Source organism: Thermobia domestica, chromosome 16, assembly GCF_964235325.1.
Source record: "Thermobia domestica chromosome 16, izTheDome1.hap1.1, whole genome shotgun sequence".
Classification (NCBI taxonomy): Eukaryota; Metazoa; Arthropoda; class Insecta; order Zygentoma; family Lepismatidae; genus Thermobia; species Thermobia domestica.
Window position 1 is genome coordinate 136003975 of NC_137469.1, and position 57465 is coordinate 136061439.

Genomic DNA, 57465 nt, shown 5'->3' on the forward strand with positions numbered 1-57465 from the left:
GTGTTCTTCCATGAAAAAATCTTCTTTTCGATTAATTTTTACACCCCCTCAAACATATTTCTATAGATTTTAACCCCCCAAATATTTCAATGACGCACTTTGCGTCATAGCCCCCCTCTGTGGGCACCCCTGTTTTAGAAACTCACAACAAGGCATTAACGCTGTCGAGGTCGGAAAAACGTTTCTGAAAAACTACTGGGAACCAGTGAAACCAGTCGAGAATCAAATCGACTCGTCAAGAAGACAAGTAATCCTAAATCGCGACAAACTGAAATTAATGTTGTAGAATGTCATATACCTTGGAAGGCAAGGCATTGCTTTTCAAGGCCACAGAGAAGATGCTTGTGCGGATAATTCGGCCTCAGATGGTGACGGTGTAGAAACTAAGTTCAAAGAGGTCAATTTTCGAGAATTGGGCAAATTTAGAATGACTAGTGGTAACGATATCTTAAAGAATCACTGGAAGAAAGCATCGAAAAGGACAATTTTTGCCAATAAAACCACACAAAATGCCCTCATTGTGGGTTGTGGATGAGAAACCACGTCTATAGTATTGTCAATCGAGTGCGGGAGGGTCAGTTTTATTCTATTATGTTTGATGAAACTACGGACGTTTCGCACACATCTCAGCTGTCTTTGATTCTAAGGTACGAACACATGGGTGAAATAAGAGAAGACTGCTTCAGTTTCATTGATACTCGATCAGCAGAGCTGAAACGTGAGGACATTAATTCGAGCTCGGAATCCGAAGACGCAGAACCGCCCGAACTCTCTCTGACTGGAGGGAAAATTGGAAAAATTGCTCTATCTTTGCTACGAGACTTCTCACTTGACCCGAAAAACTGCGTTGTATTGGTACAGATGTTTGCGCCGTCATGACCTCTCCAAGTCGCGGGGCAGTGCAGGAGATCCAGAAGGAGGCTTCAAACACGCTGTACTGTTCATATTGCAATCACAGCCTCAGCTTATCCATCTTCAGGTCATCGTCGATATAGTGCCTGAGGAAATGTCTGGGAACAATGAAAGAGATCATTGTGTTTTCCACCGCATCGTCAAAACGTAATACTGCCCTTTAGCTTACGCTTGGTGGCCAATTGGAGACATTTTATGCAACGAGATGGGTTGAACGGAACTACATGGTGTTACAATTTCACTTGAAATTTCAAGAAAATTAGTGAGGCTCCACAGTGTGTTCCAAGTGATCCAAGTTAGATACAGCCAAAGCATGGGCACTTTCTTCTGCCGTGCAAGACAGCGAGTTTATCGTAACTATTACTTGTCTTCAGGATGTTCTCGCGATAACTCTCTCCTTCATCGACTTTTGCAGAAGACAGATTTAAACATGAACGCAGCGTCAGATGACATTCAGGACACTATCGCCGCATTAAACAAGAAGCGTTCAAACAGCAAAGAAGAATTCAAGGCAATTTTCGAAGCAATATACAGAATGGCTGCCAGTGTCGATGTGCAGATTCGAACTCCTCATCTCACCCAAAGACAAACACATCATACTCACTTCAGGGCAGATGACACGACATCTTACTACTGAAGAACTGTCTACATTCTGTAATAGAGTCGGTCGTAGAAGACCTCAAAATGCGTCTTGCGCCGGAAGTTTTAAACGTATGTGGACTCTATTGCCAACACGTGCAACTGACAAAACTCTGAGCAACACCTCCGCCTTCTAGAACTATCGGACTTCACAAAACTATCGGAACTGAAGAAAAAATGCTGTTTTCCCTCTTTAGTTCTGAATTTGCAATCTGTACTTATAAATGGAAGAGATTTAAAGAGGAAGGTAAAACTCTATCGCGGACTGCGTTGGAAGCCTTGGTCACCAGTGACGAAGATCTTCGCGTGACTATTCGAAAACTGCTGTGCATACTTGTAACCCTGTATTCGAGTGTGGCCAGTGCAGAACGATCTTAATCCATATTGCACCGAATGAAAACGTGGTTGCGATCTCGTTCTGGCGAAAGGCGGCTGAATGGAAAAAATGAAAATGAAATTTTTGAGTTTTACGTCCCATGGTTATGCGGGCTAGGCTAAAGGAGACGGTGCTGATGAGCAATGAATGAAATGGTGGAATGGAGAAAGTAGGAGGACTAGCACTTTTGAATGTCACAGGAACATTGTCGTAGATCGCGACAATATTATATCCACAGACACGCCTTGGGTGGTATTCACCAAAAAGCACGTTTTGCGTTGTAACTTGTCGTAAGTTCTTTTGTCCTTTTGTCTAATTCATTTTACTAAAATACAGAAACATTATGAGCGTTCTAAGAAATGTTTAACCTGATATTTTTCTAGCGAAATATTTAGTAATGCATAGCCACGACCAGGCCTGTAGACCGAATATCGTTTTGGGGGAGGGGGCATTGTGGTGAAAATTCCGTAGCAATTATATCTTTTACCCTCTTTTCCTGAATCCGCTTTACCTTTCTTTTTTTTGGGGGGGGTAATTTATGGGAACATATTCCACTCCACAACAAAGAGCCCCCCCAAGACGTTTGGTTTAATCCGCCAGTGGGTACCATTCCAGTATTTGTCTGGTGACTGGGGACGAGATCAAATGGAGTACATCCCGAATGTGAATGCAGCACTCTACCAAGTGAGTTATGGCTCTCCCCCTTCATGTGATGCTATTCGACTAACCACCTAATTTTAGTTGATCTAAGCATATTCTTTCTTCCTATAAAATTATGCGCACGGAATTTTGTGGAAATGGTGGGTAAACAGCACATCGCCATTAATTATTGTTATTGTTGCTGGCTCTTTAGTCCAAATTTCGTTGTTCTTTTTTTTTCTTATTTCAATTTTCAAGCAAGTTTATTTATTGTCTTTAGTTGCTTCACGATAGGCATTTATTGAGGGTCGAAATCGGGACCATGCCCACTAAAAGCATTAACATTAAAGAGCATTAGCCTGCGTTGTCTCAAAGCCTTGTAATTATTGAAATGTGTACTGAATTTTCGGTTTAATTTAGAATGCATTTAATTCGATTCCCAGTCTAGACATTCATTTTTTGGTTTGGCCAATCATCATGAAGCGATTGCGATTGTGCAGATACTTGAATTAAAAATAGCGAACTCCGGTCAAGAAAACTAGCAACATTAACGACCCATAGACTAACGATGTGCTGACCACGATTCAACTCAAATCATGGGCTGGTTGTAAACTTATTTTGGTGTCACCTTACTACAATAAAAATTTACAATAGGTTGTAATTGACTCTTGAGGGATAGCAGATGTTGTCCTCAGTTTAAAATCTAAATAGTTGTTTGTGTGCTTCAAGTCCTGGTTTAAAGTTTTCCTTGCGTAAATGTGTAGGATTGGTACTGCCAAATGTAAAATTTAACTCCATCTATCTTTTTACTTTTCTTTGTGTTTATATTTGCTGCAAGTGAAACTTATTCAATCACGATTCAGCTCGAGATATGCAACCCCTTTAGTAATCTAGCATTTTTAAAATTGTTTAACCACTGAAGTCACAGACCTTGCTACCTCAGTGTCATCGGTTAGCAAATGTGGAACTACGTATCCGCCTCTGTAACGGAGCAGTTGTTACAAAGCACTGCCCGCCAACAAGCGTATCGTCTATATTTCTTTGCACCACGACGCTGGGTGGACTCCGAAACTGGATGCTCTGGATAGGGATGCGCACGAGACTAGTCGAGACAGGATTTTCCTGACAAAATTCGAGTCGAGACACGGCTCTTCCAATAGAAAAATATACATTTTTCGAGTCGAGACATCATTTTTACAGCACATTTTCGAGACGTGACAGCCACAAATCTTGTCTCGTGCGCATCCCTAGCTCTGGACGGAAATCGAACCCGGAACCACGCGAATAAGAGTCCAACGCTCTAATCAATAGACTACAGAGCCTCTTAATCTTCTAACATTAAATTCTGGGTTGCTGGCAGTTTTATTGTTTATTCGTTTAACTACGATTTTGTGCGTTAAGCAGCCACTTAAAGGGGATTTATTCAATTAGTTTAAAACTTAAAACGGCAATTAACGGAAATATTTTACTAAAAAAAAGAGCAGGAAGTGAAAATAGCGTAAAATAATTTTTAATTTATTTTCATTGGTTGCTCAGAAAAAATAAAGGAGACATTCAAAACGTGTTCAACGAATCATTTGTATCCTTCCCCCACCCCCTCACAAAAAAGTTTAAAAACTCGTCTTTTTTCCATCATAATTTTACGTATCACTGTAGATTATTTATGTTTTTGTACAGTTTTGTACAGTTTTCCTCTCATGGGATTGTTTCAACAGACAGAAAGAGAAATAAGGTCTGTATGAAAATGAAGATGAAAATGAAGTATTTTTTAAACTAAAGTCTTTAAAAGAAATGAGAACCCATAATACAAGATGTGTAAAATGTCCATGGAAACATATTTGTCCCTTTTTCTTAATCTTTTCATCTGTAATATGTTTTTCTGATAACAATATTTAAGATGTTTCCTCACTTTTTATTTTTATACAACAGCAGAGTACCTGTTTAATGTCTTTCAGGTGCCCGCGGACAAGCGATCTCACGTGCAACAACCTCAGAAATCAGCCACTCATAAAGCAAATGTAGAAAGGAGAGAGAAGAGAGAACAGAGAAACAAGCAACCGTTCCTCGGTTTTAAGTCCGGAGAAGACGAACCTAATTTTAAATTAGAACTTTGTAAAGCCCTAACTTCAGTCAACATTCAGTTTTCATCGCTTCAAAATCCAATTTTTAAAAAGTTTCTGGAAGATTTTTGCATGCAGAAAGTTCCCGATGAATCAACTCTTCGAAAAAATTATTTGCCCTTGCTGTATGAAAAGACAATTGAAGAAATTCGAGAGGACATTGGTGACAACCACATATGGCTAAATCTGGATGAAACAACGGATGCGGCAGATACATTGCAAGTGTAATCGTAGGAAAACTTGACTGTGAAGAGCCGGGACTCCCTCATGTTATTCTATGTAAGGAACTGCCCAAAACAAACCATTCGACGTTGGCCATCGCTGTTAAGGAATCTTTACAATTGCTTTGCCCAAATGAAGAAAAAGATGCAACGTATATGTTGAAAATGGGTGAATGCTTGAAGGCTTTTCATCCTCGCATGTTGCACGTCACCTGTTTAGCACACGGACTCCATCGTGTAGCAGAAATCATTCGAGAATTACACTCAATCGTCAACGACATAATTTCATCTGTAAAGAAGGTTTTCTTGAAAGTTCCTAACAGAGTGGCTACCTTCAAAGATATACTTCCAAACACAACCACTGCCACCACAGACAGTTGTGTCCCGTTGGGGAACGCGGCTCTCAGCAGCATTGTACTATGCAGATAATTTTGAAAGCATTGTTCAAGTCATCGATTCGCTCGACGAGATTGAAGCCGCTTCAATCACGTCTGCAAAAAAAGCACTGAAGTCACAGTTTGCTGTACAACAACTAAGTTACATTAAAGCCAACTTTTCTCATCTGCCTCAAGCCATCACTGAATTGGAGAAGAAGTCTCTTCCACTAACAGAAGCTCTTCAAATTCTTCAAGAAGTGAAAGAGAAAAAAGTACCTGGGGAAGTTGGAACAAAAATTGCGGAGAAGTTGGAGGCGGTTTTGAAACGCAGTCCTGATTCCACACAGATACAACTAGTGGGCCAAATTCTTCGTGGAGACAATGCCCAAGAAAATTTGCTATGGAATCCCGAGGAATTAGCCAGTATGAAATATGCGCCTCTTACATCGTGTGATGTGAAACGATTTTTCTGCATTCAAGAGAATTTTGTCACATGGCAGGAAAAAGTTCACAACAGAAAATCTTGCCAAATATTTTGTTGTTCAGTGCCATTACAGAGAGTGAAGTGACCACTTTTTGCGCTATAGAAAACATGAAAAGTGCTGGAAAAACAATATTTGAACATTCGTATTTCCTCAGTGTATCGTTAGAAAACTGAAGTGATATTTGTGGTGTTGTATAAAATTTCAAATATAAGAAAACTGACAAAAAACTACTACTACCACTACTACTACTACTACTATAGTACGACAGGCCATACATATGTTAAACTATATTTCAGCTATCAAAAAAGTCCAAGGTAAGAAGAGTTGTATTTTTATTACGCAGAAGACTGGTTAGCATAAAGCTTACTAAATTAAGGTTACCATTTAAGTATGAAATAGCTAACAAAGTGTTTAAAGTGTAGTAATATTTCGTTTTCAGTAATATAACGCAAAAAATCCTAAAGGGTGTTTTTAAAAACCTATAAAATCCTAAAATGCACTTTTTAAAATCCTAATTTGAATTTTTTGGGACCTAAAAATCCGAAGCCTAGTGATCACTAATGAAAGTGTCACCATTCATCTCAGCGACCGCGAAAACTATGGATTTTACACTAATATCGGTCATTTTGTATTACTTTTACATGTTTCGGTATCCCCCCTCGCGCTAACTCCCGGCCCACATCCAATTGTAGCTGAAAAATGAAATCTTTAAGTTTTACGTCCCACGTTTATGCTGGTTAGGCTACAGGAGACGGTGTTTATGAGAAATGAGTGAAATGGTGGAATGAAGAGTGGGAGGAAACGGGAGAACCCCGAGAAAACCCACGAGCACGGTGTTTGTCCACCACAAAGTTCACACGGCGCAAGCTGGGATCGAACCAGGGACCCCAAGCACCGGAGGTGAACGTTCTACCACTGAGCCACCGCGCCTCCACAATTGTAGCTGAGTTTGCAAGTCATCGCAAATGAAAGTGTCACCATTGATCTCAGCGACCACAAAAACTGTGGATTTGACACTAATATCGGTCATTTTGTATTACTTTTACGTCTCGGTATCCCCCCGGTGACTCCCAGCCCGCATGCAATTTTAGCTGAATTTTCAAATCATCGCTAACGGAAGTGTCACCATTGATCTCAGCGACCGCGAAAACTGTGGATTTAACACTAATATCGGTCATTTTGGATTACTTTTACATGCCTCGGTATCCCCTTCCCCTGCTGATTCTCGGCCCGCATACAATGGTAACTGAAGTTGCAAATCATCGCTAACGGAAGTGTCACCATTGATCTCAGCGACCGCGAAAACTATGGATTTGACACTAATATCGGTCATTTTGTATTACTTTTACATGTTTCGGTATCCCCCTCCTCGCTCACTCCCGCCCGCATAAAATGGCAGCTGAATTTGTAAGTGATCACTAATGAAAGTGTCACTATTGATCTCAGCGACCGCGAAACCTGTGGATTTGATACAAATATCTATCATTTTGGATTATTTTTACATCTCTCGGTATTCCTCTCCCCGGCTGACTCCCGGCCTGCATACAATGGTAGCTGAATTTGCAAATCATCGCTAGTGGAAGTGTCACCATCGATCTTAGCGACGGCGAAAACTATGGATTTTACACTAATGTCGGTCATTTTGGATTACTTTTACATGTCTCGGTATCTACCCCCCCCCCAGCTGACTCCCGGCCCGCATGCAATTTTAGCTGAATTTGTATATCATCGCTAATGGAATTGTTACATTGATTTCTGCGACTGCGGAAACTATGGATTCGTCAGTAATATCGGTCATTTTGGATTACTTTTACTTTTCTCGGCATCCGCCCCCCCCGGTGCTCCCCGGCCCGAATAGGGTGAATTTGGAAGTTAATGCGATCAGAGTTTCACCATCGATTTCAGCGACCGCGAAAACTATGAATTCGACAGTAATATCGGCCATTTTCTACCATTTTTACATGTCCCTGTAAACGCCCCCTGAGACCCCCTGGATCGAATTTTAAAAAAAAAAGATTCGTCTTGGCTTGGGGCCTGGACCAAGGTACCCGTGACCAAAATTTGGTAGCTCTCAGCCTAGACTCCAGGCCTGTCCCCTAAACGCCCCCCTGAGACTCCCTGGTTCGAAATTTGAAAAATACGCTACGTCTTGATCTAGGCCCTGGGCCAAGGTACCCCTGACCAAAATTTGGTAATTCTCGGTCCACTCGTATGGTCCCCAGGCCGCACACAGACAGACAAACACACAAACTCTTTATTTTATTTATATTAGATTTGAAAGATTCTTGCAAATTATGCCAGATTTTCATATTATCTTTCCGAACTAATTTTAAAGACCCTCTCCTACTTAGGTTTAGATATATATACAGTATATCTATATTTATATCTATCTATATCTATATATGTATAGAGCAAAGGCAGGAATTACCCCCTAAATAACGCTCCTGGAGGACCCCTTTCTAAAAAAATTTTGTTTGTTAACAGCCTGGGGAAACACTTGTAGAAACTTCAGTTTTCGTGATGGACGATTACAGAGACCTGGTGAACCAAAAAAAAAAAAAAACTCCTTTAGCGATTGAATTTAAAAAATTGTTATCCTCAGGTTACTATTCACTGAGAATATTTTTATAAAATTTAAATTTGATGGTTAAATCAGTAGACTTTGAATACATCCACATCGTATCCACTGAATTGCGAAATTGTGTACCTCCAGACATGGGCGGCCAAAGAAAATTTTGTAGGGGGTCATCTTCAATGTTTGCTACATTAGTACATTATATAGTATAGATCTACTGTACAAAATATAATAAAAACATCTCTTTCGGATTTCTATCATCCCGCAGTTCAACCCCAAGACGGAAACATAAGTGATAGGCTTTTTTGTTTTTAAACAAGATAACGTGCCAAGCGACGACTTTACATTGTGAAGATTATATTAGTGAAAATTAAACGAATATAATTTTACAACTTAATATACATATTACTAAATGTTGAGCTCCTCGTTGCTATGTGGTTAGTGTATGCGCCTTTCTCGAACAAGGTTTGATTCATGGTAGGAGCTCATGTGTTTCAAATCCGACGTTAAACTGTAGGTTCACGTCTTGTAGAGCTTTGCTCCTGAAAGCGACGCTAAACTATAATCTAATTTAATATTACTAAATATTAAAAAATAATGACTTACCAAGATGACGTCAATTTGGCAGTCATCAAATCCATTTTGTACTTTCACTTAATCCAATGGATATGAATATAACAATTACAAGACACACGCACATATAAATACTCAGAAACAAGCACATACACACGTACACATATACAAATATGAACACTTCAAATCTATTTACATGTGGTGGACTGCGCTGCATCAAGCACTGTTACCTTCGTCATCATCTTCTCATGTATCTGCATTATTTGACTCATCCACAGATTTGTTATTTGTACGCATCATTCATTTGAGTATTTTCGGGAGGGTTCAGGGTTCTTTCTTCATTTAAAGAGTCGGTTCTCTGTATTGGAAAGAGAATCAGTAGAGGAAGGAGGAATTTATATTTTATGAATGGATAACATTTTAAGAAATATATACAAACATGCCACTTCCGACGCAGCACTGAAGTATTTCTTTTAGCGGTGTATTACTAGTGGTCCCCTGGCGGTCATACCCCTCCCCTCTCAAGTTGTAAAGTGAGAAGGGACAGAAACATCCCAGATAACCTAACACTTGGGGTTCAGTTGACAATAATAAAACTATGGGTAAGTGAACATCTTGTAGAGAGTGACGTTTTGCTTATTTTTGAACATTTCTGTGAATTCAACAATACAACAACGGGAATACTAACTGGTTTTATTACTCCAACCATTGCTTCAACTACGGTCAGTGAACCATCTAAATTTTCGTTCTTTTTCTGTTCTCCAGAGGGAAGAATGAAATCAAAGTAAATTTTGCCAAGATGCTAAAGTCAAGATGCTAGATGCTAAATGGGAATTAATTATTTTAGATCTAGCACCAAGATGCTAGATATGGCTTCACTGGCGGGCTTCGATATCTACAGAAGTTTCAGCCTATACAAAGAAACAATAGCACAATAGTTTCGATAACATCTGTGTGGTTCTTCGGTAGGATACACATCCGGTAAGAAGCTCAATCCTAACTGTAAAATTGGTAGGAGGAAAGGGTTCGTGGCCAAAACAAAAGACTCGTAGCCGGCTTGTATAGATAATTGAATTCAAATTTTCAAGTATCCATTTACTGAATGCCCATATCGTGTATGCATGCATTTGCATGCATTATTTAATAAGTAAATAAATTACACACACAATTAATTGTCAGTGATATACGGTGCTTATTGGTAAAAAAAAAACCCTCTCCAAACAATGAAGATTAATCTTAGACTAGAGAAATGGTTATCCTTCGTTTTCATTATCATTTGGCCATGAAACACACGCATGAGAGATTTATACAACCCCTATATACAACTATGTGATGTTGGAATATATAACTCGTAGGGTATGATGCTTTACTTTTTCAAAAAATTCAGTACTTCTAGTGTACCCCTAAAATGTAATAAAGAACTAATGGCCATGTTTTTTTAATATTCAATTAGAACTGGACAATTTACACAAAATTTGGAATCGACAAATGAAAACGGCACGTTTCTAGCACTTATGGGTTCGAGATCTCATTGTTGAAAAGATTGGAGACAAACAAACTTTTCTGTGAGAAGAAACATATACGCGTAAATCTAGTATTTTAATATATAGATAATAATTGGAATAGTTTTATTTTCAAGTGTTATTTTTTAATATTCGCAATATTCAAATTTTTGAACTTACATTTTTCACGTGTTTGAAAATAAAAAAGAGAGATATCATTACTAGTAAAATTAACCTAATACAAACATTTTTATTTTTTTCAATTTTTCCAATTTTTCTGGAAAGAAATCGGAAAAACGGATTTTTAAAAACAGGTTCAAAATTTCTGGAAATTTAACAACACTAGTTCAGACACACTTGTACTTTGCCCAGCATTAAACTCTGATCTTAGTTCCGACGCAGTTCGCTGCGTGTCCTGTTTTACCAGTCTGCCCAACCTAGGACGTCCGACATCTGTAATGAGGTAGGGGCACCCAACCCCTCGACATTTGGACGTCTTTTCCCCTTGGTTCGCCACTTGTTGAAGACAATCACCACAGCACTCCTCGAACACCAGACAAGTCCTGCAGTTTCCGTGCCGAGTGTTTCTGAGTGAGTACTTTCTTCAAAATGATATTAAAAATTATAGAAAAATTTTCGAGACGTTTGAGTCGAGTCGAGATTTTTACCAGCTGTCTCGACTCGACTCGAAAATTCGAGCCGAGAAATACGTTTGTCTCGACTTTTACGGTGTGTCTCGACTCGAATTTGAGTCGAGTCGAGTCGAGATTCGAGACATGTCTCGACTCGTGCGCATCCCTACAGAAGATTTTTCAGGGGTTATTTTGTGACAGTAATTGTTTCAATCTTGTGGTCTTGGAACGTTTTATTCTTTAACAAAATTTAGTTGATATTAATTTATTCACCCTGATTGAAATTTTAATATCCATTACGTCAAATAAATATCGTATGGCTACATAGCTGTATGAAATTAAGTATGTAACGAGGTGAGACGGGGAGGAAGAAGAGCTTCCGTTAACGTTACCTTACTATGCTTCCTATAATAGGATGATAGCGATTGTTTATTTCATTCGTAACTAAGTTGCAGATTTGGACAAATGTTCTGGTTGCATAATTTGTTTTGTTTACCATTATTACCATGAGGATGGTATCTTGAAATAAAGAGATATACTGTTTTCTTTTTGCCAAATGCCAAAAATAACTTCGAAGACTTAAGGTTATATTATATTTGTATTATCAGAAATGTCATAATAATAATAATAATAATAATAATAATAATAATAATAATAATAATAATAATAATAATAATAATGTTATTAAGTATTCTACCAGGCGCGCAATTAGAAATTCATGTTGTACAGTCCAAAATCGAGAAATTGATGAAAGTCCGGACCGAGTGTGGATCTTCGTAAATGTGTCCCTGGTGCAGATGAAACACAAGTATATTAAAAAGGTTGGAGGTCAGAACCCGATCGATCCCCTCTTGGGTCCCCCTCTCGGCATCACTAACAGATGACTCTCTACTAAGGATATTATAAAACAGAGGGTATATCCGTACTGCAAAATCATAAAGCCATGCATCACAACGTCGCCACTCCTACTCTGTCACGTTTGTTGGCTCAATTTATAACCAATGTTTTGTAAGTTAAAATTAAAAATTGCATTATATGTATTACGTGCTATTTCTTGAATAATAAGCAATTAATCAGAAGTGAACCTGATCGCGAAGCCAATGAAATTAATAAGGCTGAGTCCAAGTGAGCACGAGTCCCACTGAAAGGCAGTGAGCTTGACCTCCATTGAATGTAATGACACGAAACCCGAACGGAAATATCGCGCGCAAGCTCAGATGAAAACAAGTCCAACTGAGGATAATGAGACCAAGGCCAGTTCTGAGAATTGAGCCAAAGCGCGAGCCCATTTGGCATTAGGAAGTGCACCACTGAGTGAGCGCGAGAACAAATTAAATTAGTGAACACGATCCGGAGTGAGTCCGAGTCCCACTAAAAGTAAGAATTCAAGCTTCATGAAGGTTAGTGAGACAAAGTGCGAACCCATTTGATATTAGTGAGCTCGAGGACAAATGGAATTACAGAGTGTGATCTGGAGTGAGCCCGAGCCTCACTGAGTATAGTGAACTCGAGCGTGAATGCAATTGAGACTAGTGAGTTCAAGCCCGACTGAAGGCTAGTAAGTGCGGGTACAAGTAAGCACTTGCCGGAACGAAATTAGTGAGCGCAAGCTCTAGAAAACTAGTTGGGTCAAGTCTCATTAAAGGATGTGAGGCCGAGTTTGTGTGAACACGAGTCCAACTGAGATTAATGAGGCCAAATCCCACTGAATGTAGTAATTCGAGTCCAAGCAGGTGCATCTAAGAGATTAGTGAAGGCAACGTCCAAAGAGGTTAGTGAGTGTGAGTCGCATTGAAGAATGAGTACCAGCACGAGCAAGCGCGAGCTTCAACAAGAATAGTGAGCACGAGCTCCACATACTTTAATGAACCCGAGCCCACATGAATGTACTGGTCAGTGAGCTCGAGTCCATTTGAGGGAAGAGCCCATATAATTGAGCACGAGTCTAATTCAGACCAGTGAGCCTGAGCCCAAGTAAGAGCGTGCCCGAAAGAGAGTAGTAATCGTGACGTGAGCCTCTCCGTTGGTAATGAACCCGAGTACAAATAAGCACAAGCTCCATTGATGTCAGTGAGCTCGAACTCCACTGAGTGTAAGCCCGAGCCAAAGTAAGTGGGTGCTTGAAAGAGATGCTAGCTCCAATGAGGCTAGCCAGTGCAAACTCGAATAAGCACTAACCTCAACGAGAATAATCATTGCTTGCTCAATGAAAGTAATGGAACTAATCACAAATGAGTGCGTCCTACTGATTTCATTAAGCACGGGAGCCATTGATGGTAGTGAGCCCAAGCTTGTTTTAGATTAGTGGGCCCGAGTCCAAATAAGCACATGCTCACATGCTTTGGTGAGCGCTAGGTCCAAAGAGGCTAGTGAATGCGATCATCACTAAAGATATGAGCCCGAGCCCCACTGAAGGTAATGAATACTATCACATAAGCTGTACTTGTAACCATTTTGAACGCTAAAGCAAATATTGAAATAAAAATAAAAGCAGTAAGTTTTACATATTCACAAAGGGAAAATCTAATGCTTTGAGCTAACATTAATTGCTGAAAAAAGAGAAGCCATTTAGGTTTGGTGGTGTTCACTTGTTCACCAACTTACGGGGACAAAGTTAATGACCCGCTCGGGAGAGTAATACTCCCGGAAGTACGTTTTCTTCGCGCGCTACTTTAGCCAGCTGTTTTAAGTTGGTCACAAAATTTATATCATGAGGGTCTAGGTTGAACAAAACGAGCCCTTGCGGGGCTTCTAACCAGTTCCTACTACTACTAGTTTTATTATTCCTCCTCTTCTTCTTCTTCTTCTTCTACTACTACTACTACTACTACTACTACTACTACTACTACTACTACTACTACTACTACTACTACTACTACTTATCTGCACAAAAGTAAGTAAATCACTTTTTTGAGTATAATTTTCATCTTATTTTAATGAAAAAAGTGTTACGAAAATTAAAAAAATGAAAAAAGCTTTCCTTAGGCTGGGTTTGAATTGAACCCGCGCCAAAAGTAGGGATGGTATCGAGACGAGACGAGATGAGACTTGTACAGTCTCGGTCTCGTCTCGGTTTAAAAATAGCGGTCTCGGTCTCGGTCTCGTCTCGAGTCAAAAATCGCCGTCTCGGTCTCGTCTCGGTCAACAAATGCTTGTCTCGATCTGGGTCTCGGTCTCGAGGGCCAAATCTCGGTCTCGTCTCGAAAGTCTCGAAATAAATAGGTGAAATTAAAATTGTAAAAGTATTATTATTGTAAAGTCTGTCGTTTCTGCTTCTTATTTTTAGCCTTATTCTTGAGTTAGAATTATAGTATGGTGTACTTCTTCAGAGCTAATTTGCTAGCACTGATGCCTTCCATGCGTGTGTTCCAGTTTCAATCATCAGTGGGTATATCATATGTGGGATAAAATTCTAATAGTAACCCATATTTCACTTTCAGCAAAAGACTTTCTCATATGGCCTCAGTACTGCCTATACAATTAAACTCTATTAAATTAATTTCAGTACTATACAGTAGTTTATTTCCTTCCTTAGAATAAGAATTGTTCAATACATTCTAAATTATAACGCAACACATAGCAGCATGAATGTATTTAATCGTACCGAAATTGAAATTTTACAATTTCTCATTTATTATCCAATACATTCTGTTTTGACTGTCATTTTAAAAGCATAATATAATGTTCATTGTCTGAACAAATAGGGTAAATTATTACTACAATATATTTTGTTTAAAATTGATCAAATGCTTTATTACCGTTTCACATCTACCTGTTTAATTGACATCTTATAACACGAAATTCCTGAACTTTGTAATGGGAGCTACGGCACTCATCTTTGCTATGTGTATCCACTGCCGTAACATAGATTAAGCTTATTCCTGAGCTCTTAGCGGTGCATGTGATCTTTATTCGAGAAAACCAATTGTGCATTCATTACGCTGAAATTTTATATTGATTGAAAATTACTTGCGAAACGAACATACATCTATTATATAAAAGAGAACGCACAAATCCTTTGTTAGCTCATCACGCTAATACGGCTGAACCAATTTCTTTCATTTTTGGGGGGTTATTAGGATTTGGACCCTAGATGGTTTTTATCATATCACTTTAATTTTTAATTACCAGTGTCTTGAGATAATTGACCATTCAAGTGTCCATAACGTACAAATCCTTTGTTAGTTCATCATAGGTATAAAAATAAACGTATTTATATGCAACCCGCATGACCGTGTCACTCGGCGGGTTAACATAAATGACAGGCGCTATAATGTTAACATTTACTGCAATTTGAAAGCGAAAAAGTAAAAATTATCTAAGTAACAAAGTTTATTGCGTTCCGGGGTGACCGCAGCGAAGCGGGGTGAACGCTGCTAGTATTATATAAGTATATAGGTAATTCGAGCTAGCTGTATCTATTTTCTCTCCCTCGCCAAAACAAGTGATTCTTAACTTTTTAGTTTTCTTTTGTATTCATTTTCGTAGATTTGCAGCAACATGAAGTATTAAATAGTCAAAAATATTTTTTTTTCTCTGTATGACTTTCGTTAAATTTTGGATCCAATTTTATCCCACCTTACCTAGTAAATTTATACAGTATATATATATATATATATATATATATATATATATATATATATATATATATATATATATATATATATATATATATATATATATATATATATATTTGGTCTAGGAATTAATTCGTGCGGTTGGTACGCACACATTGAAGCTGTAGTACAAACACAAAATACATAAATACCTTAAGAAAAATATTGTCCATCGCTAGCCACCACTTTCGCCCATCTGTCAGGCAATGTACGGATTCCGTGGCGAAAGAAGTCCTCATCCTTGGAAGCGATCCAGTCAGAGACCCATGTTTCGATATCTTCTGAAGAAGCAAACCGCTGTCCAATCAAATCGTTGTTCATGCAATCGAACAAGTAGTAGTCCGAAGGAGCAACGTCTGATGAATACGGCGGGTGGGGTAAAACTTCCCATCCGACATTTTCTAAATAGGTTTTGACCGGTTTTGCGACATGTGGGCGAGCGTTATCATGTTGAACAATAAGTTTATCATGTCTGTTCTCCCATTCTGGTCGTGTTCTGGCCAGAGCTTGCTTCAAACGCATTAATTGTCGTCGATAACGTTCTCCATTCATAGTTTCACCCGGTTGCAGCAGCTCATAGTACACCACACCTTTCATATCCCACCATATGCACAGCATAACCTTTGCACAGTGGTTGTGATGGACCTGGTTCACCTGGTTTCACCCAGGCCTTTTTTCGTTTAGGGTTCTCGTAATGGATCCACTTCTCATCACCCGTAATAATTCGATGCAGAAACCGCTTTCTGCTCTGTCGTTGAAGCAGCAATTCGCAAATGGTTTTTCGTCTTTCAACGTCTCTGTCATTCAATTCATGTGGAACCCAATGTGACATCTTTTGAATCATTCCCATGGCTTAAAAGCGTTTGGAGACTGTTGTTTGATCAACGCCTAATGCTGCTGCAAGTTGTTCCTGCGTTTGACACGAATCCTGCTCGAGCAATGCTGTCAATTCTTCGTCTTGAAATTTTTTTGGCTGTCCAGCTCGCTCTTGGTCTGCCAAGCCGAAATCACCACTTCTAAACCGTGCAAACCACTTCTGACACGTTCGCTCAGCTAGAGCATGGTCACCATACACTTCCACCAAAATACGATGACTTTCAGTCGCACTTTTCTGCATGTTAAAGTAATGCAGCAGGACACCCCGCAAAAACACTTTATCAGGCACAAATTGCGCCATGTTCACTTAACTACAAACTGGTGTTGTTGCCGCTTTAATCCACTGCCCTATACTACGAACGATACGCGATGACAGGGGTTTGCAACACATGTGTGGATACACGGAACTGTGGGACGCTCCGTTCGTTGCGCCATCTCTTGTCCACCCGCACGAATTAATTCCTAGACCAAATATATATATATATATATATATATATATATATATATATATATATATATATATATATATATATATATATATATATATATATATATATATATATATATCTGAACATTAGTGGTAGACTATGTTAAGTCACTTTTTGGTCAAATTGAGTTAGAATATTTTTTTTTTAATAGACTACGTTCTTTCTAGTGGTGTAATAATGTAAGCCTAAAGCCACCTTACTACTTTGTAACTACTTAGTATAGTTTAAAAAACAGTATTATAGATCTTAGTTAAGGAACCGGTTTTTCGCTTATCCTGTAAAATTAAAATACGAAATTATGACTTGGTTTAGTTTACCTCTGAGGTCTTGATATAAAATCATCACCATCACCATAATCAAGCATTATCAATCCACTGCTGGATGAAGTCTTCCCAAGTTTTCTCTACAACTATCTATCTTGGGTAATTCTTTTCCAGGTTACTCCCCAGTGGTTCCTGATTTTGTCTTGTATGCAGACATTGGGTGATATCAATAAAACGGAGAAGTTACTCACTACGCCCAATTTTGAAGTAGTTACTCGCATTGGTATCAATAAAAAGAGAACTGAGCACTAGTCGTCTCGGCTGACCTCGAAGAAGCCCCGCCCTTTTGAAGTAACCACACCTCTATTCTCGAGCCGAGTAACTACTCCACGTTTGATATCAATAAAAATCAAAGACTTTTCTGTGATGCTAGTAACTTCTCCAAATTTGTGGAGCAAGCTAAATAGGTGACTCCGTGCGAAATATGGCAAAGTATATGATTGTTTTGCTATGTAGCAAAATTTATAAATTGCATAGAAATGTTGCAAATGGAGATTACAAAAAACATACGTTCATGAAAGAAAATGTAGAGTAGTTAGCACAACATTTTTTAGGAGAATCAACGGAAATTTGGGGTGATGCACTACGTAATGAGTAAAAGATGCGGGTTTTCTTGCTTTACGTGAGTGATCCGGGATTCCAGGTCTGAATGTCAGGGGATTCTGTTGTGGCTCAAAGTACTGTGTCTATGACTACTACAAGTGTAATGCATGCAATTATTGCGAAATCTGAAAATTGATTGTTTCCGGAGGTGTGTGTAATATTCAAACAACAAAGGCAGAGAGGCAAGAACAATATACATTTCCGGGTGCTATCGGAGCACTTGACTATACACGCGTGGCAATAAAGAAACCTAGTATTTTGGAGACGAATACGCTAATAGGAAGAGCTCCTTCGTGGCTAAGCGGATATCGTACATGCCTTTGGCATGAGAGACCCGCGTTCGATTCCCGGCGGGAGCTCATATGGTTCGGATTCCAAGTTAATCAGTGGGTCCCGTCTCATATAGCCTCGCTACTGAAAAGGACATTAAACTCAAAATCAAATCAACTCAACGCTGATAGGAAGGGTGTATACATGAGAATGTATATTTTTTATGCCAAGGTGAAAGGGGACATGTATGGTGTGGAAAACGCAATCAGATGGACGTGCTTTACGACGTGACTGGCTGGACTATTTAAAAAAGGAAACAAAGGGACCAAATGTCTGATTTCGTTCTTAAAGCCAAACAATCTTGGACAAGACCTTGGACAACACGTGATATGCGCTTGTCGTGCTAATCTTGATATTGCTGGATTCCAACCAACATCCATCAGTTCCAAGAGGTTCGTTCCCGTGGTTTCAGTATTACTTTCTTGTTTCCCGTTTTCTTTTTCATTTTTTTTTTTTTTAAATGCTCGCTCGTATATTAAAGATTCTCTTTTGGATTTGTATTTCATTGTAAATGTATTTGATATTTCGTTGCATTTCACTGTAATTGCCTTCAAAGCTTCGGCTTTCCTTCGTTTACTTTCTGGTAACTGTGACTTCGAAAGTACCACTGGAAACTCTTTTATAATATCCACAAATGCACTTTGATTGAAACTGTCGTTGCTACTTGTCCCTTCCATGGCGTCTAGGATACTGCGCCAAGGTTCCCAACAGATGATAGAAATGAGTAACCACTTCTTTTATTGATACGACTCAGTGCTACGTGCAGAGGAAGCGCGAGTAAACGTTCATAAATCTGGAGCAGACTAGACCTGAGTAGTGGCTTGTTTTATTGATACGAAATTGAGGGAGGAGATTACTCCAAGTGTAGTTACTCCGATTCTCGAGCAGGACTTCTCAGGAGTAGTTACTTATTTTTATTGATATCACCCATTTCCTAGGCTGTTTTTTGTCACGTGGTATACAATCTAAAATTGTTTTCGTCTATCGATCATAATTTCGTCTTGCAATATGTCCATAACATTTTCTGATCTATTTTAAACAATATTTCATTAGTACCAGTCATTAGTTGCCAAATAATTCATTTCTATATATTTGGGCTACAAATAGATCATATCCTCTACTTTTGGAGCACAGACACGCTACTTTTTGATCTTCGGATCTGGCAACACTGACTCAATTATTTAAATCAACACAATGTAAGAACCTCCATTTGCTGTAATAGTTAGTACGCTTGATTTTGGTTCGCATGGTCCCGAGTTCGATTCCCGGTGGCGGTAATGTTCAACGACCGAAGTTTTTTGGATTCCACTATGAACAGTAATTCCACGTCTCCGTTAGCCGCCCTAGCATAATCGTGAGACGTTAAACTAAGACAAAACAAACCAAAAATCAACACAATGTGTATTACTAACTGTAAGTCTTTGAATAATTGCATATAGCTATATGTATTGGATCGAGTTTGAGGTGGTCGGTGGTCAAAGTATAACAAATGAAATGCAGTTAGGGTGTAATTAAAATTTTAATAAAGCAGTGTTTTAATCTTAAAAAAATACACCAGGCCTAAGGCTTAGGGAGAACAACTAATGCTACTGAAAAGTTGTCAGTTACGTTTAATTTCAGTTACAATTTGCTTTTACATGTATTGCTGGAACGAAAACTTTGACATTAACATTATAAGTAGCCCAGAGACTATGAAAAACATCGTGTTTTGAAAACATTCTTGCACCATAAAACCAATTACGAGTAATTTTAAAATATTTTGCACTTTAGCTACGTTATTTGCACTATATTTATAATAATATTCAGCAAGTTATATAAGTTCGCAACACTGCTTAAAATAATGTAACTGCGACTTGTTGTAATTAAAACTACTGAACACTAATGTTATAATGTTCCTGTCATTTGAGTTATTAGAGATCTCCAAAATGTTGATGTTAGTGATATGTATTGTCCTTTGTTACACTGAATAAGATATGTGCTTTTGTGATTTAATTTAATATCTAAATTAGAAATATGTAGAGCTCTTTCGTGGCTAAGCAGTTAGCCTATGGCGTGAGAGACCCGGGTTAGATTCCCCGCGGGAGCTCATGTGGTTTAGATTCAACGTTAATCAGTAGGTTCAGTCTCATATAACCTCGCTGCTGAAAGAGGCGTTAAACTCAATTAAAAAATTAAATGAAATTTTTGAGTTTTACGTCCCACGATTATTCCGGTTAGGCTAAAGGAGACTGTGACGATGAGAGATGAATAAAATGGTGGAATGAAGAAAGTGGGAGGAAACAGGAGAACCCCGAGAAAACTCACGCACTAAACTAAATTAACTGAACAGAAATATGTAATATCAAACGTAGTGCAATTTGAGAAATTACAACTTTATATTGCGTTGGCAACATTGCTTGTTTATCTAGTGGTATTGCAGAGTATCTGGAAGAATTTCCCCTTCCATATTTCACACAGCATGTTAAAAAAATTCAACATTTTTAATATATACTTGTATGACTATTATATATAACTAGATGAAATACCCATTTTTCGCATGGGACCAGTATTTGGAAGTCAAGGCCTGTGGGAGTATCACTATCTCAGCAACCGCGAAACCTACTGTAAGTATTTGACACTAATATCGGTCATTTTGTATTATTTTTACATGTCTTGGTACCCCTCCCCAGCAGGTGAACCCCGGCCCGCATGCACTGGTAGCTGAATTTGAAAGTCATCGCTAATGGAAGACACCACTGATCTCAGCGACCGCAAAAACTATACATTTGACACTAAGATCGGCCATTTTGGATTACTTTTACATGTCTCGGTATCCCTCCTGTGAACTCCGGCCTGCAGCTGAATGCGGTGAATTTGGAGGTTAATGCGATCGGAGTTTCACCATTGATCTCAGAAAACGCGAAAACTATTTGACACTAGTATCGGTCATTTTGTATTATTTTTACGTCTCGGTACTCCCCTCCCCCGCAAGTACGGCCCGCATGCACTGGTAGCAGAATTTGAAAGTCATCGCTAATGGAAGTATCATCATTGATCTCAGCGACTGCGAAAACTATGTATTCGACATTAATATCGGTCATTTTTTACCCTCGTGATTCAAAATAATAATTTAAAAAAAAAACGCTTCTTCTTGGTCTGAGGCCTGGGACATGATACTTGTCATTCAAATTTCGTAACTCTTGGACTCTCGTCTGGTCCCCAGGCCGCACACAGGCAATCAGAAAGACAGGCAAGCAGACACACAGACAAACAAACTCTTCCTTTTACTTATATTAGATATGATATACAGGCGAGGATCCAAGGGGAGTGTTAAAGGGGTTATACCTCCCCTTGACGCTCAGCTATACACTGTATAAAATGGGCTTCAATCCTACTTCTTTCTTTACACTGGATAAAATGTCAAACTATGGTTTAGCCCCTCCCTCGATCATATCCTGGATCCGCTAGTGTATATCTATCTATCTATCTATCTATCTATCTATCTATCTATCTATCTATCTATCTATCTATCTATCTATCTATCTATCTATCTATCTATCTATCTATCTATCTATCTATATCTGTGTGTGTGTGTGTTGAGAGAGGGAGAGAGAGACAAAGATGACTGTACACATCAGCAGTGGATTTTGTTTCGGGAGAGGCAAGAGAACGAGTAAGAAATATTTGTGTTGTACTTGCAATGCGAAAAAATGATCACAAATCTATTTCGGGAGGGGCTTCAGTCCGATAGCCATCCCCTAAATACGCCACTGAACATTAGTCAACCGTTCCCATATTACCTAATACAGCAACGAAAGAAATTTTGAGTAAAGGTCAATCTTAATAGTTGTCTATATCAATATTCGAGACGAGACCGAGACTTTCGAGACTGACCTAAGTCTCGTCTCGATTTATAGAGGTCCGTCTCGGTCTCGGTCTCGTCTCGGTAGATAAAAGGCCGTCTCGGTCTCGGTACCATCCGTAGCCAAAAGGGACTTTCGTTACTAACACGTAGTGCTAGCACCCTCGGCCACAAGGGCTGACGGGCTGACAGCAGCAAACGTTTGATTTTTGCTATATGAATGCTATGTGGCAAGAAATGGATAACGCTAACCAATCAGAACAGTGTGTTTCGTTCCAACTTCCGGGAGCATTACTCTCCCGAGCCAGTCCTCAAAGTTATGGGCAATTACACTATATTATAGTAATATCTTTGCTCCCTACGTTGTGATCTACCAATCTTTTAACATTGATTTTTTCGTCTTCCTATCTTCTTTCTTTCATATCCTTTTTCGCATTTGTCACAATCCAATTTTTTTCATTCTTGGAACTCTCTAAACATTCTTTTTTTCTCCTTGTCTTACCTACTTTTCCAACACTCACATGAGGTCATCGTTTATGTCTTTCATTTTAAGACTAGTTTTCCGACAACCCGATCTATATACAATGCTTTTACTTTATAGAATAACGAAGGAAAAGGGAGTAATTTAATACTATACCAATTTTCTCTTGGTATCATGAGTGAAAATCAGTGAAACAAAATTAATTGGAACAGCATATACTTTGGCGTACAATTTCACAAAAATAATTTATATGAAATATAAACATTGGCGTCAGCAGCATATAAACTTTGGGAGAACACACTACCGAGGGGACTAGAATACCCCCAGGAAAGAGGGAGATCCGAGGGTCTTCCCACGGAAAATTAAAAAAATAGTCTTTGCACATTGCATTTTAAGGAATTTTTGACTGGAAAAGCAAATTTTTGTATTTTTTATATTTACCTTTGATAGCTTTTTAAAAATGTGATATTAAAGAAAACATATACATACACTTTATAGTTTGTTTGCTTATTCAAAGAGTAAAATTCATCCTTGTTTTAAAATTTTAGTTAAATGATACCAAGTGTATGTCAAAAAGAAAATAATGATAAAGATAGTGTAAAGTGAATACTCAGAAACTATAAAGTTTTAAAATAGGTTTTAGGCCTACAAGCCTACAAGGAATGTAAATGAGACTCAACAGTGTATTGTTAAAAAAATAGTTGAAGATCACAGGGGACAAAGGAGGTAAGTCATCAAGGAATGGTCGAAAATATGTTAATACCTGAATTATGTAGCCTGAAAGGTGTAGTTTGCATGCAGTAAATATCACAGTAAGAAGAAGGTTAGTTACTAAGAAATTTAATGCTAAAGATATAGCCTACAAGGGAGTGGAAACCAGGACAATTGTGTAAAGTTATAAAAATCTGACTTGCCTTCTTTTTTCCCCAATAATTTTAAGTTGAAAATCATGTTTCTATGTGTGTGTGTGTGTGTGTGTGTGTGTTTTCGTTGAACTAATCTCGCTTTGCTGCTCGCTATCTGAACATAAACAGTTTGCCACTTCACAGTGTACTCCACGTTCACTTTCATAGAGCCAACAACTGACTCCTTTTTTTTTTTTTTTTTTTCACAATTGGAAACAAACTTTTGTGCTTACTTTCTTCATATGCGCGTTGTCTAACATTGTTTTGTGAACGTAGCAAACTTCTACATGGTTGAGCCTCTTTTGGGGCATAATCGACCTAAGATACTTGAAATATTAGGGGGGTGAGAACCGTTTTACAAATATTGAGGAGAACACGTCCTTTGTGTCCCCGGTGGGATTGACGTCCGTGAATATAACGCAAATAAAGTACACTATGTCTATTCGTACATTTTTTTTTATCTCTTGCCGCCTTATCTGTTATGTAAATGAGAAAGTTAGTTACTTCTTCATCATACATTTCAAACATTATTATTTGATTAGAATGGAATATAAATTAAGATAACATACTTTCTTTAAAAGATGCATTCATGTTAAGTAGATGCCCCAGGGAAGCTCCCTGCCGTTCCAGGGGGCCCATTTTCACACAAAATTCTCTTACTCCATATACGATAAGAACATGAAATTATAAATGAAGCATCAAACAGACTCACTACATTACATAAAATAGCTCACAAAAGGTTAATAATATAAAAATGAGCCATGGGTTCATTTTAGTAAAAAAAAAAAAAAAAAAAAATCTAATATTAGGGGCTCTAGAAATATTTATTCGTATGGCTTTGAGATTTGTCAACATTGTCCCCTTAATTAATTTGTCATGTATGGAACGGGCCCAGGAGCGTATTTAACGGTCCCGCAGACTTTTGCCATGCGGAGGGCCCACAGGCTCCGGGGGCCATAAAGAGTAAGAGAAAGATGGAAAGAAGGGGCCCAAAATTAGAAAAAACAACTTTTCTCTAGGGAGCCCAAATACGCGTATTAATGCTTCCCTCCCCAGAAAAATTCTAAGTTACGGCGCTGAGAGGAGATCAATTGTTTAAAAACTATCGCCAATTCGAATGTGTTGGTTACGGGATTTTGGAGAAATCTGTTTTATTCCATGTAGCAGGCGGAGAAAGTCAATTTTCAGGATCAAACAATGAATGCATTTAAAAAATTGCATGAACTTAATAATGAAAATTATTACCTCATTCTTTCTAACACAAACTGATTGTTACCCAACTCCTACTCCTATTACTACTTATACTATGGATCCCTATAGTAAAACTTCACGAGCAATGTAACGCAAAAAAGACTAAAGATTACACTGGTATACAAATTTTGACCAAGGTCGTGCTTATGTTGGTTTTTCGTCGGTTTCTTAGTGATTTGCACCCGTTGAACACGAGTATGAAGTTATTTTCCCGCAACAGTAACATATTTATACCATTGTATCTTATGAGAACATTGAACTACAAGCATAATAGAAACATTGTGGTCGTGCTTCTGATGATTTTTCATTGGTTTCTTAATGATTTGCACCCGCTGAACACGAGTATGGCAGTTACTTTTCCGTAATGTCAAAATTTGTGATGATATAAGCATATCAGATTTTATTGAAACAGTAACATATTATACAATTGTATCTTATAGTAACATTGAACTACAAACATAACACACATATTTTGGACATCAACTTTCTGGGTAACAAAAATCTACATAACAATACATAAATACCAAAATGTATGAATATTACATTTCTTATATATAAAAAAATATACAAAAGTACTTCAGATTGGAGGAAAGTGTTCATCAAGTACTGGAATTCCGAATCAAAAGTGAAGGTTAGTGGTTCTTTTTCTTTTGTGGGAAACGTTCACTTCGTCACAGTCCCACCTTCCTTGGTATCTGCTTTACATTACCTGAATGTCCTTATGGAAACGTTCCCCGTGCTCTTCGCTAACATCTCCTAAATTCTCCCTAAAGAAATCCAAGTGTGAATGAAGCATATGTAATTTTAAAGACATTCTACATCCCAATGCTCGATTATTGATCAATGAGTGTCTTAACTTGGCGATCAAACGCTTCACTTCGGTTATGCACAAGAAATCAAGTCACCAACTTATGAAAGGCCTGCCAAGCGTTTCTTTCCAACTCCGTCATTTTTTGTTTAAGTGTAGCACTATTAAACAAGACTGATTGTTACCCATGACTATGAATCTGAGGCCCTGTGAAATGCCAGCCAGAACTTTTGCCTCTGATAAAGCTGGAAACATTTGTTTGATACATTGTAGGGCAGGTGAACTGCGATCTAGAGCTTTCACAAATTGTTTTGCGAATCCCACTTAATATGTAATGTTGGCATGGGAATCTTCTCCCTGGGCACTAATGCTTCATTTATCACATTATGTGTTCCTGGAATAAGCTCGTTCTTTCAGGCCACACGGTTTGATCATAATGCTGGTTAGTTGCCCGACTGTCCCACAGACATAGAAAGCAGTAATATTTAGTATAACCACTGTACAACTCAAGAAGAAAACCAAAAATTTTTAAATCCCCACACATGTCTCATTGATGTTTCTCATATTTAATTTTCTCCATCAGTTTCACACTTGAATAACTTTCCTTCATGTGGATGGAATATGCAACAGGGATTGAAGGACACTGGTTTCCGTTGTGCAAAATAACAGCCTTCAGACTAGTATTCGAACTGTCCATGAACAGTCGCCATTTATTTGGTTTATATTAAAAGCCAATTGCCCTTAAAAAAAAAAAAAAAAAGCACAAATATCTGTACAGTAGCACAATGAATCCTCAACAGCAAAATAAACGGAAAAACATTGGTGTCTGCTTCTGTACTTAAATATTTTGCAGGAAGGAAGTAAAAAGTTCCACTCTTTGAGTAGTGATGCTAGCAATTCGGACTTATTTTTCAATAATTGTAGATCTCTAATCAGATCATCTAGTTCTTTTTGGTTCAGTACTCACTATCTTCCAAAACGAACGAACCATCTGAACTGTCGGAATGAGCTGCTTCTTCACTGGGGCGGAGGTGAGGGAATAGGGAGTTCTTCACTATGCGGAACAAGTGCTCGGGAGGATGGTATGCTTGCGTATTGTAGCTGACGTCTGTTCTTGCCTTTCTTGTAGCGCGTCAAGTCGATCATGCAAAGATAACAATCATCATGATGGTTGGTAGGTTCTCTCCACACTCGCGGAATGGCAAACGGCATGCTTTTCCTATTCCCACGCAACCAATGTTCCAACGTCGACCTGCAATTACCACAAGACACGAGTGGGACCCATGACTTGTGAAGATACCCAACCGCCATTCCGAAGTAAGCTTTATAGGCTGCACAAAATTTTGTTCCAAGCACAATCCTATACTTCACCTGCTTCGGACCAATATAGTATCCACACACATCATAAAGAAATCCGCACGTAACTTGCACTTCCGACCCGACGACATGTTGTTCAAATACATTAACTACATACTGTCATTTACACACTGACAATTAACTACACGTGTTGTTGTTGTTTTGTTTGTTTTTAGGGGTACGGGAATAGGGTAACATATATACATCTTTAAACATCAATTTTAGTTTTATAAAATAACTTCCTACTCCCAGCCATTAGAGGGTTACGCCCTCTCTTTGGCATGGAGTTCAAAGTATCACTATTGATTTCAAGGTAATGATATATGGGCAAAGTGCAGTAATCATGAACACATAGATTAGTAAATGCAAAATAAATCCATAGATTATTTCTGAAAAAAAAAAATATAATAGAAAAGTGCAGATATATGTTTGAGGTGCTAGGATACTAATAGGAATTACAGTACATAAGAAATATAATAGAAGAAAGAATAATGATTGTGAAAATGAGGTGAAGTTCTTACACGTCACAAACAGAGTTTGATTAGTGAGACAGATGCAGGGTTAAATCTTCTGTCCCGGGGCGGCTCAGGACTAATGAACACATTGGGAAGCCCTTGTTAGTGATGAGGATATATGTGCTAAGATGGAAAGAGATGAGGAAGATGATTATTAATGACATATAATGCATATATTTCCCTTTCAGCCGCAGGAAGATGTTCGTGTTTCACATACATAGATACGAAGATATTTAATGGGGAGTGCTTGTATCGGTATGCTGCGTCGGTAAGTGCGTCAGTGTGAAGTATATCCAAGAAAAGCGGATGGCCTGTTTGGATGTGAGAGGTTATGTATCTATGGCGAAGTTGTGCGAGATGCTCGGTGATCTTTGGAAAGTCTATGTATTCATACGTGAGCCACATCGGATATGGAAGTTTAAGTCGATGCGCCAGTCGAATAGCATGTCGTTCCAGGATGCTAAGCTTTTCATAGAAAGAAACGGAAGCATTGCACCAAGCGGTATGCCCAAAGGTAAGGATCGGACGAAGGAATGCTTTGTAAGTATGAAGCAAAATATCGGCTTTTAGTCCCCAAGTTGTTCCGGTGAGGCGTCGCAAAAGATTTAATCTAAGATTAGCTTTGTCCGTTAGTTTTTTCAATTGAGCATTCCAGCTGAGCTTTGAATAGAAAACCACACCTAGATAGGTAGCAGTGGTGGAAGGGCGTACAGGGTACCCATCAACACTTAGGGGCAAGAGAGTTGGGTTTCTATGGACTTTGGAACGACATTTAGGCGGTAGAAATACTAGAGCGTGCGTTTTCTCGGAGTTGATCATTAAGTGCCATTTCTTACACCACTTGACGAAATTATCGAGTGTTGCTTGTAAAGCAATGTTTAGCTGGTGCACAGTTTTGCCAAGTGCAAGAAAGGCTGTATCGTCAGCATATTGAAAAATAAAGACGTTGCGTGGTACAGAAGGGATATCGGACGCATAGAGGATATATAATAAAGGGCTGAGAGCTGATCCTTGTGGTACACCAGTTAGAGGAAAAATCGGCCAAGAGAGGGCTGTACCAACTGTAACATATGCAATGCGATTTGAAATGAAAGAATATATTAACCTAAGATAGCACACGGGAAGTTTGAACGACTGCAATTTTTTAATGAGGCCATAATGCCAAACCTTATCGAACGCCTTCTCTAAATCCATGAGAATAAGACATGATGGTAAAGCTTTGTTATATTGGTTAGTAATTATTGTACTGAGACGAAGTAGCTGGTCATTTAAAGAAAATCCAGGGCGAAAGCCCGCCTGATGGATAGGTAACAGAGAAGTTGTGTCAGGATACTTATGGAGTCGACAAACGATATTTTTTCCAGTAGCTTACTGAAGACTGAGGTGAGCTGGATGGGTCTGTAAGAGGATACTGAATGTACAGGTTTATTAGGTTTGTGAAACATGCAAATTTTGGAGACTTTCCAATCTGAAGGGTAGAAACCAGTTTTAAGAATGAAATTGTATATTGTTACTAGGAGTAGCAGGAGTGATGGCGGGGCTTCTTTGATATGTCGGTAAGAGATCGAATCGATCCCAGGTGCAGTATTTCTTTTTCGTGCTAGTGCCGTACGGAATTCATCGACTGTGATGGGTGAAGTAAGAGGATGGTCTGGGTCAATGGCGTGCTCCGTGGAAGGTTGTAAGGCAGGAAGACATGATATGTCTGTCCGTTCACAACGCTTGGAAGCGGCAGATGGTGTAAAAACGGCTTCTAACTGGGTAGCAAATGCATTTGCTTTTTCTGCGTCAGAATAGAGAGATGTACCGTCAGCTATGAGAGGGTAGGTTATTGTAGTCCTTTAACCAACAAGCTGATGAAACCGCTTCCAATAGCGAGAAGGATGAGCTTCTTCGGATAAGGTGTTACAAGTTTTTATCCAGTTTCTACGTTTATACGCAACAAGATAGTTACGTACCGTTCTTTGCCATTGATGATGAAGGCGTAAATATGAATCATTCCCAGTCCTATAATATTCTCGAAGATGTTTTCGAGCTTGCTGTATAAGTGGAATGTAGGTTGGCGGTAATTTCGGTCTGTGTGCGTGCACTTGCTCTGTTGGAATATGGTTCTGAGCACTTATTTGGATGGCTTTAGTGACAGTTGTAACACAGGAAACTAACTCAGTTGGAGGCTTTTCATAATGAAGAATGCGTTCAAGATCCTGCCGGAAAAGAGGCCAGTTAGCCTTATCATATCTCGGAACATGACGAGGGGCGATTTCTTGGCGTGATCGTTGCCCTCGAGTTAGTGTGAGTTTTACTGGATGGTGATCGCTCCCAATCGAGTCCAAAACTTCTAGCTGACAGTCTGAAAGAAGATTTAGAGAAGTAATGACAACGTCAGGCGTGGTCTGACTGACAGGTCTAGTGTGCGATGGAAGGACATGTAGATGAAGATGGAGATCGTTAATTAAATACTGTTGAAAATCTGCTTTCTCACGATCACTTCTACTATGGAGATTAATGTCCGCCATGATAATAATATTTCGATAATTATTGGCAATGTATCGGAAATATTCTAGCGGGATAGGTTGACGTGGAAGAATATAAATCGTACTAAAATTGATGATTATAGACGGAAAGTATATGGAGTAAAGAAGATATTCCGGGAAAGTACAGAAAGCTGGCGGAGTGTATGCTCTAGTTGGATATTTTGGAGAAAAGCCTATTGCAACTCCGCCTTGTGCACGAGCTAAGTGTTTATGATAGTCTTGGCGTTGTAGTTGATAGCCCGGAATGCGAGCTGGCATGTTTGGTTTTAAAGCGGTTTCATTCAGTGCAAAAACATTGATATGTTCCTCCAACAACAGTGCCTCTAATAATAGTTTGTTGCGAAAATGATCGAATGTTAACAAATAAGAAAGTAATACCCATAATGAAGAATACTATGCGGATTGTATTAAACAGTAGTTTCCAGTGATCCAATATGAAAATGAACATAATTGTTTGAATAAGTGGCATGAAGATTGATGTGAAAGATGGATTTTGCGGCTGTGATAATGTGGTGAAGGATATTGGTTCGCTGAAAGGGAAAGATATTTTGAAGCACCAAACTGATGTAGCGAAGAAGATCTTCGACTGTTAGCGGTGGTAAGATTGATTGGTTAGGTTGAATTGTTGTATCGGTCGTTTTTAGTGGTACTGTTAGCTCCGGGTGCTCTGGTTTCGGTACTGGTTTCGCTTAGCAACGATAGCTATATGTAGGGTGATCCACACTGCCACAGGTGTTACATTTAGGTGGCCCTCGTAAGTTGGGACATGCTTTGGTTTCATGTAGACCCGAGCAATAACCGCACTTAGATGGGTTGGAACAAGCTGCTGTGGTATGGTCATTGTACGTCTGACATTTTTCGCAGCGAATAGGTAATGGTCCTTGTGTTTTGGATGGTTCAACGCGATGTATTTTCTTGTAAATGGGTGTACCAAAACGTAACAGGTAATCAATAGTGTCCTGTTGCTTAGAAAGGACACGAACCATGTACGTCGGACCATTATTATTCCTAATACGAATGCACTTTTCTACTGAGATTCCTTCTTGCTTTAATTCCTCTTGAATTTCTGCATCGGTAAGCTCTGGAGAGACACCTCTAATAACGACTGATAGAAATGGTGGTTTCCGAGGTGGTGGAGGTTGTTTCTGCCGCTTATCCGTCAATTTTGTTAGTTTTGCGTTTTTACCGAAGATTTCGTAAGAGGCTTTGTTGCGAATAGTAATTCCGAAATTCGGATCTTTTGATTTAAGAATGTAGCCGTTTTTAGTGGGAACAATTTGGACCAGAGTATCCCGTACCCGTGGAACATATTTCATGATTTGCAGGAAAATTAGTTTGGGATTAGTGTACTTTGTGTCGTAGTCTGTGAGTATGAAATGATAGACAGGATCGACATTTGATTGTACTGAGGATGTACCTTGAACCCCAGTAGCAATATTGGTATTCTGTGGAATGAGTTCTACATCCATTGTGACCGTTGGGGACCGTGACTGTATGCGTTTTGCTGACTGTGTTGAGTCATTAGATGGATGTCTTTCTCTAGATGTGGACGGTAGTGGTTGACTTCCCCAGAAGAAGTGACGAGTGCGGTTAGAAGGTGCAATGGGTGCCGTCTGTGCAGATTGAGCGCCTAGATTTGAAGGAACGGCAGCAGGTAATCCGAAATGCTTCCCAAGATTCGATTGCCGGTTAGTGTTGCTAGAGTCCGCCATCTTAATGAAGCTGCCCAGGGCCGAAGCCCAAACGAGAATGAAAAGGGTGAACAAGATGATGACATGAAGTTCAAAAAAAAAAAAAAAAAACAAGTTTGCCCTTCCAAAGTGAAAACTTCCGTCAACCCTCTAAGTGTTAACCCTCTAAGTGTTGTATGTGTGCTTTGCTCCCAAATGCGTGCTGCAACACTTGTTCCTCGCTGGCACACTAACTAGCACAAGACAGGTTAGGCTCCTTGATTCAGTTCGTTAACTACACGTTTTTTTTTTTTGGTACGGGAATAGGGTAACATTGAAATTTTTATCCATCTAATTGCTGTATCCTTATAAAATAAGTTCCTACTCCCAGCCATTAGAGGGTTACGCCCTCTCTTTGGCATAGGTTACAATACGTATTGGTGTTGCTAATACAAGTACAATAGATGGTCTAAGTGCAATTTTGTTACACGGGGAGTTAATCTTCATTTTACTCAGGTTCTATTTTATTTGATCATGGTAAAAAAGAAAAGTAGAAGTAAATGAAAAGAGGAACATGAAGTGCACTGTCTCAACACAACACAGATGTGATAGTGTACCAGATGAATGCTATGTTCTGTCCAACTTTGGACGTGATGAAGACCAACGGTGCCCTGGTAAGATATAAGGTCGTTATTGTGCAAAGGATGAAGGGGCTATGTAATGAGGAACGACGGATGATGAAAAAGCTGCAACTGCGTCTAAATCCGGATGATCAGGAGGTAGGGTATAGCGGTAAAGTGCAAAGAGTAGCGACAAAGGTGTATCCTGTAATTTGCGAGGTGGATTGAACGGGATGTCTGCTTGCATTGTGGTGAGGAGTAACGGATGCCGGGACTCGAATCGGTTAGTAATATACTTCGTCCGTAAAGCTTCAAGATGGAACAGAAGATGTGGAAAAGGCATAATGTCGTAAAGATCTTGAGTAGGACTAGGAAGTTTTATTCTGTAGGCTATTCGTATGGCATGTCGTTCTAGTATCTTCAGTTTTTCATAATGACGCTGGAGTGCGGCTATCCATGCAGTGAATCCGTAGGTCAGGACTGGTCGTAAGAAAACTTTGTAGGTATTAAGAATGGTATTTGCTCGTGGTCCCCAAGTAGTACCCGTGAGGCGTTTGAGGAGGTTAATCCTGTTATATGCTTTCTGTATTACATTCTGAAGGTGAGGGCGCCAAGTGAGGTGGTGGTCAAAAATAATTCCCAGATACGTTACATGTTTAGCTGGATGAACCCGCATGTTATCTACTTGGATATTCAGTAGTGAAGGATTTCGATGTACCCGTGATCTGCGTTTTGGCGGGAGAAAGACTATTGCTTGTGTTTTATCTGGGTTGAGTTTCAGACGCCACTTCGTACACCAGGTGAGAAAAGTTTGAATTGCTGCATTAATTTCAGTACTGATACGATGAATAGTCCGGCCTAATGTAAGAAATGCAGTGTCATCTGCATACTGAAAGATATGTGTGTTTGGCGGCAATGGTGGCATATCTGCTACATATAGAAGATACAGCAAAGGTGATAAGGCAGACCCTTGTGGTACTCCAGAAAGAATAAATATCGGGTGCGAGAGAGTGTCATTAAGAGCAACATAAGCAATACGGTTGTGAAGAAAATTATAGATAAACCTGATATATGATATGGGAAGTGTCAGACGGATAAGTTTATATATGAGAGCTGCATGCCATACCTTATCGAATGCCTTTTCCAGGTCGAAGAGCACGAGACAAGATGGAAATTGTGTATTAAACTGATTGGTAATAATATTAGACAGACGAAGTAACTGATCATTGATACTAAAACCGGGGCGGAAACCAGCTTGATGCAGAGGGATTATATTACGTTCTGTTAGATAAGAATGAAGGCGTCGAACAAGGATTCTTTCAAGAATTTTGCAATACACAGAAGTAAGTTGAATGGGCCGGTAAGAAGAAACAGTATTTGGTGGTTTGTGTGGTTTTAGGAACATCAGTGTTTTGGAAGTCTTCCACTCACAAGGAACAAAGCCTGTCCGCAGGATGAATGTATAAATGAGAGAAAGAAGGTAAAGCAGCTGATAAGGCGCTTCTTTAATATGGCGATAAGTAATCCCATCGAAACCAGGTGCAGTATTTTTCTTGTTCTGGACAGTTCGAGTTATATCCGTTACTGTAATTGGTTTTGTAAGAGCAGTCTTGTGCGGGAAAGTGTGAGAGATGTCAGGTTGAAGACAAAAGGTGTCCAAATTAAGTTTCTCAACCGGATGAAGACGCTGAGAGTATGCAGGTGGTAACGGGGTAAAGATTCCCTGGAGATACGTTGCAAAAGCGTCGGCTTTATCCTTGTCACCTTGTAGTGGGGAATCTTTATCTATTAACGGATATGAAGTACGAGTGGATTGTCCTGTGAGCTGACGGAAGCGCTTCCAGTATTGTGTTGGATGAGCCGTTTCGGCTAAGGAATTACAGGCTTTTATCCAGTTGCGTAATTTATAAGCTTTAAGGTAATTGGAGACGGTGCGTTGAAGTTGACGATGATGACGAAGCGCTTCTTCGTTTCTGGTATGGATATATTCTTTGTAAAGGGCTCTGGAACGTCGTATGAGAGGTAAACTACACGCACGTATACTCAGATAAACTGATAAGGTAACATAAAATAACTGTGGAAAATGTGGAAGCAACACTTGCGACCATTTCATTACTACCAGAATTGGCTACAGCTTAATTATTGCTTACACTCTATTTAATCAATTTACAATTCTGCTATGAATCTTTAGAATCTATATTCTCTGTTTGCTACTCCGAACAATTATCTTCAATAACAAATGCGCTACCACCTAGCGAGTATCGAAATAATTGGACCCAAATTGCTCTGCCTAAACCAGTATAGGTAGAAAAATAAAACATGGTTATATCACTGAAAATATTGACATTACATAAAAATAAGTGCCGGATTCGTGTTCAGGGGGTCAAAATACATAGAAATTTATCAAGAAATAATAATAAGCAAAATTTTGTATACCAGTGTTATTGCTATACCGATTAATGCACACTAATCGAAAATATTGCTTAGCGTTGACGCAAAACGTTACAAAATGAGGTAAAGAAACGGTAACTTTCAATTTCATTGTAATAAAAACTAAAGAAAAAGACGTCCAGAACAAGCATTTGTTTTCTTCCGCTTTATTCTGTGGCTATAGTGATAGCAAGTGGGTTTCTTCGAGAGTGCTTTTGGATTCATATTACAACCACTGAGATATTTTACGTAGAAATTTGAGAACAGAAGTTTGTTGATAATGGTCTACAGCTATTATGATTCACCCGAAGGGGAAGATTGCTTCCCTAAAATGCTGTATTTGACAAGAAACAGTGCTTTGGTTGGAATGGGCTTATCTGTTGCTGACATTATTCTTCTCAGTCATCCGAAGGGTTACTTCCAAACTGCGGGACGGTTTGCTTATATAACTTTGCCATTTGCAGCAATGGGAGCATCGTTTGCTGCAGCTACATGTTTATCCACAAGCCTTCGTCATAAGGATGACAAAATAAACTACATTATAGGAGCATGGGCTGCAGGTTCTGTGATGGGCGCCTGGAGGAAGAGCATCGGAATCGGCTTGCTTGCATCTCTTGCATTTTCCTTTGCTGGAATATTGAAGAAAGATTCTGTGGAGAAAGGCTATTCTTTGTTTCCTGAACCCCAAAATAGGCAAACTGGTATATTCTGGGACTCTCACAAACCTGATTATACTCTCACCAAGGAACGACCAAGGGATTGGCGAGTTCAGTAACTTTGGTTGGTAGTTAGTGAAATTAAAAGCTGTAATGAGCTTTATATGAAGAGTTGTATATACGGAATGTTAGTGAATTCATTTTTTCTAATTAATACTGTATAAAATGTAAGACAGAAATTTAGGAATTGCATAAATTTATATGGACTTAGATAAGTTTTCAATTGTTAAGTGTGTACACATGCTGACTCCGAAATGAATCATTTAAAAGAAGTAAAGACTAATGTTGATTCATTTTAAGGTTTGGTTTGGATATAGTATACGACAGTGCCTCATCATTTAGCGAGGACTCACGAAGTGCAGTCTTTTAAGGATTATTCATTGAGGATATAGGAACTTGAAAATGAGGTAACAAGGCGACTTTCATTTAATTACTGAGTAATATAAAATAAAATGTTCGTCGGTTTGCGTTGCGTTTCGTTGTGTTTTATGGTATGCGAAGAATAATAATGTGCCCTTGTACGTAGTGTATGAGTATATGTGGGGGATTTGAAACACATATCGCATGTCACGTGCACGTGGATGCTTCTTACTACTTCTAAATGTAATAAAATCATTTTTATACGTAGTGCAACAGTAGGAAGTATCCACGCGCAAAGATCATGAGGTACTGTTGTATACTATTACCTAAGGTTTGTGTATTGTGTCCCTATGCAACGGGAAGGTTCTAGAATGCTGGCCTGCATATATAGATGAAGGTTGGTTACTAGCCAGGTTGATCCCTTTCTTTATCAAAGCACAGTACTCAATGAGCATTCTGATGCCGAGCTAGTGAAGGCGGGTTAGTAGCAAGGTCGATTACTTTGTTTATTACGACTGAATAGGGGTGCAGGCCAGTTTTTTTAGAACCCTGCCCAATGCAACTAGGGGTTCGCTCTAGCAGACAGTTCTACCAAATAGAAATTGTATAGGTAAAATACGATATGAAACATTTTTCGTGAAGGAATAAGAGTGTGAATATAGTTTATAGTCCGTGCACAGCATATTGCAATGAATTTTGAAGAGTTAACTTTACAATGCCCGCTCCTGTTGGAATACTCACTCAGAAACTAGAAATTACACTGTATTAAGTTTATGAAAATGGTTCTACCCCTACTCTACTATATCCTTTTAAAGCGGCCCTACTTATCAATGCGTAACTGAAGTGTGTGTTGTAAAGTTTACCCATTTTAAGTGATAGTAATCTACTATCCTCGAATATACATATAGACCCTTGTCCCCATCACTGACGCGACTGCTGCTTACGGACGCACCGCCTTGCTGCCGCTCGGGCTTCCCTGTTGCGCTCCTGCTCTGACTCGGTTAAATAGCCTTCGTGCTTTTGGATGGCATTTAGTATTCCCCAACTCGTTTCATGGCTTCAGAACAGAATGCCTTGTTTTTGTCTAAATAGTTGGTATCCCGCTAAAATAAAATTTCAAACGATTACCTAAATAGTGAAACAGTGATAGTTGGATTACATTTTTGGAAGAAAATAATAAGAATTAAAAGTAGGATAAAACATCTATAAGATGAAACAAACTATTTGGTCTAGGAATTAATTCGTGCGGTTGGTACGCACACATTGAAGCTGTAGTACAAACACAAAATACATAAATACCTTAAGAAAAATATTGTCCATCGCTAGCCACCACTTTCGCCCATCTGTCAGGCAATGTACGGATTCCGTGGCGAAAGAAGTCCTCATCCTTGGAAGCGATCCAGTCAGAGACCCATGTTTCGATATCTTCTGAAGAAGTAAACCGCTGTCCAATCAAATCGTTGTTCATGCAATCGAACAAGTAGTAGTGCGAAGGAGCAACGTCTGGTGAATACGGCGGGTGGGGTAAAACTTCCCATCCGACATTTTCTAAATAGGTTTTGACCGGTTTTGCGACATGTGGGCGAGCGTTATCATGTCTGTTCTCCCATTCTGGTCGTGTTCTGGCCAGAGCTTGCTTCAAACGCATTAATTGTCGTCGATAACGTTCTCCATTCATAGTTTCACCCGGTTGCAGCAGCTCATAGTACACCACACCTTTCATATCCCACCATATGCACAGCATAACCTTTGCACAGTGAATATCTCGTTTTGGTTGTGATGGACCTGGTTCACCTGGTTTCACCCAGGCCTTTTTTCGTTTAGGGTTCTCGTAATGGATCCACTTCTCATCACCCGTAATAATTCGATGCAGAAACCGCTTTCTGCTCTGTCGTTGAAGCAGCAATTAGCAAATGGTTTTTCGTCTTTCAACGTCTCTGTCATTCAATTCATGTGGAACCCAATGTGACATCTTTTGAATCATTCCCATGGCTTAAAAGCGTTTGGAGACTGTTGTTTGATCAACGCCTAATGCTGCTGCAAGTTGTTCCTGCGTTTGACACGAATCCTGCTCGAGCAATGCTGTCAATTCTTCGTCTTGAAATTTTTTTGGCTGTCCAGCTCGCTCTTGGTCTGCCAAGCCGAAATCACCACTTCTAAACCGTGCAAACCACTTCTGACACGTTCGCTCAGCTAGAGCATGGTCACCATACACTTCCACCAAAATACGATGACTTTCAGTCGCACTTTTCTGCATGTTAAAGTAATGCAGCAGGACACCCCGCAAAAGCACTTTATCAGGCACAAATTGCGCCATGTTCACTTAACTACAAACTGGTGTTGTTGCCGCTTTAATCCACTGCCCTATACTACGAACGATACGCGATGACAGGGGTTTGCAACACATGTGTGGATACACGGAACTGTGGGACGCTCCGTTCGTTGCGCCATCTCTTGTCCACCCGCGAAATAGTCTGACGTCGCGCAATGTAAAAGGTTGCAACACGGTAATGATATAATTCTTCCTAATTTCATTTTCATCAATCTTCCAAAAATACAGCTAAAACACGGCTATTTCAATATCCAAATAATTAACTGCAATTATTGCACATTACGAAGAATACAATAACAGTATTAGAAATTGATACAGCTTAGTCCGCTAACTATATTCTTAATCGAGTATCTCAGACAACCATACACAGACGGCAAGAGCATAGACTTATTCACTGAATGAGGTGGTTCTACCAAATAGAAATAGGTAAATACGATGTGAAACATATTTCGTGAAGGAATGAAAGTGAATATACCTAAGTAATTACTGTCAGTGCACTGCATTTTTAAATGAATTTTGCTTTATACTGAAAGTAATGTGATTATGTGTGTGTCCACTATCCTTGTTTCTGCGTATACTTCACGTCGCTGACGCGCCTGCTCCCTACAGAACCTCCTCACTACCGCTCGGCCCATTGCTGCGCTCCTTCCCTAACTTGGGTAGCATTCGTGCTTTTTAGTGGCCACTTAGCGCAAGTTAGCTCGTGTTTTATGCACTAGTTTTTATGCCATATGTTCACACACAATTTATGCTGAGCTCTCCTGAAGTCAATCTCCTTATTTAGTGCATCTTCTGCTAAAAGAAAATAAAAATATAAGAAATGTGTCAAATTTTGGTAGAACTGTCTCCTCAAGGAATGCCGCATAGACATATCAGATAACAACATTAAATCATCGACCAATCTTAATGCTTTGAAGCCATGAATCATCATAGAAGAATGCTAATACCATTAAATCACTGTCAACCACGGCAAAACACATTTCGTCGAATAAAAACATTTCCAATGAAGTGAGGGGAAACAATACAAATCAATGAATAAAAACTGAAGCTTACCTTTATGTTAAATTTATTTTAACACGAACAAGTTAGCGAAAGATATACTATTAAAAAGTTACTCTCTCGAAGTGTGTATTCACTCAACATAAAATATTCGCGAAAAAGTACAAAGAGCGAGGGAAACCATAAACATCGATGAAACGTAAGAGAAGACTTAATCTATATTATAAAATTGTTATCATTTTATAAAATTATGTTATAATAGTCATTATGTTTGTGATTCTTAATGTCTTGAACTACCCGATCGATCTTGATCAAAATTTCAACCTGGATGAAGTTCGAGCCTGGGGGTGTTTTTACCACTTGACGTTGGGGGTACAACGTAGAGGAGGGAGAGGTATAAAAAGGTAGATAAAACTTAACTCTTGAACCAAGCAACCAATCATGATCAAATTTTTAAATAGGTGGGATTTGGGCCTGGGATGATTTTTGTCATTTCACTTTGATGGGGAACGTAGGCGTGGAAGAGGAGGGCGAGACATACAAAAGTCAATATAAATAATAATAACTAGGTTTGTGACTTAATAACTCTTGAACCATCCGACCAATCTCAAATGAAGTTTTCAACATAGATTAAATTTAAGACTAGGAAGTTTTATATATATATAATTTTACCTTGACGGTAGAACCTAGGGGAGGGGTAAGCAGTGTTCGAAGTGGAAAAAAAAAAAAGCAGAGACGGTATGTTTTATTTCGATTTTGACTCGATATACCGGCTATCCAAATGCTGAAATACAGTTAGGGTATGATGCTTAAAAGATTGCATTTCTATTTACATAATGACTTAAAAGCCATTGGAGAATTTCTCTGTAATTACGGGTAGGAGATGGAGAGACTTTTGATCCCCCGCCAACAACTCCTTAAAAAAAAAAAAAAAAAAAACTTATGTTGTGTTATGGAGAATTATACACGAAAATGCGCAAAATCCTAGTTTTTATATTAATTTTCTGCAAGAAAACTGCCGGACCCCTCACTCGACTGAGGATATTCCAAACCCTCCGGAAAATCCGCCCTCCTGCCGCAGACAACCACAAACTCTGTCCATGCTCAAAACACAATATTTGTATGCACATGCTCAATGACATTTGTATGCATCAGGACAAGATAGGACACATACATAAGAAAGAAACAATTCAATATTTCACATCAAGATATAAACTAAATGAACTTCTTTAAAGGCACCTCATTTTTAATACAAAAGGTAGGAAAACGATAACAAAAATGCTGGTGTTTTAAAGTTAGAAATTATTTCTACATAAGAAATAAAATATTTTTGCGCACAGAGCTAGTCGTCGATTACTGTGTATAAAATTAGATTTATTAAAGGTATTTAACATCTACTCTCCAGTGACGGTATGTCTTGATCACTGCCAAAGCCTTCATCACGGAAAAACCAGAGGCGGTATGCCTTACCACCGCATACCGTCTCACTTCGACCACTGGGGTTAAGTATATATAAAAATTCATAAAATTTAATAACTCTTGAACCACCCAACCGATCTCGATTAAGTTTTCAATATAGATGAAGTTCGGGCCTGGGATGATTTTTTATCACTTACTTTGACGGTGCAACGAGGAGAGGGGAATATATTTTTTAAAAAAAAAAATTAAAATGAAAGTGACTGTCTTTGTGACGACGTTATTCTTGAACCACCCGACCGATCTAGATCAAATTTTTAACATAGATGAGGTTCGGACCTGAAACGGATTTTGTCATATCACTGACTGTGCGTGCAACTTAGGGGAGGGGAAGGGACATTTATAAATGATCTGAAATGACAGATATTAGTGTCGAATGTATAGTTTTCGGGGTCGCTGAGATGAGCAATGATACTTGCGATGCTGATTACATCCAAATTTAGCCCCGCAACACGAGGGAGAAAATATAATAAATAATGTAAAATGGCTGATATTAGTGCAGAATTCATAGTTTACGGGATCACTGTGAAGAATCCGTTAAATCTAAATTCAGCCATGCCATATGGGTGGCCGAGGAGGGGAGAGAAATATAAAACTCATTGAAGATGGCAGATATCAGAGTGCGCTTTAGTAATAATAAAAATTGATTGATTTATGAAACATTACTATTTTTTCTTAATTCAACCTAGCGAGGCAGGTAATTCATGCTAATACAGTATAAAATAAGTACGTAGGGTAATCCTGCACTTTAGCTTCGATTAATTAAGTGTGATTTCAAGGTTGCAACACATTGTAACACACTAATAATGAAAGTCGCGGATCCAACCTAAGTTATCAACGTATTTTCATAAAGAAAAACTTGTTGCCTGTGCTCGAAATTAAATATTCAATATACCACTCTTTCTTACTATCTATTTGGAATCACTTTCTTGTCAGCATAAATAACTGGCGAAAAGAGTCTAAAGTCAAAATTGTAAGATTTAGTAATTTTCTCTAGTCATTTTTTTTTTTTTTTAAATTATCAGTAAGTATTTGTACAAACTTGCGTATATTATTTCCAGGAGAAGGGAAGCATAAGAACTGCCATGCATTAGCTTGGTAAGTATACGAATATGTAAACGATGCAGTGTGACTACTACTGGCAGTGATTGTGTGGATTGAATAATGGCAATGGATTAGAGAGATTGAAATAATCCCCGCTTATTGACTTAATGATATAATTCACCTTATTGCGCATATACATTTATCCAAGCAAAGTAATCTCTCGAATTACTTTTGCTGTCGTCGTCGGTCACTCGATGTACGATAAACCTCAAAGTGCAACTCATTCGTGACAGGGCCACGATGCTGACGTCCGCCCTAACCCTCCCACCCACTTCCAATCAATCCAAGAAACCACCATATATACACACCAAAAATTTGAAGAAAGAAAGAAAAAAAAAACGCTCCGTAAAGTGTAAAATGAGATCTTACAGTTTTAGGTCTCGTGCATATATATATATAAAATATAATATAGGCTAAAGAAGAGGGATAATTGATGAAACTTGTAAAAGAATTGGTGAAATGAGGTAGGGGAATGGAAGAACTATAAAGTTTCAGGAAAATGACCAGCTAGAAACCGCATTTAAACAAACCGAGTCTCACACTAAGACTAACTTACACTTTTAATAATTGGGCCAGTAGACTTCAAATTCATCCAGATCCATGGAGGAACCATGTCCAGATTCCAATAGAAGGAAGACACCAGTTTATCCGTAGAAAGGTTAGTGAGAGATTTATGTGCTATTACATTCAGTTTACAAATGCACCATTACGCACAATATTTTACTTTAGAAGGACATTAATTTCAAGTACCATATGGGACCTCGATTAATGTTTAAATTATGTAGCAGTTAAATAAGAAGGTACACTTCCACTGGATAGTTAGTAGGAAGTCTAATCTTGATGGATGTGACCTCACTATAGTATAAACTATTCAGTACCTGAAATATCATCCTTTAAACCTTTTTTGCAGCACTATAATAAACTATCGTTATTATTTACTAGAACCTTTTAAAATTACAGAGCAAAGTGAACAACAATGAGTTAAATGTTTTTCATAACTTTCATATATTTTTCATAACTTGTAGGATTCTCCACAGACGAACTAATCCATTTCAAAAAGTAATCGAGCTGCAGATTTGTATAAGCTTTTACTGTCCGTATTAATTTAGTTTGTCATGACAACCCACTGTTTATAAGACTGTATCAAGATGTGTTTGTAATAGCTTTGTTCACTTAATTTCTCCTTAGTTCTTTTCATTGTTTCTCTAAAACAATAAAAATACTTTTAGTGACAATTACAGATGGAATAGAAAAGAGTAAAGGTGTAAGTCAATTTCGTTATTACAAATTATTCAAAAACTGGGTCTCTTTATCTTCTTACGGCTGTTGATTACTTACATCCTCTATTGCTTTATATGGAAAGGTATCCTTTCTCGCTTGAAATGAACAGTGATCTTAATAGTTTTATTTTTTTAATATTTCTTCATCAGGTCTGTTCAAATATCTCTTGCTTTGTAACGTCCCTCTATTATGCACCGAGGCTAAGGGAGGAGACGGTGACGATGATAATGAAATAGTATAATGAAGAAAGTGGGAGAAAACGGAGAACCTAAGAAGACCCACTCTCACGATATTTGTTCACCACAAAAGCAAATTGGTGCGAGCTAGAATCGAACGCATGGACTCCACTTACCAGAGGTAAGCGCTCTACCACTGTGGCTCCACCCTTTCTATTTCCATCTCTGTGAAACGTGTTTAGTGTAAGTAACTGAAATTTAATTTGGAAATTTGAAATTAATTTGTAATCGAAATTGATTCTAAAAGCTTTTAGACATTTGAACAGGAAATTAGGAGATAAGACTCAATGGTAGAGTGCTTAACTCTGGTGCCCGGGGACTCTCTATTTCGATTCCAGGCCATGTGAGTTTGTGCTGGGAAACATTGTCTCCATTATTTTTTTTTTTGGGGGGGGGGGCGTTTGTTTCCACGTACTCATTCTACCAACTCTTTCATAATCATTCACATCCATTAATCACACGTTTGCTTTAGCCTAAGAGACATAACCGAAGGTCATACAAGAATAAGAAATAAGCAAAACCAAACAAAGTGATAATGCACTTCAAAGAGAAGAGAACATACCCCGCATATAAAACAGTGGGGGCTGAAAAATAAAGGTGCCACCAGTATTCAGCAACCTTAAACAAATATCAAAACTCGTCAGGAAATGAATGTTGTTTTTGACATGTACAGAGCGACCGTTCTCCTTATTATTAATTTCTTTAAACCCTTACGACATCTCGCCAACTTGTAACGTTCTGAGTGCGACTTCCATACTAAGGAGGTTAAGGTACCTAATTTTATTAAAGCATTGAAGCACAAAGACTTTTAATTGTTGTACATGTGACAAGTAGCACGTAAACAAACGAATACTCGAAAGACAGAAAATAATAGAATGCGCCATTAGACCCGAAATGGCTATTTTGTAAAAGACAGTACAGGTGTACACTTACGTAGGGATAAATCTAGGAAATAAAAATTTTTACATCACAACAGTTTTTTCTACAGGTACGAAATCAGTGTTGAGTGAAAAAATGCATGACCACATTAGAATTCGAACCCGGGTCTCTGACTTAACGTGCACAACAGGAGTTTTAGTGCAGTTCACGTTATCACGTTGAACAACAAATTTAAGAGATAGAAGCTGTTGAGTGACAGAGTACTGTAGTAGTTAACGCATCCGAATGTTAAGCCTGATAGAGCGGAGTTCGAATCCAGGCCAGTTGTGTATTTGTTTAATTCTTTGTATATCACTCATGCTTCCTATTGAAGTCACTGAATTAATGTAACACGTTCTTAGCATGTACGGCACGCCATTCTAGTTCATGAGAAATACGAGTTCTTTAATAAGTCGCGGAACGTTTACGCTTCACTAAAAAATAATAAGGGACATGAGAAATATTTTTTAACTATTTACAAGCGAAGAATTGTGAACATCAGCTCTTTAAGCTGTAATTGAAAAATTGGTATTTACCGTCGCGTTGAGTTAATACTTAAGAGTCGAAACGGTTTCGATATCGTACTGTTGACACCATTTACAATCTACAATAGGTTGCTATGTGTTTCCTTATATCTTGCTGTGTGTACAGCAGTGTGTTATCCTTCAGAGTGCTTGGGCGGGATACCCTCAAATTTACCATTCTCTTTCCAAAATTTTGGGGAAATGCTTGTCTAGGGTCCCCTTTCCCCCAATAATAAGACATTGAATCTCTAAATTGATGTGCATGTAGAATACATAAAAGGCTATATCTCCCCTAAAAATGTCATGGAGCAGCCTACATCTTAAAACCTGCTTGTTGTAAGCATCACTGGCTGTGTACTGAACAGCTATGCATTATGAAATTAAGCCTGTCCGGAAGCATGCTCCTGCAGTCCATCTTTCTTGAAGGCGAGATAAGAGTGAAGGGAAACTGCCTATTCCGTGAGGGTAGACCTTGCATGAAAGTCTGCGCACCCACCAACTGCACTGGATTTAAACCCGATTGGTATGGAGCCCATATTAGTAGCAGGTTTTGTTTATCGCAACAAGGTGAAGCACAAAAGCTCAATTTTCGCTTCTTAATTAAACAATGGGGAAAAATAGAGACTGGGCTGTGAATGGAATTGGACAATCTTCGGCTTACTGTCTCGATCCGGTAATCACTTCGCTAGCTAGTTCTTCCCTCTTGTAAGTCGGAGGCCTTTGTTCGCTTTTCGGCAAACTTCAGTAAAATTAAAGTGACAGAGACTGTGGTGTAAGAAGAAATGAATTTCCTGTATTTCTCATAAAACAGCTACTCGTAATATAGAAAGTTCGAACAAAGGATTTTCGATGTTGTGGACATAGAAAACATATTACTTACCTAAAAATAAAGAAAACTCTCGTGTAACGGTAGAAAGGATACAGTATAAGTACTTTGTTAAGAAGTTAATCGGATAGTAAGCAAAAGAAAAAAGTAATAATAATAATAATAGTAGTAGTGGGAATTCAACATTTCAACGCCCACCGAAAGCATCAGAGTTAAAACGAGTTATACAGTTTCAACGATAAATTCTCGTCATTGTTGGTGTGTCAAAGTTATTTTTACTTTACATACGTCGTATTGTTTCATGAAGTAATTTCACGAATTGGCTGAATACCAAAACAACCTTAGAAACATTTGAAAAACACTTCGTTTTCGGAATAGAAATCATTACTCTTGATATTCAGTTTCTCAAAATATGCTAACACCGCGTTTTCCAAAATTTATGAAATTCCTCATCAGCTTACAACTTTTATTTCTATTTCTACAGGGAAGATGTTTACCAAAAACGAAAGTTTTAAGGCTAACATGCTTTAATGGAACTACACACTCTCTTTTAGGTAGGAGAGTTGAAGGGAGACGATAGAGTAATGAAAAGAATGTTTACTCTAAACATGCACAATAGTTCTTCGAGCAATTAGATGTTTAAAACAACGCATTGACAATTGCAAGAATTTATGACTGAAACCAGTACTGTTGTTCTAATTTTTTAACAACTTGTTATATATATATATAATATGAGAGAGAGAGATGTACTAGATGAATAGGTAGGTAGATAGATATAACTCTCTTAGGAAACAAACCATACAAGGTAGACAAAAGCATATTTTTAGTGGTTACCTCAAGTAACAATTAGAGACGCACACAGCATCCTAATGCAAGATTGTGTGACGAAATTAGGTAGCACTGCGAATATCTTGGAAACGAATTATTCAAGATAAGATGGTTGTCAAAAAGTATTGGAAAGACCTTAATACAGCAATGGATCAACAATTGCTGATAATGGTATTATATACGTTTCAAATATAAATAACCTTCACCACTACATTCATGTGATACCAGTTCTCATTCTTGATATCTGAGCATTTGAGATTAAGATAAAACGCTTATACCTTGTTCTGAGAGATCTTATGTTTAAGCCTGTAGCTGTAAGAATGCCAAAAGCAGAGATAGTTAAACTAAAATTTACTGTTGATGGATATAACTGATTAAAATTTACTGTTACGTCTGGGCATAACAAAGGTTCTGCAAACTCGAAATGTTTTAACAACCGGCTCTACTCGAATGCTTTGATTGAGTGTGTGTCAGCGGTAGCGGTATATTACTATTAGGAGCATGTACACTCATGTCCAAAATGATTGTAAGAATATAATATAATTTGATAATGATTTGCAGAGTATTTTAATACTGATACTAAATGTGTAATCGGGAAATGCATATTTGTGGTAAATTTCAAAGGAAAAGAATTATAAATACGAAAATTAGAATGAGTAGAACAAAATGTTGCTAAATGGACAAGGTTTTATTTTCGTTTTATTGTTCATATTTACTGCTCTTTTTGACATGAAATTTCCCACATAGATGTCTTTGCCGATTATACACATACTAACATTGTAAGAAATATCAGGCGAATTCGTTATCAAATTATAATTTTGGACATGAGTGTACGTCACAGTTAGGGAAAAACAATTTGCTGCTTAACAACATATATTTGTCTTATGCAGTACATAAGTATATATATATATATATATATATATATATAAATTATTCCACCAGAATACATAATGTGAGTTAAATCAGATTAATAATCAACGCCGTAAATTCATTTTTTTCTTGAAACTACATACGAGAATTTAACCTTAAACGTGACAGTTTGTTCACCAAGATGTGATCTATCATATATATATATATATATATATATATATATATATATATATATATATATATATATATATATATATATATATATATATATATATCGAGTGTTCTAAAAATTACTCACACGGACAACACAGCGCTATTCTTCAGGTCAAACTAAAGCGAAAATGTTATATAATGATATACCTCCAGGGTCTCCTTCAACCGCTATAGCGAATGAAAGTTTCACTATGTGAAAACGCTGAACTTGGAACCATTAGCGTTACTCTACGAATCCATCAAAGCAGTTACATCGATTGTTACGCTAATAAAGTGGTACTAGAGTCAACGTCTATCGACTTTAACTTCCATCTGGAAAGAATCGATGTAACTATTAAATAGATTGGTTAATCTTCTCTGGGGTTCTTTATCTGAGACATTGTCACATAGTGCGATTCGCGTCTCCAGACGAGAGGACCCGAAAGGTCTACAATTAGATATATTTTTAGCTTTGAGTAGAATAATGGTTTGTAGTCCGTGGGCGCCATTTTTAGAACACCTGACACGTACATACATACATACATACTTGGGATGGGCAAAACTGGTTTCTAAAAAAAACCGACATTGGGTTTTCTAGAAACCCGGTTCGGTTTTCACCGAAACCGGTTTCGGTTTTCTTCTAAACCGATTCGGTTTTCACTGAAACTGGTTTTCACTGAAAACACAAAACTTTCTGTGGAAATAGATTCGGTTTCCGGAGAACAATGAAACACTATTCTGGTCAGAAATAGAACAAATTTTGATAAACTAGAACCAGTTTTGGAGAAAGCCGATAACTGGTTTCGGTGAAAACCGTACCGGTTTTGAAGAAAACCGAATCCGGTGAAAAACCGAACCGGTTTTTTGCCCACCACTAACACCCCCCCCCACACACACACACACACACACATATATATATATATATATATATATATATATATATATATATATATATATATATATATCAGATAGATAAAATATAATTAAACAAAAATTAAAATTTTAACAGTGAAAAATTTTAGGTTTTATGTCATATTGTCATCTTGCTAGTGTCACAATGAAAAACTTGATTAGAGTATAATTCAGTTCCAATTTCATGTGAGTAGACCATGTGGTTATCCCATAGCATGAATTTTTAGGGTTACTAAAATGTTCGATTTTCTAGAAAACTACGCATGAAGGAGCTACACTCATCTATATTACTTTGTTCGCCTGGATGAGATCTATCGATTAATGTGTCTCTCTCATCTTTGGACAATTTCTTTTTCCCATTAAATCCTAATAATTTTGTAGAATTATCATTATTATTTAATATTTGGGTTGGCATATCTTTCGCGTTTCTCCCGTAAGTCTTAACGTTTTTCTGGCACGTTTTACGTTATACATTTTTTATTTCTCCCGTAAAGTGAAGAATACTTCCGCTTTTTAGTAAGTAAAAGACATTATAGTTCTGACCTCTTTTAAAATGTTATAAGTTAGTAAAAAAAGATTTTTTTAAGTAACTAATTTCTCACACACTGTTAACAAAGCAACCCAACGATGTAACTTCTTATTGATAGAGGAAATGAAGCAGGTTCCGAGTTTATTTCCTATCTAACCGGTGATTAGATTCGATTATATTCGCCTGCCAACACCGTCTCCATTATATTGCAGTTTCAATCGATTGTGATTTATTGATGTCATAAACGGAAGATATTATACTGCGAACTAATAAAGCAAGGTGGCGATAAAACGGGAAATTTCAAGGAATTGGAGAAGACCGGGAAATATCAGGGAAGTTCGATTTGCTAAGATTGAGATTTTAAGAATATTTTAAGATTATTTCAGATGGTTTTGAGTGCCTGTGTTTTATTCGGAAGTTTCAAACTTAGAAACTTATCTGTGTTTTCATCTACTGATGTCCAATGAACTTAGGTTTTGCAGCCGTGCGTATTACCTTTTGCTTTTCGCTTGTGGAGGAGAATATCATATTGGTGAATCATCCATAAAATGCAGGTGCATCAGCGATGCAATGGTAAATTCATTTTTGGCGCACTCATAATTCCAACTTTTTTTGTTCGGACCCCACTAGTTTTCCATTTTATTAGAATTTCCTGTTGTGCTTAAGATAACTTATCACACAAATGAAAATATTTTGTAATACGGTTACTCGTATTGTAACTTCTATGTTTTCATCGTAATGTATTTTAATTCGCAAAGAGGTTTATTTAGGAAGTGCTTATGTGTTTATGAAAATTGCCGTTCAAGTTGCACATCAGCTTATGCGTTGGGTCCATACTCAGTAGTCAGACTTGACTAATTTCATCGGACTCTTGGATCTTTAAATATGAGATACGTCTATAGACACCAAAGTTACATTTATAGGTACATATATAATCATTTTCCGTCAAGTTATAATTTGTAATGATATATTAATGATTACACTAGCATATTTTAAAGAATAATGTTTATTTCCATTTTAAAATTATTATGGCACTGAAAATGGCACTGTGTTGGCAAACAATATTTATGGTACATGAGAACAAATATTCATCTTCTCTCTCTTTAATCATTTTTTGAACCATATTTTTGCCAATGCCAATGTGAAATATTAAAATATTGTAAAGCAAGATTCTTTCAGGCAAGACAAATAAATATTTAACTGGAATACAGTTTTTGAGAGGGGGCAGAAAACTGTTCTGGGGTTTGGAGCGTGTGCCGCCATGGAGATAGTAACACACCCCTCCAAAAGTACGTAACAAATGTTGGATTTCGTTATTTATCAATTCACAGTGAAAATAAGAAAAAAATGTTTGAATTTACGATTCAAATAATCTAAAATAATAGTTTGTTTACAGTACATTGTAGAAGTAACGAACCTTCATTATGTTCAATTCCTCTTTTAGTTTTTACATCTTCATATCTTCACTGTAGGAGAAAAAATGTAAATGAGATCTCCACCATCTTCCTGTATTGCTATACTATATCTTATTTTTTGCCACAATACTTGGGCTTTGGAGTCAGGAAAGCAAACAAGTTCCTTCTTGTTAACGGCTCATTATCACGTGTTACATTGAATAAAGAAAATTGTTCCAGCAGGTCGAGCATGTTTCAGATGTTGTATGGGTTTAAACAACACCTAAATAAATTTTCTACGTACTCGAATACAACGCATATCGATGATTTTTCATGGATACAGGATTTTCATCGCTTACTAGCGCCTGATTCGGTGAATATGTACAATGCAAAAGTACAGGTTAGTTTAAATACTTCAAATAATACAAATCTTGAATCACATTTTACATTAAAAGAGTTAGATCTGGTTTTGAACAATGTTAAGAAGAAATCTTCGCCTGGCGTAGAAGGAATACAATATTGGCATTATAAACAACTTTCTACTTAAGGTAAACATATATTACTTAATGCATATAATAACATATGGGATACTGGAATAATCCCAAATACTTGGAAAAAATCATTAATTGTACCAGTGTTAAAACATAACAAACCATGCCATGTGGCAACAAGTTATAGACCCATTGCTCTACTTTCCTGTAGTCTAAAAATCTTTGAACAGATGGTCTTGAACAGACTTCAGTGGTATGTGGAACATCATCATCTACTTCCAATAAATATGTCTGGTTTCAGGAAAAATAGTAGTACATATGACGCAATAGGACCTCTAATCTTAGATATATGGCGTACTTACCAACAAAAACAATTTTTAATTGCAGTTAGTATTGATTTTCAAAAGGCTTACGATTCAGTAATTTTGGATATATTACTTCAGAAAATGATTAACGTCAAAATTCCTAACAAATTCACTAGAATTATATATAATCTTCTATACAATAGACAAGTATATATCAAACTACAAAAAATAATAACTAAAGTAAGATTCACTTCATTAGGGTTATTGCAAGGCAGCAAGCTTAGCCCTTTGCTTTTTAATATATATCTCTTCTTGTCTTCTTTCACCAACTATCGGTGTTTTAAATAGAAGCATCAGCATTATTCGCCTAGTATGCTAAAAATGTATGAAAATTGAATTGTTTTCTTGTATTTGTAACTATTTTTGCAAATGGCGTATTCCGCCATTTGCATTTTTTCTGGTCGACTTCCAAGTCGTATTTCCTGTAACATATAGTATTAAATATTAATTAAGTATAAATTGTTCGTCAAGTGTGATGATGTAATTAAAGAGATAATATGTCAAATCCAGGTAATAATTGAAATGACTTATTTAGGTATTAATGTAGTCAAAATCAGGATGGAGTTCCAGTGGAAAGAAGAGGGCCAGTTACCCAGTTGATCGGGGTGAAAATATTGAATAAAGTGAAATATAGATGAAATGAATGTGTGTAAAGTAATTGTAAATGTGTAAAAATGTTTTCGTGTTTAAATGTGATGAGTGTAGATGATGTATGATATATATTTTTCACTTTATCCACTTCCTCTTCAGCAGCTCACTATCTGCGATGTTCACACTTTCACTATCTCCACGGAACTCCAATATATATCTCAGAGATTTATTATTAATGTTACAATCACAGATAAATGTTCAAGGTTACGCAGATGATATTCTCATTTGGAATATTTATTCATCAGTAGAATCAGGAATTAATCATCTTAGTAAAATTCTAAATAATTTACAAGAATGGAGTTTCAGGAACGGTCTAGAAATCAATTGGTCAAAATCATCTTACATAATCTTCACCAAAAAAAGAATAAAAAAGACCCCGAGTCTTAAGATACAGAATAATAATTTAAAATATACGACGAAAATTAAATATTTAGGAATAACCTTGGACCAAAAATTAACCTGGAAAAATCATTTACAATATATCACTAATGAAACTCTCAAATATCAAAACATATTAAAAAGTCTATGTGCCAGAAAATGGGGTCTTAACCCATACTTAGTAAATAAAATTCTGAATCAAACTTTAATAGCAAAACTTTTATATGGAAGTATGTTTTATAACAAAAATTTAACCTACTTTTATAACAAATTACAACAATTACAATATCAAGCAACCAGAATTATCTTTTCACAGCCGTCCTACTGTCCAAAAAATGCTCTTTTGGACACTACTTCAAACTATCCTATTGAATTTCAAATCTTGAAATTAACAGGAAATTACTTGCTATCGAGAATGGGCAAATCTTCGTCTAACACATGTCAAGCACTAGAGAAGCTATTTTTAATAAATAACAAAGAAACTACCATATCTAGATAGATTGCCATGGATATACCATTTATATAGTGTACTCAGACCTATTGGCAAGTGCATATCTAAAGCTCCGACTATCACACCATATCTGTTTCAATATCACAGATACTTAACTTACTTCAAATACCAGCCATAATCCCAAATTATATACAACTTCATAACAAAGAATATTTACCTGTTTATAAAAATATTTGGCTATATCATAAAGAGCAACTTCCGAAAGACTGTATTTTACTATTCACAGATGGCTCAAAACAAAAAAAATTACCAGTAGGTGTGGCAGTCATAATTCCCCAACTTGAAATAAAACGTCAATACAAATTGCCAAAAAATACCTCCATCTTTGAAGCGGAAGCTTTTGGAATAAGACAAGCTATGATTTTAATTAAACAACTAAGGATAAAGATAGCATGCATATGATTGCAATTAACAATCCCAAATGGACAACCACAACGACATGGAATATTATGCTATACGATACTCTACGACGCCAAAATTATCAAATTACATTATTTTACACTAAAGCACATGTTGGCATAAAATATAATGAATATGTGGATGACTTATCTCGGAAAGCAGTTACGTCAGGAATAACAACTAACATAAAAATACCACATCATAATTTTAAATATTTAATCAAGGAATATCAACACCAACAAATTTTGGCATGGAGAAAGAAGAGTGAAACAGGTCCAGGACAGAATTATTGGAAAATAACAGAATGTCACACGCGCCCAATCTCAACAATCATAAATTCTTGGACAAGATCAAAAACTATAATACTTCTTAGGTTACTTTTACATACTACGTTAACTCCCAGAAAATTGTGGCAGATTAAATGTAGAGATTCAGATACCTGCTGGTGTGGTAAATCCATTGGAACAATTAATCACTTGATATTTCAATGCGAATTATTCAACAAAAATCGAGACAAATTTATGGAACAAATTGTTAAATATTTTCATACAATACCAGTCAATATTAATTTTATTTTAACAAGCATAAATCAAGAGTTTTTACATATCTTTGTGCAATTTCTACAACAAAATAATTTAAACATATAAAAAAAAGTTTAATAATATATTTTTCAAACAGTTTGATAACAGATTACAAAGCATACTGGAATTCAAAATTTCTCAAAAAAAAAAATATATATATATATATATATCCTTCATAATCTTTATTGATCTTGTGTTTGTTATTTTGATTTTAGTTACAAGAAGAATCCAGTGTTTGAACAAGAAGTTTTCGACTCAAGACTTTATTACAGGAACAATTAATCAAAATAGCAGGACATAGGCAAACTGGGATGAGATAAGATCTGTGCCTTAAATCTAAATTCCTCGAAAGAGGAGGAAAAAAAAAAAAATACTCAAGTAGCAAGGTATGATCGAAAGTGAAAAGGTTGTAGTTGTGGTGTGTGCGTTGTGTCCAGTGTTACTAAAAGCATGTGAGTTTCCAAGTATTCCAAGATCACCTTCATTCCTTCCTGGTCGGTAGATTTTTAGTCACGGATTCGGGAAATACCAGGTGGACAAATTTCCTGTTCGCTGCAACCATTTTGCAGAGCGTCTTTTCCCCGAGTGACGTGGGACGTCAATCGATAATAAGTCAACGTAAAAGTGAAAAAGCATATGCAAATGATCTCGTCCATCTCAATATTAGAAACAATTAGTGCCCTTGTGGGAAAAAAAAAAGCCAAGCCAATACCTTCTGATTTGTAGTGTCATCCTCTTCATATCTCATCAGTACCGAAGTTAAATGTTTCTATTGATGATGCGCCTCAAATGTGGATTTTACGATGTAGGTGGGTACGAGTTCAGGGACGAAACAAAGTAGTTACAGGAATTCTTAGAAACAGATAGCATTACGAAAACGAAATTACTATAGTGTATTCAAAGTGTAATACTACTCATCAATGTGCACTGTTGCTTTAAAAAAAAAAAAAAAAAAAAAAAAAAAAAATCAAACATGTTCCCAGACAGTGAGATTACAAGGAAAATGCAGCTTTAACATGACAAAATAGCATACAATTTAGTTGATTGGTTATTACAATACTTTAGAAGTGAAGTAATTCAGTTGTTGAATAAAACATAAATGTGTGATTCCGAGGTACCGAGAAAGGACAAGTGTGCACGCATTATGTGATATCGGCGTTTTCAGGAAATTCTACAAGTCATGATCTTTTAATCGCCTTCAAAGAGACCCATTCACCATGGAATTTTAAAAAGATCATTTAAATTTCAGTGGATGGCCTCAATGTAAACCTGGTGCTTCTACATATCTTCAAGTCAAATGACCCTGTAATCCCTGTATATAAAGGAAGTCCTGACTAACTAACCGATCAATGCCCAGCCCAAACCGTTTAAATTAGAAATTTGAATACATGACGTGAGGCCCCAGTAAGGAAGAATTTTTGCAAATTCGACGGAGAAGAGGGGATGACAATTATTATCATAAAATGCCTATATCTCAGAATCTCTGAAATTTAAAGACATGAAATTTGACATTTACATTGTTCATTTAAAATAACTAAAGACGCGTTTCAGCATCTTTGAATATTTTTGCTACAAGGGAAGAAATAAGGTGGTAGAAAAAAGTGGCGGATTTCAATTGTTAAAATAATATGGCGACATCTCGAAATCCGTTCAACATACTTTTCATTTAAAATAATCGCAGACATGTTTCAAGTTTATTGATATTTTCTCTACAAATGAAGAGAAAAGGAGAGTAGAAGAAAAGAGTGAGAGTTGCAATTGTTAAACTAAGATGGCCATAACTCGAAATCCGTTAAAGACATGAAGTTTGCTATTTAGAGTTTTTATTTAAAATAAATAAAGACATGTTCCAGCGTTTTTTCATGATTCCCCTACAAAGGTAGAAAAATGGATTTTAATTTAACATTAAAATAATATGGCCACACCTTGAAATCCGTTAAGGTAAAAAACAAGAAATTTGGTATTTACGCTTTTCGTTTAAAATTTTTAAGGACGTTTTTCAACGTTTATTGACATTTCCCTACAAGGGATGATGAAGGCGAGTAGGAAAAAAAAAAAAAAAAAGATTGGGAGTTGCAATTGTTAAAATAGAATAGCTGTATGTCGAAATCTGTTAAGGTTAAGACGTGAAATTTAGTATTTAGACTTTTCCTTTAAAATAATTAAAAGCGGGTTTCAACGTTTATTGATCCCTTACAAGATTCCAACGTTCCCTTACAAGAAAAGTAAAAGGCGGAAAAAAAGAGAGTTTCAATTGTTAAAATAAGATGGCCATATCTCGAAATCCGTTAAGGATAGCTGCATGAAATTTCATTTAAAATAATTAAAGACGTGGTTCAGAGTTTACATATATATATATATATATATATATATATATATATATATATATATATATATATATATATATATATATATACAGCGTGAGCACAGAAACCGTACCTGATTTTAAAGTGCCATATAATTAACATTTAATTGAATATTTACATGAAATTTTGTACAGAATTCAGTAAACTCAAAGTATTTTCCCATCTATCTTTTCAGAATCCTAGTTCTGACCAGGGCAGCTAGAGGGCAGTAACATCGAAAATGGCGTTCACCCCACAGCAAAGAAGCTGATGCGTTTTACAGTTTGCAAAAACAAGCAGTTTTGTGAGAGTGCAGCGTGATTTCAAACGACAATTCAGGGCGACGTCCAGTCTCCGAAGAAACTTTGCAGCACGTAAGAGCAGCCTTCGTATACAGCCCACAGAATTCTACACGTAAAGCTAGCAGAGAGTTGCATATGCCACAAACAACAGTAAGCAAGATCTTACGCAAGCGTTTGCGGTGTTACCCGTACCGACTGCAGTTGGTTCAGAAGTTATACCCACAAGACAAGGTAAAGCGCCGTGAGTTCTGTGAGACTATGCAAAATTTCATGGATGACGACGAAAACTTTCTGACGAAGATCATTTTCAGCGATGAGGCGACATTTCACTTAAGTGGAATAATTAATTCCACTAAGTGGAATAATTCTAAGTGGAAAGGTGAATAGACACAATGTGAGGATATGGGGAACCCAGAATCCTCATGCAACTGTAAATGTGGAACGTGACTCACCGAAAATCAATGTTTTTTGTGCAGTATCAGAGCGTCGGGTGCACGGTCCGTTCTTCTTTCAGGAACAAACAATTACAGGTGAAAGTTACTTAGCATTGCTACGTAACTGGTTGATTCCGCAACTTAGTAATGCAGAGATAGACGACTTCGTTCTACAACAAAATGGAGCGCCGCCACACCGGCATCATGCTGTACGCAGGTTTCTAAACGAGAACCTCCCAAACCGATGGATAGGGCGCTCTGGAGTCAATGATCAAGTTCTTTGCAAGTGGCCTCCAAGATCACCTGACCTCACTGTTTGTGACTTCTTTCTGTGGGGATTTGTGAAGGACAAAGTGTATGCACCTCCACAACCCGCAACTCTGCACGATCTCCAAGAACGCTTCAGTGATGCTGTCAACTCCATCACATCGGATATGCTTCACAACGTGTGGTTGGAGCTAGAATACAGCCTCGATATTTCCCGCGTTACAGGTGGCGCGCACATCGAGTGTTTGTGATTTCAATTATTGCTACAAAAACTTTTTGAGTTTATGTATCACTGTTCAAAATTTCAGCAAAATATTGCTTCGCATATTAAATTTCCACTAATTTGAAACCTGGGACTGTTTCTGTGCTCACCCTATATATATATATATATATATATATATATATATATATATATATATATATATATATATATAACCATACATATACATGCAGGGTGTTAATGAACTATACCGACAAATTTTAAGAGGTGATTCCTCACATCAAAATAAGAGAAAAAGTTAATATTGACCTATGGTGAAAAGTGCA

General features: G+C 37.5%; 1 protein-coding gene across 1 annotated transcript; it reads left to right on the forward strand.

Annotated features, from left to right (window-relative positions):
- The first annotated feature begins 34857 nt into the window (after positions 1–34857).
- ND-B14.7 (NADH dehydrogenase (ubiquinone) B14.7 subunit) lies at positions 34858–35691 on the forward strand. Its single transcript, XM_081743147.1, has one exon. It carries the CDS (start codon positions 34979–34981, stop codon positions 35471–35473), a length of 495 nt encoding a protein of 164 aa, XP_081599273.1. The 5' UTR covers positions 34858–34978; the 3' UTR covers positions 35474–35691.
- Positions 35692–57465: the final 21774 nt, after the last annotated feature.

Excerpts from the sequence above, each read along its gene's own strand:
- ND-B14.7 (XM_081743147.1), top strand. The coding sequence starts at position 34,979 with ATGGTCTACAGCTATTATGATTCACCCGAAGGGGAAGATTGCTTCCCT.